The sequence below is a fragment of the Elaeis guineensis genome, chromosome 1, assembly GCF_000442705.2.
Source record: "Elaeis guineensis isolate ETL-2024a chromosome 1, EG11, whole genome shotgun sequence".
NCBI lineage: Eukaryota > Viridiplantae > Streptophyta > Magnoliopsida > Arecales > Arecaceae > Elaeis > Elaeis guineensis.
Window position 1 is genome coordinate 31,049,008 of NC_025993.2, and position 72,089 is coordinate 31,121,096.

Here is a 72,089-nt window from a genome sequence, read left to right on the forward strand (position 1 = left end):
CATTAGCATTACTAACTGGACTAGGTCCTCACTCCACTCCTATATATATATATATATATATATATATATTATGGGCTAAATTATCATCTGAATGAATAGTTAAGAAGCCCATGATTACCTATGATCATATTATTATTTTGAATCTTATTGTCTTAGTCATATAACGTAGCAGATATCGGTGTAGGACTGACTCGGTTATGGGCATTATGATGGGTGGACCCATTAGCATTACTAACTGGACTAGGTCCTCACTCCACTCCTATATATATATATATATATATATATATATATGCTTGTAGAGAAACAGGATGTCAAGATCTCCACATTCATAGGACGGAACTATCCGATTAAGGATACAGGCATAAGGTGGAGACGGAGAGGAGGATCTATCCAGCTATTATTGATTTTTTCTTTCATAGGAAGTTGGTATAGCTATCGTTAATAGCCGTTCAGAGATTTCAAGATATGATTGATTATTATTATAATTATTGTTATTGTTGTTATTATTATTATTATTATTATACTTTTAGGATTTATTATTGAATAATTTTTGTATTCTAACCTTCTACATGAGATCCATAAAATAAGAGACTAAAATAGGATAAATGGGTTTGAATTTCTGTCTTCTGTTTCTTCTTTTTTTAGTTTTTTAAAAATGAGAGGGCTTAAAATTCATCCATGATTCAGTTCAGGTCATTAGCACAGCCCAAGAGCATCATGTCCTTCATTGTTTTGCGTGATATATCTCCCATATCTCCACCTGGGTAGTTAAGCTAATGGTTGATGGCTAACATGTGATCCTCTTCTAAGAAATCCTTCCTTTCTCTTAGGGAGCAGCTACTCCACCTCACGTTGGTCAGATCTCCCCAAGTTCTTACTTCGTGACAGCCTTACCAGACTCAGTGCTTCCTTTACAGATAGCCTCACCTTCCCTGCGGCGTCCAGTTCCAATGCGATGAACTAAAGCTAGCTGCTCTCTCACTCAAGGTTTGCCACCTTGTCATCACCCCCCACATCAATAATAAATAGTACAAAATAAAGTAGTTCATATGATATATAATAAAATAAGTCATAAATCAATCATGCATGCATAAATTCATGAACATTTTGTAAATATAATTCATAAATCATTTATATCATATATTCGTGTTATGTATCAAAATATTACTCATAGATATTTATGTTATAGTCATTTTATATCCGTGACAAAGTTCTCATCATAATTGACAAGTTTTATAATTCATATTTGTTATTAACTTTATATCCGTTAGCAGATGGCCGTTTATCAATTGACCTCACTTTCGTAAGGCTGTTATAGCCATCTAAGAGTCTTTCAAACTTTATATTATTTTCTTAAAATATATATATATATAGGTAGAAAAATAATAAAATTCATACTTTATAAATATATTATTTTCATAAAATATTTTCATGAAATTAATGTTCATAAAAGATTCTTATTTTATGAAAAATATGATTTTATCAACAAGAGATTATATACATAGAAAATTTAAAAATTTAAAAACTAAATAAAAAATATAAGATCCACTTATCTCATTCACTCTTCGCTAGATGAATCAAGCGGTTGGGCTGGGGTGAACCTTCTTTATAAACCCAAAAGAATTTGAAGTCAAATCAGTTGTTACTCTCCTGCAACCGGCCGTGTGCATATAACTGGCGCCACAATTTCGTTCTTCACACATTCGTTCGTGATGGAAAGGTTTTTGCTCCGTCCTTCGAACTGGAGTGGTGGTTATGGAACGTAGTAGAGATCTATTGCATCGCAGCATCTGCGATGATGTCTAGTGATGAACAATTTCTGCTCACCCAGCTTGGTGACTCTTTCTGTTGTTAAAAATTTGTTGTGAGAAGTTTGGGAGGGCATGTATTGTTCATGGACCGCGAAAAAATGGTGCATAGCAGTTGAAGAACCAACAGCATGGCGACAAGCAAGACTGCACATACGTGGTAGATCATTGGAGATGCGAACCCGTGAGCTTATTCAATTTTCATATTTCAGTGTTTCCCTTGGGACTTCCTTGTGGTGACTCTTCCTAGAGTAGGTTGAACAAACCTTAGGTACCTTCAAAGGTTTTATTCTGCCTACTTTTTGTTATCAATTTATCCCATTTTTTACATACAGTTCTTTTGTGTCTTGCTGTAGGACGAATTAGAGAAAAGTTGTGCATTGTGCCCATTGATTTTCACTTTGAGAGAAATAAAATGACAATTATTCACAACTCCAATTTGACTAACAGTGTAATTGGTAGAGAACTTCCTTTTTTGGAGCGTTGATCTGCATGGGTTCATGGCCTACGAATGATCATGAACAAAGATTGCATCTCAGTTACTACCTACGAACAACTCAAGTGAAGGAAGATTGAGAAAGAAGCAGGAGGTAGACAAATATAGATTTATAGGAACCAGAAAACTTGGAAGCAATATAATGGAGGTTTAACAAGATCCATGATGGAATGGTTTTTAGCTTCAGCGGGCAGTGAATCAACCTATCATGGATCCACCACTGTTTCTCAGAACAGCAGGGGAAAAATAGAAAAAAAGAACGAAAAAAAAAGAAGTGAGCAGCAAGCAGAGCAAAATCAGCCTACAGAAACCAACAGCGATTTGGCCCTCAGATCTCCCAGAGTTCAAGGCCAAAGAGGACTCGGCATCCAACGTCCCGCTTATTGCCGAGTCTTTGGCACGGCATGCCTTTATGCACCAGTGACCTTCTCCTAGAGAGACCTGAAGTCGGCGCTCGCCTGATTAGAAATCGGCAGCCAAAAGCACACCAAAAAAACATTGAGAAACTCCACATGAACTGCTTCCAAACCAATCAGATATTGGTGCCTTTGCCGAAGCTTGAGGCAGGTAGCAGCCAATGAATAGATCTTGACATAGTTTTGCCTTCTTGCAGGGGTTGTCTCTGTCCATGTACTCGCAAAAAAAAAAAAAAAAAAAGGCAAACTTGAGGACAAACTCTTCTCCATCTCCATGTTGCACACAGATTTTGGCGACCCTCTCACCTTGAAATTAATTATGTTTCTGAAACCTGTTTTATCCTCCATTTTGCATGTTTGTAGACTTCACTGCTAGTTAAAGTTTATCATTTATGATTCTCATCATATCTATATTAAAGGATTTTATACTTAAATTTCCAGTTCAATTAATAATGCACTTGAGGAGGCCTGATCTTTGGCAAGGAAAACTCAGAAAGCTCCGATAATTTTTAAGATTAAGAAGGTTCATCCCATGTATTTGATTTAGCTGCTTCCAAAATTGCCAAATAACATGGATGTCCACGTATAGAAAACCTAAAGACATGCATGGTATCTTGTAATCACATCATTTTTTTTTTTTTTTTTGATCTCTGGAAAATCAAAAATTTATTTTGTCAAACTCGTAAGCAGAAGTACTGTTTAAAGGAGACATGAGGCGATTATCAGGTGTGTTTATTTTTTGGGTTATTGGCTGTCCTACGTGTCGCTTAATTAATACACAGGTTTGAAGTAATTTGATTCCTTCAATCACTCAAAATGTCCTTGATTTTAGTAATATCATTTTTATTACATGATGTCCATCGCTTGCAACATCTTTTAGCTATTACAACACTATAATATCTGATCCTTCCATTGACTACCATTTGATGTTTAGACTATACACAGCATTTTACGTTTTGTCCTACAGAGGTAAGCCATTTTGCAACACTTATGAAAAAATTTTTAGTCAATAAGAAACAAATATAAAATGCACTTATAAAAGGATCAGGTTTCAAATATAAGTTTAAGGTACTCTATATTATTATACAATTATGGACATTCAATTGTGAGCTCATGATGATGATATAGCAAGAAAATAGAACAATATATGATGGTTCATAATGATTAAAAGAAGTGATGTACTGAATGTTTTTGTTTGAAACAGTATCATTTTATAGTCAAAATAGCGTTGTTCTAAATGTTTTGCCAAAACTACTTTTTAAGGTATAATGTAATTACCAAGAATATTAGATATGATCTTATATAAAACTGCCACGGACATTATTAAATAAATAATATAGCAATGGAGCAAGCATGATTTTGATAACAGACTTTATTTAGTTACAATCTTAATTGTCATGATGATCATTATATTATGATGACATTAAGGACAAGAAGTTACCTAATTCCAGTATCAATAATCATGATATTCTCTAAATTTAGAATATGTTATATCAACTATTTATTTTTAAAACAAAAACTAAATCTCAACCCGTGATGCCTGTGAGGGAAGCAGAAACACTGTGATGGCCAACCAAGTTTATGTGGTTTATTTAAGAGTGAAATATTGATGAGCAGTTATAGTCACATTGATCTTGATAGTTTTCATTAGATTGGATAACGTAATGCATATGACAGGAAAAAGGACCAATGTAAACTTATACTTATCTACTTAGAAACATTTTATAGTTTGTAACCAAAAAATTATTTTGCATTATATGTGAATTGATGAATTCACTTTTACTTTCTTTTGTGTATCCTTTCATTCTCTTGGCAAATAAATTAAGCAAAATGTACTTGGGTCTATCAAGGAAACAGGGATGGATGAAAGCCAAATTTAAATATCTTGTTGGAGAAAATGGTCAACCAAAACATTATTTAGCTTATAATTCTTGGAAGCAACCGGTTCTTGGACTAAAACAATAGAGGGAAAAAAGAATGACATATTAATTCATGCACATTCCATAGTATGGTTGTGCCTTAAATAATATTGGAAGGCATATCAAACATATGGGTTCTGACTAGAAATGTTTGTAGTTATTAGGCCATAAATCTTTGCTCTCTTAAATAGTAAAGAAGTGATAATTAGGATTGCATCTAACTGCTTCTTTTTTTCTTTATTTTTCCCTCAACAGTGTTTTAGCTAATTTTGCTTTATTTCACAGTAGAGACAAACCATCAATATCTTCTCAGCATGTCCAAAATCATATTTCACTTTTGGGAGGCTGTTGCATTGCACTCTATAGAAGCCAAATGGTTTCCTAGTGCGTGAGGCAAACTAGACATGTGGATCCAATCAAGAAATGCATGCCAAATTCTATCCTCTGTGACTTAATCCAAGAAGCTTTTGCTATGGAATATTACTCAACAAGCATGCATGACAAAATTGAATGGGAGTCAAAATTATAACATTCAAGAAATATATAATGAGTTCTCCACTAGATCCAAGAAATTTTATTACAGAAGTAATGTATTTTTCATTTAATATGCACTACAGTATTAAAACTCGTGAGAAATATGCATTACAAAATTCAATTGGATCGGACACGAGTGTAACTTTGTTGCAGAAGTAATGAACTTCATTTTTAATGTATCACAGTATTGAACACTCGAGAAAGGTGCATTAAAAAATTCAATGTAATAAGATATAGGGGAGGAATATTTCAGAAATATTTGTATAATTAGAATTGGATTGCTTGTAAAAGTCATACAAATGGGAGGGCTTGGTGTTTGAACTAGTTTGCCTTCTCTTACCCTCCTGTTTGCTTTTTATTTACCTAATATCCCTACTCAACTCAACTAAGTCTTATTCCAAAGCTAGCCGGGGTTAGCTGCATGAATCTTTTTCCTCTGTTGTGCTCATTTTATAGCCGTACTTTTACAAAATGTTGAGATATCAAGTCTTTTCTTACTAGTTTATCCTATGTGTTTTTCTATCTACCTTTTTCCCTCTTTCCTTCTATATGTATCAATCTCTTTTATTCAGATGTACCTCTTGGCCTATATAGATCATCTAACTCATCCTTCTCCCTATTTGTCCTCAATTGGTGCTGCCTCCATCATTTTATAATGACTTCATTTCTCATTTTATTTTTTCTTATTACCGCATATCCATCCCAATATTCCTATTTGTCACACTCATTTTGTGTATACATTGTTTTTGAACCATCCAATATTCTTTACTATAAAGTATGGCCTATTATATGATTGTCCTATAAAATTTTTCTTCAACTTCATAGATATTCTACAATTATATATCTCTATTTTGTCCAACCTACTTTAATCATGTAGATAAAACTCTCCTCAATCTGTCCATTCTTACGAATAATCAACTATAAATATCGAAATGATTACTTTTAGAAACTTCAAGATCTTCAATTTTTACACCACTTTCATCTTCATTTCTAATTTTACTAACATTGCATTCCACATATTCTATTTTTGTCCTACTTAACTTAAAATTTTTGGATTCTATTACATTCCAATCTCCATCTTTATATGAAATTGTTGGGTTTTTGAACTGGTTGGGCCATCCATGATGGGCTAGCCTGACCAAGATTTAAATTCAAATATTAGAGGGATTAGTTACGGGAGAGAAAAAACATCGAATAGTTTCTCCATCTCCCTCCCTCATATTATCTGAATCCTCTTCTGAGAAAGTCAGACGATAAAAAAAAAAAAAGAGTCTGAGAAAAATAACTCTCTATTTGTTCTCATTTTATTCTTGCTGCAAGCATTTGAATAGTAGATTTGTTTGTGTGATTTCCATTATGATTGCATATATGACTTGAAAAGTCTTTCAAAAGTGGAAAACAGATGATTCAACCCATGGATCCTAAGTCTTTTAATTTTTATAGACTTTTAAAGGTAATTTCTGAAATATGGATTTACATTGACTTTGATTTAACATTGAATTCAGAGCCTGTTGAATTCGTAAGTTTATAGATTTATAGACTGTGTTTTTTAAGATATATCCTCTCATACGATCGTTATTGTATTTGAATATTAATATTTGTTGAGAGCTCTCGAGATAAGCTTTCCAATGATTTATTATATGCTTATTTATTGAGAGCTTTTTCTCTCAAAAAAAAAAAAACTCTGCTGTTCAAAAGCCATTCGAGAAAGAAGAATTGCGCCGTGGCGTGGCTTTGTCCCGTATGTAAGTGCTTCTTTCCAAAAGGTGATTGCATTTGTTCCTTAGAAATTGATATTGTTTTTATTTGAATGGGATGCTGGGGCCTTGTTTGGATTGGACAGTGGTTGTAACATTGTTAAGGTCTCTTTTTTGGCTCTGTGGCGCGCTGCGTTTTTGCAAGCTTACGTGGGAGCACAGAGTCCATCGATTCTTGTCTCCCAAAGGAAAACATAAAAAAGAGAAGGCGTGCAATATCACACCCGTGCGTGAGATCGTGCGCACCGAGTCCAGTGCAGACGGCACTCATGCGACAGTGGGCGGATGCCCCGATCGTGTGCGACAGTGCGCACCCGCGCTTGGGTGCTGCACATCCGCATGGCGCACGCAGCCCGGCTTTTTTGTTTTAGTGATAAAAAATAAATAATATATTAATGCATGTGATTTATTTTGATGCTAATATAATCTTCGTCATGTATTATCTTTTTATATTTCTCTTTTATGCATGTAGTGTAGAAATGGATGCTGGATCGCAAATTCTTTATGAAGAATTCAAAAATTATAAGATAGATTCTAAATACATATATATATATAAACATAAGAATTTTGGATCATTTAATTAGATCTCTTCGATGTGAAGGGATCAGTGTCCCTGTTCGAGGATAAATTGTTACTCTGTTTAACTCTCTATCAGAAAAATGAAAAACTGTAGCTCTCGCTTCACGAGAAAAATGCAAAAATGGTGAAAGTAAATCTTCTACAAAATGACTTGTAAGCTTGAGCTAGCTGAGAACCACCATATATTATCTAGAATTAGGCGAACCACAGTATTATCTCAGTTTCTAAATCTTCATAGTGCAAGGTACTTGGGTTACTGTGGATACAATAAGGATTTTGGGGATCCATGGCTAGGCAGAGTAGGATAAAGGATTATCCTAGATCAGATTATTTTCGATATAGGGAATGCTTTGTCATACCAAGAGCATAGAAGACTTAAAAGGAATTATATTTTGAAAAGAAGGCTTAACTAGTATCATGCCTTGTTTGATTGTAAAACATGTATATTAAATTTGTTTATTCAGATTCCTGCTTAAGTATATAATCTCTTATGTATTTGACATTGTATGATGTTAATTTGTTGTTCATTAATAACATGCTATGTATTTTTTTATTTGTTTATTTATTGCTGTTATAACATGTTTAAATATATTATTGAGTGGGAATTCTAAGGTTGGTAGAACTTGAAGAAAGTTCTCGCCTAGAACTTAAATTTTTTTTGAGTAAATAGTTCTAAGTCAATGATAACTAGACATCTGAACATAGAAGATAATTGGCAGCATAGCAAACTTTCAATTCTATATCTTATGTTAGGTTATCATTGATTTAATTTGTTTTTTGCTTAATAATAATATCTATGTGTGTGCATATATCATGTTGGATATTTTGTGCTAATATTTATTGTGTACTTACCTCTTTGTAGTAGTATTCAATATGGCATTTGCATCAAAGAATATTGTGGCTGAGTTAAATAGGGGCGATAAACTGAACGGTGACAATTATAACATTTGGCACCAAAAAGTTCAGTACATCCTTGAGGAACAAGAAATTCTGGAGATACTCAACCATACCATGGCTAAGCCTGAGCAGGGTATTTCTGCTCAACAATAGAGAGATTATGAGGTTTGCTTAGCCTGAAAAAGGAAGAACAACACTGCTTATATCATGTTACTAAGTAGTATACAAGATGATCTCATACGTGAGTTCAAAGAATATGACACATCTTAAAAAATGTGGCTTACTTTGAAAGAGAGGTTTGGGGGAACTTCAGCTACTAACCTAAGAAGACTCACTATCAAGTTTGACTCCCATAAGAAGTGCCCAAATAATACTATGAGGCAGTATCTTAAGGAGATGTCAAATATGATAAGGGAATTGAAGGCAGCTGGCTATACCCTCGCAAATGAACAACAAGTTCAGGCTATAATCAGATTCTTACCCAAGAGTTGGGAGTATATAGCGCATCATTTGGAGCTAGAAGATGAGTACCTTGAGGTAGCTAAATCTTCTGGATTCGCTTATATGGCTGAATTTAGCTTGCACAAGGCTCCTGGCTTCAAGCATAAAAATAATTAGAAAATCTCTAAAATGAATAAGAAAAAAGGACAAGTATTCAAACTTGGTAAGTCTTACCAGCATAAGAGAGGCAAGCATGGTGAAGGACAAGATCAAAATGTGCTACTACAACTATGGCAAGCTGGGTCATTTCACTCGTGAGTGTACTGAGCTGAAGAAGGTATATCCTTGCTCAATTATGTTAAATTATGCTTTAATTTCTAGCTGTTATTTGCTTATTAAATCTCGTTCCATGTGGACTGTAGACTCAGGAGCCACAAATTATATAGCTAGAGATAGAGGAGCTTTTGTGGAGTACTATCGAATCAGTCCAGGCAACAAATGGACATATGTAGGGGATAATTTCAAAGTTGGAGAGAGAGGTATTGGCACCTACAAGTTGATGCTAAATGATGATTGTACCTTACTCCTACATGATATTTTATATGCACCAGATATTTGATAGAACTTGATTTCTATTATTGTCCTTCTTGACTTAGAATATAGCCTAAATTTTTATGGTATTTATAAACAACTTATTATGGCTCTGGATATTTATTAGATGATTTTATGGTATTGGATGTTGATTGCAGTGCTTGTATTAATCATGATGATAGTTGTTTTTTATTGATTGCTTTTTCAAGCAATGTAAATGATAATGTGAATATATGACATTCTAGATTAAGACATATCAGATAAGAGAGAATGAACAGATTAGTTTGAGAAGGCCTATTTGGCTCACTCGCTAAAATAGAATTGCCCACTTGTGAGCATTGCCTAGTAAGAAAAATAACTAGAAAACCATTTGGTAAAGGAATCAGAGAAGAAACTCCATTGTAATTAATCCACTATAATATTTATGGTCTAATAAATGTGAGGGCAAGATATGGGGCCTCACATTTCATCACATTTATAGATGACTTCACATGCTTTGTTATGTTTGCTTGATCTCCCATAAGTCCGAAGCATTAGACTACTTTAGACGATATTTAAGTTTGGTTAAGAATCAATTAGACAAAACAGTCAAAATACTAATAACTAACTATGGGCATGAATATCTATCTGAGCAGTTTAAGATGCTCTGTGATAAGAAAAGATACATTGACAATTGACTATTTCTGGAACTCCACAATAAAATGGTGTCACAGAAAGAAGAAATAGAATACTTCTAGAGATGGTTAGGTCAATGATGGCATAAGCAAATCTTCCTATTTCATATTAGGGAGATGCTTTTCTGATTGCTGCCCATATATACTTAACCATATATCCTCCAAACTAATCTCTTCCACACCTAATGAATTATGGATGGATAGAAAATTTGAGCTAAGTAATTTATGAGCCTGGAGGTCTGTTGTTTATGTTTACGATCTCTCTCATAAAAACAATAAATTGAGTCTGAGAGGAAAGAGATGTATCTTTATAAGATACTTAGAACACTTCAAAAGATATATGTTCATTAGTGAGTTGGTTGATGGAAATTGGATCAAAATTAAATTACGAGACGTCATATTTTTGGAGAATCATTTTCCTAATAGGGGCGAGATAGATAAGGATTTTCAATTTTTCGAGCTAGAACATTCGATATTGGTGGTGCACCTATACAACAAGTTGAGGCGAATAAGAAATTGCCTCAACCTCGTGGACCTAGTGGAAGTGATATATTACATTTACGTAAAAGCACTTGCAAAAGTATCCCTCGTCATCATTTAAACATCAAAGGGGAAGCTTTTATAATAGCTCCACATAATGATGCTGAGCCTAAAATAGTTAAAGAAGCTCTCTCATTCCCTACAAAGAAAGAGTGAAAGAAGATGATGGAGAAAGAGATGGAGTCTATGAAAGCAAACCATGTTTAGAACTTGGTTGATCTTTCATCGAACTGCAAGGCAATTGGGAATAAATAGATTCTCAAGATTAAGCAGAAGGCTAATGGATCTATTGAAAGATACAAGACTCATACCGTGGTGAAAGGTAATATCCAATAAGAGGGTATAGACTATGAGAAAATTTTTTTTTTCAATAATTAGATTTGCCTCTATTCGTCTTATTCTTGCCATTGTCACATATCTAGATTTAGAATTACATCAGATGGACATTAAGATAGTATTTCTCAATAAAGAACTGGATAAGAAAATCTACATTGAGTAACCTATATGTTTTATTATAAAAGGCCAAGATGTAAGCTTCAATGACCAATTTATGGCCTAAAATAGTCATCCAGATAATCATATTTAAGATTTCATGGAGCTATAACTTCTTATGAGTTTATATTGATCGATGAAGACCATTATGTATATGTCAAATATTCTGAAGATAAATTTGTGATTCTATCATTATATATAGACGATATTTTGTTGGTTGAGAATAATGAGTTTGTTATCGCTATAAAAGAATGGCTATCTTCAAATTTTAAAATGAAAGATGTGGGGGAAGCAACTTATGTGCTTGGTGTTAAAATCTATAGGAATCGATTGAGAAAGCTTCTTGCATTGACGTAGAAATCTTATATTAAAAAGATTCTAGAGCGATTTAACATGCAAGACTATAACTCCATAGGCACTCCTATAGCAAGAGGTGTAGATCTAAAACTTAAAATATATCCTAAGACTCTAGAAGAAAAGAAAAAAATGGCTAATGTTCCTTACTCTAATGCTATTGGCTGTTTGATATATGCTATGATACATATACCACCTGATATTTGCTGCGCTGTTAGATTGGTGAGCCGCTATCAAGTTAATCCTGAAAAATTGCATTGGAAGATGGTCAAAAGGATCTTAAGATATGTCAAAGGCACTTCAGATTACTCCTTATACTATCAGAGAAATGATTTGCGCTCGAGTGATTATTCAGATGCTGATTGGACAGGAGATCTGGATGAGCGCAAATCAACTTCAGGATATATGTTCTTGCTTAACAATGGTGCTATCTCTTGAAGTAGTAAGAAACAAGCATATACAGCCTTATCAATGGAGGCTGAGTTTATTGCTTATTCAATCGCAGTGTAGGAGACAATTTGGCTTAGAAGTTTTTACAAAGCCTAGGTGTTGTAGCCAGTACTGCAGAATCAGTAACAGTTCTTTATGATAGCTAAGCTGCCATTGCATATGTGAAGGATCTCATATGTGAAGGATCTTAAGTATCATAGCAGAATAAAGTATGTTAATACTAAAAATAATTTTATTAGAGACATAGTAGCACAGAAGAAAGTGGTCCTAAAATATGCTTTTACATATTTGATGGTTGCAGACCCTTTTACTAAACCTAATCCTAAAGATGTATTCTTATCTCATGCTAAGTCTTTGGGATTGTATAGAGTTTAGTAAGAAATTTATTATTAAGAATCACTATGACTTTAATGTACAACATTATTATCAATAAATTGATGTTTGTTTGTTCTATATTAGTTTTATTTTACTATTGAATGGAATAAATTTCTTATAAAATTAGCACAGACACGCACACATTATAGGTACGTCACCAGTTATAGGTCGGCTTTTTCATACAAGCAACCACCTCAGAGAGAGTGATCTAAGATGAGACACTATGATATTGGATGCTGTAAATATGACGTTACTAATATACTTATTCAACATTGAAAGAATAAGTCAAAATATGTAAAATTACTTTATGGATCAAAAGTGTCGCCTTGACTTGAGTCAAGATGAGGTACACATTTAACATATGCATATGTAGTTCATGGACCGAACATGATAGTCCTACAATTATATCAGCTTGGGTGAAAGCCAGACACGAGTACTTGATTAGGTGCTATTGGTAGTGAGCTAATAAAAAACTCGGACTAGTTGTATGTGAATGTATAATATGAAATTATAACTGGGTCAAAATCTGTATAGTGCTAATAATTAGTAGATAGATATTTAATCTTTCAAAGAAACCATCATAGCATGTTATTCATATTACATGTGTTTGATTCGATCCATATGGGAAGTAAGTGATCAAATATAGTAATCCCTACATCCTCACTATGTAAATTTTTTTTTTTTTTAGGCATAACATTCAGAACTAGCCTCAATTAGTACTCTATAAGACTTTCAACTATGTTTTCAAAGTGACGGGTCAATGTTTGCTATTTTAGCATATTTTTAATGGTGATAAAATAATTTAGCCTAATAGGATATGTTTAGAAAAGTAGTTGATTTGAAACTAAGTGCATAAGTACGAAAGGAAGACCATTGTTGATTATATTTTATCATATATATTCGCCAGTTGACCCATTATATCGTCTTGATATGGCTTAAACATAATTTTGGATACATGGTGAGGAAAAGAAAGTTAAGCATAGTCTTAGAAAGATTGGATATGCTTTGACTGATGTAACAAAATGTATCCGGGGCATGGTGAGATATAATTATTCTAACAGTCATTTTTCTTCTGGATAGTAGCCACTATGTTTTCTCTAACACATACAGAGTATTGAGATCCCAAGTGCAGGTATACTTGTGGGTCACACGGTTCACTTGTTGAGTATGAATGCTATTGAATTTGAACAAAAATTGAGAGTTATTATTGTACAAATATTTTCATATCTTATTAAGTCCATCGTGTGTGAGTGGAAGATGTTGGATTTTTTATCTGGTTGGGTTATCTATGATGGACCAGCCCAATCAATATCTAAATTTAAATATTAGAAAGATTAGTTAAAGGAGAAAAAAAACTACTGAATAGTTTTTTCTTCTCTCTTCCTCATATTATCTAAATCCTCTGAAAAAGTCAGATGTTAGAAAGAAAAAAACTTCAAAAAAGACAACTCTCTATTTGTTCTCGTCGTATTCTTATACCAAAGCATTTGAACGGTGGATTTGTTTATGTGCTTTCTGTCATGATTGCATATACAATACAACCTAAAGAGTCCTTCAGAAGTGGAGAACACATAACCCAACCTACGGATCCTAAGTCTTTCAAGTTTTATAGACTTTCAAAGGTAATTTTCAAAATCTGGATTTACATTGAGTTTGATTTAACAGAAACACTCATTTATTTCAATGTTTTAAGTCTAGTTACCATCAGCAATGTTTAACTTCTCACTGCTTCCTCTCTCACCTTCTCCTCTACAATCATCCATCGTCAATCATGATTTTGAGTCCCATTCTACGACCATTAAAATAATAAACTTTAGAATGCATCGATCTCATCCAATCCCTAACCATCAAAAAGGTGCTACCTTTCCATACCCAATCACCACTATTGTTGAATTCACCATAGTGCTGAGCAAAGATTTTCTTTGATTAATTTAAAAGTTCATCCAATATCATCCCCAACTAAGTACATGTGGAACATTCTTGCTTCTCGATGCCCATGGTCTCTACATTTTTTTGGATCTAGACTGCATGTTGGCATTCTTGTTACTTTAAAAAAAAAAATTAAAACAGAAATTTTATTTCATTTGTTTCTAAATACTTTGACAACAAAAACATCTTTGATAGTCACCTTTTTTATATTTTTTACAACAAAAATAGGAAAAAATATTTTGCAAGCTAAAATAGAAATTTCTTTTGCAATGCATTTGCTACGGCAGATGTTGGGTGTATAGCTGTTGACTATCATCAAGGGATGCGATCGAGGGTAAGGAGGTAGCAGAATTAGAGGAGGGGGGTACGAGGACTTTATCAGTGAAGCACGTGGGGGGCACAAGTGACGGGTGGTAGTCTCCGAGGGTCTAAACGAGGCCTAAAAGAGAAATAAATCAGGGAAGCTAAGAATCAATTTGATTTCATGGCTCAAAAAATTATTTTTTAAAAATAATAGAAATAAAAAAAATTTACTTTCATTTTTTTGATAAATTATGGAAATTACTTTTAAAAATAAAAATTAAAAATAAGAGGACCAAACATTTTTCTTGCATTGGATTTCACATTCTCACTTATAAAAATAAAAAATAGGGAAAATAATGATACCAAACAGGACCCTAGCAAGTGGCTACCGATGGTTAACGAATACAAGGACCCCTACCTCCTCGAACCGTCACAGGGCCCTCGACCTTCCCAACGATCATCCAGCGTTCTTAAGCAAGATAAGACAAGCTGGAGCGCTCTTTTTTTTGGCCGGCAACAAGTTGGAGCTCTCTTTAGCAGCGGATAGTATAACCGATGCAAGGGAACTGGCAGCCTTGAGCACGTTCCAAGTAGACAACCGAAGGGTAGTCCTTGGGTGGTGGGCTTAGAGTCTTGCCTGGATGGAAGGGAAAGTACCGTTTGACCAAGGACTCAAATTGACCATTCATAAGCTAACTGAATTTTAACGCACTCTAGATCTTAAGAGGTGTTTGATTGAGGATCTGCGGGCACCCTAGATCTTAAGAGATGTTTGATTGAAAAAAATTGAAATTTAAAATCAGAATGAAAATGGATGAATCTTTTACCAATCATTTGATTGGAAGAAATTTTATTTCAATTTCAGAATGAAATGAAAAGAGTCTAACCTACCTAAAATTTAATATTTACTCTCTCCTAAGAATTCAAATATTCATTCTGATTCTGATTCCAATCACGAACCTAATACTTCGAATGCTTCAAAAAATTTGATCATTTCAATTTTAATTCCAATATATTCTAATTTCTATTCTAATTCTGATTCTGATTGCAGTCAGGATTATCTATGAACCATTTTACCCACGACAAAGTGAAACCAAGGAAATAATGGAGTAGGGATATTTCAGGTCCGTCAAAGGAAGATTTAACAGAACAAGGAAGGATGATATTTTGCGGAGGTCAAGATGACTGGTAGTTAAAATATTCCTTGATGCAGAGAAACAGAAATAACCAAAAAATCAAAAAAAAAAAAAAAAAAAACAACAACAAGAAAATAAACTAAGTATTGCCGCAACCCCGACCAAGAATACTAATGGTACACAGCATGACTCATAAGAATCAAATATATAGATCACAACTACCAATCCCACATTATCCTAAAAATATTTCACCATTATATTCAAATACAAAAATATGAAAGTCCTTCATATCAACTAAACAAAAACTTCCAGAGCTACATTCTCAAGGATGGATAACCAGTGAATTTCACTCAAAATCTCAATCTCAAATGACAATTATAACCAGAATACAAACTCAACAACATTTAAGAGAAATGGATAACTTGTCTCCCAAGTTACAAGAAAATAAGCATGAATCGATAATCTCATGCAAAAAATGGTCGGATAAAATAAATGGTTGAAAAAACTAAAATGATGAACTAAGTTTCCCTCCAAGCAGCTTCAACAAACTAAACATCTGTTCATCTCACGCAGTTGCTAGCAGCCATACATGTATCTGCAATAGTGAACAACAGGTGAGCTCAACTGCCCAGCAAGCAACATCCATAACAGAAGATCATTGCAGCTAACTTATGAACAAACACCCGGTGTTTATCTAAATCCTTTTAAAAAGAAAACCTGGTCCTAGAGTTCCCACAAAATTTAAAAACTGTGTCTGCATACACGTGCACACGTGCATGAATGCATACAGATTTCAATGGGTACATAGCTGTCCCTAAGTTGGGGGACATATGTTAAAAGACTCCCCAACAAGGCACACAAATTCTATAATTTCCGATACAGAGAGCATTGGTACTGAAGGCCAACAGCCTCATCCTGCTCCCCAAGATAGTAGTCATATATAACTCTGATCTCCAAATACTTTGAAACGTATGGTTATGTCATGTCAGATAATACAAGAATCATAATAATTTTAAGACACAAAAGATTTCAAACATTATGAGCATAAAATCTGATTGCCACGTTCCAAGTTCACAACCAAGATGCACCATGACCCCAAGGATGCTTAAATTAAACAAAATAACCTGGCAATAGACAATTTTCAATATGCAAAATTTGATTTAATCATATAAGTACATAATATAAAATAACAATAACTTAACAAGGTAAAGCATATTCAGAGGAGAAAAAAAAAAAAAAAAAGAGCAAGGGCATATTATGACTGCGCACTTACAATTCTTGTAATCTCAGCCACTTGGACTCCAAAGATGCTTAAATGGTTCTTAGTGTGTTCATGAATAGCATCCGAATTTATTTATTACATCTAGCTTCCACTACATGTACCAACTTCTTCAGATAACCCCTCATCATAGCAACCCTGACTTCCTAAGGTCCAAAATTAAATTAATCATAACCCCAGAAAGTCTCTAAGTCTCTTGGAATTCAACACATTCACTAACAATGACTAAAAATTGAATTAGGTTTGGAATTTGTAGCTATAATTAATCTGGAAGTTCTTTGCAAATATATCTCCAAACCACAAAAATTTGGGCCCAAAAGTCTGACCCTAAATCTCTAACAACCTTACATGTAGATACCCACCCTGCCAGACCATGATTTCAAGATAAATCCAACATAACCCCCAAAGAAGAGAGTGAAACCTTGGTACATTCTGGATCAAAAGATTCATATGCCAATCAAATATCCACAAAAACAATGACAAAATTCATTGACTAAGGTCAACCAACACAAGGATCCAAGAAATGCATTCAGCACTGCCTACAACTGAGCACTGGCTCTGCTAGAATTTGCCTATAATAACAGTTACCAAGACTAATATTCATATGGCACCTTAGGAGGCAATGTGTGGAAGGAAATGTAGATCACATATATGCTAAGATGATGTTGATGAGAAAACATTGCTGGGACTTGATCCTGTGCAGCAAAAAATGGAGGAGATTTGATTAATTCGAGAATGGCTCCGCACAACCCCAAGTAGACAAAAAAGTTATATAGATGTCAGAAGGCAGGAATTAGAGTTCTAGATAGGTGATCATGTGTTTGTGATTTCTCCTGCCAAAGGAATTGTAAGATTTGGGATCCAAGATAAGCTGAGCCATATATATGTTGGTCCATTTGAAATACTGGAAAAGGTTGATGAAGTGGCTTACAGAATTAATTGCTTTGCCACTTGCCCTTGCTGCTGTACATAATATTTTTCATAGGATTTGCAAACTCGGTACTGGGTACTTTACTGATAGGTTTCTGTTTTGGTACGGTATGGTATGCATTCTTACTTTTGATCACAATACTACTTGAAACTGGGTTGTATGGATCGTCATGGTACAATACATACCCTGGTTTGGAATGGTTCTAGGCAAGATGGGATGATATTGGATGGCCTGGGGTGAGTTTGCTTGGTTCAGATTGGTATGAACCGATTTGATTATATACTGAACCGAACCTCGGTAGCATACCAGCAACTTTTTGGTATGGTACGATCAGTATGGGCGGTACTGCATATCTTGGTTTTTCATATATCTCCATTGAGGAAATATGTACCGGATCCTAGTTATATTTCAAAATTTGAAACCCTGCTACTTAGAGAAAATATGACACATGAGGAGTATCCTGCGCAAATAGTTGATCAAAAAGACTAGACATTACAACAATTTTTATTCCATCAGTTAAAGTGCAATGGAGTAATCATCCTATACAAGAGACTACTTGGGAGCTGAAGGAAGAGAAGAAGCAACAATATCCTCAACTATTTGGAAGTTCAGGTATGCTAATTTCGAGAATGAAATTTAATTAAGAGGCAAAAATGTAATACCTTGGCCCTAGCACAAATAACTATTGGGCCCACTTGTGAGGTAGTGCCCTTCCCCCATCCTTAACAAAACATGAGGAATGAATCCCTAATTCTCATGACTATGTTGAACCTCACCTCCACCACCTTGCACCTCCTCCCTTCCATCTTTCTTCGACACCGTGCTTGTACCTCATAGAACCACCTTCAATGACCTCTATTTGCCGCACTTTGCCATTTTACTAGCACTCAAACTCCCCCAATTCACTTCCTTCCCATCTCCCTCCTGCCCCATCCCCATTTCTTCTCCACCTTGATTCTGGCCTAATTCTAGCTGATCATCATTTCCTCCTTGCGATCCTTCACCGCCAACCAGACCATGTGCATACTAAGCACATTGCGCATGCCCTGGCTCCACCACCTCTCACATTCCAATGCTCAACGCCTCTCACCTCCACCATCTCTCATGCCTCCTTTCTCTCTCTCTCTCTCTCTCTCTCTCTCTCTCTTCCCCTTATATCTCACTCTTTCTCTAGACAAAGGAGAGGCAACCAATTCCTCTCTCACTGCCTCTCATCCTCTTTCTCTCTCTCCCCATCACCACACCCACTTCCTGTCCCCAGCTCTATCATCTGTCACTCTTCCCCCTTTCACTCTCTTTCCTTCTCACCCCCCACCTCTTTCTCTATGCTAAGCGATAGAGGGCCCATAGCATGCCTCCCATCTCTTGCTCCATTGAGGAAAACAAGACAAGGTTAGTGGCCTGGCTATTTGAATAGCGGTCATTTCCCCGTTTGTTGTAACAGTGATTATTTTGAAATTAGAGTATTCAAGAATTTTTTAAGATTATTTTAAAATATTAGTCAGGTAGTAATTTGAAACATCTATGATTTTTGGGTTCTTAGGTGCCGATGGATCCATGTAAAGTAATTAATCTACTTAATTGTTGGTGTTTGCCAAGTAAGAAACATTCTATACTTTAAAGTATTTTATTAAAATTATTTGAAAATATCTCATGTCAAATAATGTGCAAATTAATATAATTTCAAATTTAGTTGCATAAGAAAATATTTTCAATTATATGAATCCAATTCTTGAATGTATTATTGTCAAGTTTATTTTGCAAATCATTTTTCAATTTATAAATAGCACATATTACACTGTATCTTTTAAATTATCTCTAGGGTTTTGTACATTATTATGTAAATCCTTCTTTTATTTATGTAAATTGGATCGAGCAAAACAAACATTTGTTAAAAATTCTTTTGTAAATAGGTGACATATTAGTGAATTATTGTAAATTATGCATATTTTGGGAATGCCGAACCTTTGAAAGAACTCATTTTATTTATGTAAATGTTTTGAATTATCTTAAAAACTGTAAATGTTCGACAATAAATATTTTGAATTGAATACATATGTATAGTGATCTAACTCTCAGTTTGGCTATGTTATGTGACCAACTTCATAAGGGTTCATTTGGTATTTTGGCCTTGTCAAGGGGTATAAATGCGATTGGTAGTCTTATACCTCACAAAGTCAAAATGGGTTTAAAATCTGATAATCATGATTGAATATTTGAATATAAGCATAGTTCTGAATATGAAATTTGGATGATATAATCTGGTAAAAATGTCTAATTTGATTTTAGTTTCATAAAAATACATGTTTTTCATTATATAGATTTCTTGAGTTAAATTTATCTGATATTTGTTTGATCTAGTTAAATAAAGTAGATTGTTACTTGCTGAGTTGCCAGGCTTATTATTTTCACTTTCTTTTTTCAGATCTAAGAACTTGAAGACCAGCCAGATAACATCCTCTGGGGAGAGCAAACAGAGGCAAGACTGACATTGTAGTTAGGCTAGGCCTAGATTTGTTAGTTTGTATCAAGTGTTACTTGAGGATTGTGCAAAAATATATTAGGTATTAGAAGTTGTACTCCATTTTTGACCTTCCATAACCTATATGAATGCATGTAACATTTATTTTGGAAGTTTAGCAATGCTGACATCACTATTGCTTGCGTAGGAATTATATTGTTATCAAATTATGATAAATTCATTAATAGGTGGAAAGCCTTGCAAACTTATAGTGTCAATCCCTAAGTATGCGGCAGTTGCCTTGCCCTCGAATTATGATTTTTGGGTCAAGGGTTGTAACAATTGAAAAATTTACACACATATATGCACATACACATGTACATACATACATACATACATATATATATATATATATATATAAAAGATGCATGCATACATACATACATACATCGATATATGCATATGAAGAAAAATGAGTTATACCTATGCCTTTTGTGATGCAGTGCATCAAGCCGTTATTTTATTTTATTCATCAAGTCATCATTTTTCTTTATTTTGTTTGTTTTGTCTGGTTCAATCCAGCTTAATTATTTTAAAAAAGATTGAATAGATTGATCCAAACTTGAACCAAATCTTTTTGTTTATTTTTAGCCAAAATATGATATCCATCTAGATTTGCGGGGACTACATAATTCTCCAAGAGATTTATCTGTTATTAAAGAAAGGGAAAGAAAAGAAAAAGGGGAAGAAAAAAAAAAGGAGGAAAGAGAAAAATGGCATTTTTGGACCAATCAAAAAGGAAAAAAAAGGAAGAAAGAAGAAAGAATATTATAAATAATGGCTCTTGGGTCTTGGGGAAAGGAGAAAAAAAACAATTTTCACAAAAACCCTAAATCCTCCTCTCTGGCTTCACCTCTATCTTCTAATTCATGGTCACTTCTTTTTTTGTGTTCCAATCGATCTCTCCTTCCTCTCCACTTTTTTCAAATCCTCCTTGCCTTTCATCCTTTCTGTGTTGGAGTTTGTCCACCGTGCTACCGCTAACTTTGGTGGTCATGGATATCCCGCATCTGGTGAACCAGTTACAATCTTGAACCTCACCGATCTTTACCTTCTCATCCAAGATAATCAACATTTTACGTAACCACCGTAACCTATTACCTTCTTAACCTTCCATCAAAATCTATCCACTTTCTTTTAATAATTAAGCTTGAAAAAATTCGATTCCTAGATGTTTCTTTTGAGACTATTATGGATACTTGATGTAGGTGTATTGAACTCGATTATTGACCTTTCATTTTTAGCTCTTATGGTTGATGTTAATCAAAATCTAGATTATATTGCTGCTGAAATTTGCTTTATTTCCTACACTGGACTCTCAAGTTCAACTTCAAAAATCTTATCAAACTCAAATTCAAAATCTAGAATTGCATTTTGTCCTTTAAAGCCCTCTTCCCACTGTACTGCTACAATAAAGTGGCTGCAGTACTGCAACAGCACTTATGGCTACATTAAGTGATATCAGAGCAAGTTTTGATCTAAGGGCTTTCATTCAGATACATTATTAGAACCATACAGTATTGCACGCATATTGCATGAACTTGTCTCACCTGCACTTCATTATTGTTTAGAAAGATTGAAAAAAAAAATGTTGAAAATCCATCTCTTGCATCTTCCTCAAATCATTAACACCTCATTGTAGGGTCATTAGCATCTCAAAATGGCAAATAATCACTTAAAAAATCCTAAAGATTGGAGAGAGGCATATAAAAGATAACACGAGACTATGAGAAATATGCAAAACCAACTGAATCAAATACAACAAATGTTAGAAGCCATGAACATGACTCGTCAACACAACAGGGATGGAGCTACCAATTCTAAGAGCGACCCTGATGTAGAAGGATTCGACTTACCTCTTAGGAGAAACCAATCAATCTAACATCAAGCAAACACCACACATCGGGATCAGGGTATTAAGGTAGGTGCCAGTGAGTTCAAGTGTAGGCTAGAACCCAAAGAGTTCCTTAATTGGATCGACAAGTTAGAATAATTCTTCAAGTGAAAAGAGTTCTCCAAGGACAAAAAAGTCAAATTTGTCTCCCTTAAGTTGAAAGGTCATGCCTTAGTTTGGTGGAAGCAAGTTAAAAATAATAGGGTTAAAAAAAGCAAGGAGAAGATTGCCTCTTGGTAAAGAAATGAGATTTCACAAAAATCCTAAATCCTCCTCTCTCTACGCATGGCTTCCCTTCTATTTTCTGATTCATGGTCGCTTCTTCCTCGCGCTCAGATCGATCTCTTCTTCCTCTCCACTTCTTCTAAATCCTCCTTGCCTTTCATCCTTCCCATGCTGGAGTTTGTTTTTTGTGGTGCCACTAACCTTGGTGGTCATGGATATCCCACATCTAGTGAATCGGTTGCAACCTTGAACGTCACCGATCGCTGCCTTCTTATCCAAGGCAATCAATATTTCATGTAACCCACCATAACCTATTATCTTCGTAACCTTCCATCAAAATCTATCCACTTTCTTTTAATAATTAAGCTTGAAAAGATTCAATTTTTGGATCTTTCTTTTGGGACTATTATATGTGCTTGGTATTGATATATTGAACTCGGTTGTTGACCTTTCATTTTTAGTTCTTATGGTGATTGTTAATCAAAATCTAGATTATATTGCTGCTGAAATTTACTTTATTTCCTAAGTTAGACTCTTAAATTCAACTTAAAAGATCTTATCAAATTTAGATTCAGAATCTAGGATTATATTTTGTCCTTCAAAGTGCTCTTCCCACTGCATTGCTATAGTAAAATGGCTATAGCATTGCAACAGCACTTGCGACTACATTATCCTACATTCATAAAATTTCATAATATAATTGCTGATTAATGTTAGACTTATTCATGTAGAATGTCCCAAGCAAGGAATGCTGTACCGGGCCGAATTGCCCGATACGAGGCATACCGAACTCGACTGACCGACGGTCAGCCAATCCGATTCGGCCATTTTCCCCGAAAAATAGCTCCGAACCGCACCGAACCGGGTGGTTCGGCACGATTCGGCACCATACCGCCCAAAATCGGACAGTATGGCTCAGTACGGTTTGGTTCGGCATTGAACCAAACCGTACCGACATTCTTCACGTGGGGGTTGGGGGGTTGGGGGTGTGGGGTAGGATCAGGGCTATCTTTTAGTGACAGCCCAGGTGGGTTGTCTGAGAGACCCGAGAGCCTGAGAAGAACTCCCTAGCTCGCCTGAGACTCATGAGATGTCGAAAAAATTAAAAAAAGAAGAAAAAATTCCGTCAAATTGCAGCACTGGTTCGAAGAGATGCTGATTTTTGGCCGAAAGTAAGGTAATGTATTATTCTTTTAGTAAACACTTTATTTTTTATATTTTTATTGTTAAAAAAAAGATAAAAATAAAGAAGTATGAAAATAAGAGAAAATCATGCCAAAATTTTATGATTTTGGTATGATTTGATCATATGTGATAGATCTTTGAAAGATCTACATGATGACACTAAAATCATTAATTTTTATTAATTATATATTTTTTAAATATTTATATATATTTATTTATAAAAAATTATTTAAAAAATAAATTTAAAAAATAAAAAATCAGAATTTCAGAATCATGTTTAGTATAATTCAAGCTACTTAAATCTAACCTCAATTTTTTTTAAAATTTTGAAATTAAAAAATATTTTTATAATTATTTAAATAATAAAAAATATTATCAAATAAAAAATATGTAAAAATAGTGTTATATTTTAGTTAATTCAAAAATATTATTTGAAACATATAACATATTTTTTTGAATTTATAAGTTTTAAAATTATTATTGAATTTTTTTTGAATTTATATATAATATTTTTTTAATAATTATTAAACTATAATGTTTTGTTATACTTACAGATATTTGTAAGAAAAAAAATTCAAAATGTGACATTCGTTGACTTTCATTAATTATATATTTTTTTAATATATATATTTATTAGTAAAAAAATTATTAAAAAAATAAAAAATCAGAGTTTCAGAATCATGTTTAGAATGATTCAAGCTACTTGAATCTAACCTCAAATTTTTTTGAAATTTTTGAAATTAAAAAATATTTTTATAATTATTTAAATAATAAAAAAATATTATCAAATAAAAAATATGTAAAATTAGTATTATATTATAGTTAATTCAAAAATATTATTTGAAGCATATAACTATTTTTTTGAATTTATGAGTTTTAAAATTATTATTGATTTTTTTTGAATTTATATATAATATTTTTTAATAATTATTAAACTGTCATGTTTTGTTATACTTACAGAAATGAGTAAGAAGAAAGATTCAAAGCGTGACATTAGTTGGGATCATGACGAGATGCTCTCGGCTCGGTATCATTGGAGATGTAAATGGTGCAACACAGTTCAAGAGAGGAGGGGTGACTAGGTTGAAACAGCACCTAGCTGGTGGTTATCCTGATGTGTCCATATATCGGAAATGCACACAAGAGGTCCGACAGTTGATGAAGAAGCATTTCACTGATTCGAAAGCAGCAAAGAAAAGAGCAAAGCAGAAGAAGACAGAAGTAGACCGTCGAGCTGCAGAGCTACCTTCTTATCACTCTAGAAAGTCAGAGGAGACTTTCGCTCCAGATGATGAGGTACAAATTAAGGCTACCATTCAGACGAGCTTGGCTGATCAGCATTGGAAGGAGAAGATAGATATAGAGAGCGATTTGGACCATCATGCTACGAATCGGAGTCTGGATCAGTGACAGATGGGAGAGAATTCGAATTCAGGAGGACTATCTCAGTCAGAAAGCCCGGTGGTAGAGGGAGCAGATACAGTATGTCATCTTTATTGGGAGCTTTTGGCTGTAGGAGAAGATCGTCCAGAGATATTCCAGCAGGAGCCACCATCCATGATATAGATTCACATGCTTTTTCCAGCAAGGATTCAAAGCAGCAGAGGATTGACACTATGGTGAAAAAGGATAAAAAAAAAGATATATGGCGAGCTATTGGATCATGATTTCATTTCAGCCATATTCCAGCAAATGCAGCAGGCAATCCTTACTATCGATCTGCCATTTCAGTCATAGAGACTGCCGGACATGGTGTAGATCCCCCAGGACCTAAGGACATCTATGGTCAGCTTCTTGATAGTAAAAGGAGGATCTGCAGAGATGGATTGCTTCTTACAAAAATAAATGACCTACATACGGACTGACAGTGATGTGTGATGGTTAGACCGATCCTACTAGACAAAGCATCATTAATTTTGATATACTGTGATGGAAAAATATTTTTTCATAAATCAATTGATGCTTCAGATAAGATGCATGATACCACATATATCTTTGATCTGATGGAGGAGGTGATTGATTCAGTGGATGAGCAGTACGTCGTGTAGGTCATCATAGATAATGGACCACAATATAAAGCTGTCGGAGAGTTACTTATAGAGTAGCAACCGCAGATATACTGGACCCCATATGTTGCACATTGCATTGATCTTATATTGATGGATATTGGAAAGATTTGTAGGGTGCAGCAGGTAGTGAAGATTGCCTAGACTATTACTAGATTCATATACAATCATACATGGGTTCTTTCATTGATGCGGATGTATACTGGGGGAAGATCTTAAGACCGAGTATCACACGATTTGCTACCAACTATATAACACTTGATAGTCTTCTTCAAAAGAAAGCAGCCTTACATCAGATGTTTGTCAGTACCGAGTGGCAGGAGAGCAGATATGCGAGGGCCGGCATTGATGGAAGTCATGTAGAAAATTTAGTGACGAGTCAGTCATTCTGACAGTGGGCTAAAAAGGTAGTGAAGACTATTAAGCTATTATATAAGGTGCTTCGCACCGTGGATAGTAAAAGATACCCCCAGATGAGCTTCTTATATAACATGATGGAGTGGGCAAAGAAATATATCAGAGAATAATCTGAAGCATGCTCAAGAATTCATTAACATCATTGAGCACCGTTGGGACTATTAGATGAGTAGAGATTTGCATCTAGTCGGTAAGCACGGATTCAAAAATATTTTAAAATATTTTTTTTATACTTGTAAAAGTGTACTTAATCAATTATGAAATTTATCTGCAGCTTATTATTTGAATTCGAGATTTCAGTAAACCATTTCTAGGATAGATATGGATAACGAGCTTCTTGCTGCTCTTCGTAATATGATATATAAGATGATGCCCGATTCAAAAATCGCATCGTTGTATTTGCAAGAGGTATACTAGTTTAAAACAGATGTGATTATTCAACTGAATTCGATCTGTACTCAATGATATATTTATAAATTTAATAAATATATTCTTTTACAGATGAAACAGTTTAGAGAGGGATCAGATAGCTTTGGAGTCCCATCAGTGTCGTAAGCAAAAAGCTGAATTCAGATAAATTATATATCAATAATGAGCAGCATAGATTGACATCAAATGCTTAATAATATCATAAAATTTGATATGTAATTTTGCTTTTGCAGCTGAATGGTGGATTCATTTTGGAATATCCGCAGAATATTTGAGAGGTGTGGCTGTCCGCATTCTTTCTCAGACGGTCTCTGCTAGTGGCTGAGCATAATTGGTCGACTTTCATCCTTATCCACAGCAAATAGAGAAATCGTCTAACACAAAAATGCCTCAATGATCCTATATATGTTCACTATAATCTGAGGTTGAGGCTAAAATATATTTAGGAGGAAGTACAACTGAAATACATTGATCCGACACTAGATGATTATGCTGACGAGGACGACGATCCGATCATCAGATGGCTTGCAGGTCAGCAACAGAAGCCAGAGCTTGATGAGCCGAGATCTCCTCCACGACCAGCCAGTGTGGTAGCTAGGGAGATCAGGGTGGATCCAAGATAATGGACAGAAAGAAATATTCCAATATGATTTCAGTTGATCAACCACAGCCTGAGGGGACACAGGGGATGTTGGGAATAGTGTCCCAAAGCCAATCGTCAACCTGTTGACGGTTGTGCTCTTTCTTATATTAGTATATGAATTATAAATTAATAAAAGTTATTTTGGCATTTTTCATCACAAATTGTTTCATCTTCTAATCAACTCCTGTGTTGTGGTGAAGTCCTTAGGACTATTTAGACTCGACAAAGGAGGATTTGTCGTTGAGTCCTTAAACCTGTTTGCGACCAAATGATACGTTGTTACCAAGGACAACAACGTTTATCAAGCATAGGTCGTTGTGTGCCATATGAATTGGTTGTCCTCTTAACCAAGGAATGTGGAGATACTGGTATGGTATACAGATGAGATGTAAGGGTACATATGCACTGAACGTGACCGACTTCGGAGCTTTTTCTGCTATCAAGATTTGCTCCGATGGGATATGGGTATAACTGTCCCTCCAACCTAAGACTGCCACAGTGACTTGCAAGCAACTCACTGCATTTAGGCACTGGACTACCTGAATTTCTAATTCAGTGACGGAAGGCTGCTGGGTGTAGTCAAGTACTTGACTTGTCGGTGTGTGTGTCAAAATGGGATTGACCACTCCAGTTCAGGAGCTGTGTACAGTCGTGTTTCAATTTAGCAAAACCTTGGCCAGGGTAGTCCTAGTGAGGAGTCACAGGACTGATTGAGTTGAGCACGATTCGGATGATCTGATCAGGGTTGACAGTTTAACCCTGAGTCGTCCTATACACAGGGGTCAAAAGAGATGAATTATACAGTAACCATATTTGCATAGGTTCTGAATGTTGCGATTGCGACTATTCGACCTATCCGGACGTCGAGCACCATTACTAGATGGTCACTTCGATTAGTACAGGAATTGGTTCCTGTACTACCGGCTTAAGTTCGAACCTGCAGGGTCACACATATTAGAGGTTCCTATCTGATCTGATGGCTGGTGAAGAGTCCCACTGGACTGAAACTCTTCGATCAAGAGTCCTAATGCTCGGGAACTCTGAGTCCTACATGTCTGGGACTCTGTAATCGAGAATCAAGATTCTCTGATCACGAGTTCCACACATTTTGGATACCGGGATCAAGAGTTCCACTGGTTTGGGACTCTTCGATCAAGATTTCATATCGATGGACTTTGATGTCCGATTGCCAATCGGATTTGGACTCAATATTTATGAGAGGTTTAATTAGTGATTTGATCGCTAATTAACTCAATTTGATTGAGTAATTATTTTTGGATCAAGTCCAATTGAATTGGATTTAGTTGGGTTTGATCCGATTAGGTTAAGAGTTGACCTAATCGCTAAGGTGGTTTGGTCCCTGATCTGATCAAGGGTTGGGCTTAGTCAATTCCTGATTTGATTAGGATTTTATTGAGCCTAATTAAGCCTAATTGTGTTGGGTTTAACTTAGTCTAATTGTGCCTAACTTATTTTGATAAAGTTGGTTCAATTAGATTGGTTTAAAATTTCAAACCACCTTTGACTTATCTCCCTGCGCCACCTCACCCATCTGCGCCTATTTGAATTCATGAGAAACAAGTTCTCGTGAATTTTCTCCCACGCAGAAGCCTTCCCACGCCCCTCCCTTGTGCGCCATTGAGTGGATAAAGATTGATTAGTTGGCCATTCAAATTTAAATGATATTTGAATTTGAATGAGCAACTAATCCCATGCGCCACCTTATCCACTTGTGCGCCACTTACTCTACACGAGAAAAAGTTTCTCGTGTAAACTCTCCATGTACAAAGAACCCACGCCCCCTTCTCACGCCAAGAGTGGATAAAGATTGGTTGGTTGGCATTTGAATTCAAATTCGATTTGAATTCAAATGAGCAACCACCTAGCTTTATCCTCTCACGCGGTGAAAACGCTGTAAAGATGCGGTCTTGCACCATTTTAAAAGGAAAGAGAAGGTGGGGCATGCGCATATCTGATCCGAGAGAGAAAAGGTGGCACGAGAAAGGCCTTCTGCGTGAGAAAAGAAAAGAAAAGAAAAGAAAAGAAGAGAGAAAGGGCGCAGGGTCTTTTGTGAGTATCCTAGGATTTCTGCCTAGGGTTCGGAAAGTGAGAAGGTGAGCTACGAGTGTCATGAGCCCACCAAACTTCAGGGAGAGCTTCATCAATCTCTCAAGTTCCTTTGCTGACGATCCGGAGCGTCCGAGGAGTCGGCAGACACCGATCGAAGGAGTTCGATTAGCATCGGCCATCGAAAGGGTTCTGCAACGAACTAACATTCGTGAGGAGCCGATCAGACCGGGAGCTTCGTGTGGACGATCCGCGGAGGCCAGACATACTGTGTGGCTGCATTGCGACGATCAGACCTTTCCGACGGTGATCAAACTGCAGCGATCGACTACCTGCACGAAGGTAATGTGTTTTGAACACATAACAGTAAAATGTTTACTATAGAATTCGAAATTTCAAATTTAAATGCATACTATATATATCATATTTAGATCCTTGTGTAGGGTTAATACATGTTAATTAATTAGATTAATTAATAATTTATGCTGTAAAATTATAATTTTGAAAAAGTTTTAAAATTATCGTTTTACTCCTACACTGAAATTCACTTCAGGGGACTCATTCATCACATAACTCGATGTCCGATACGTCCTCATAGAGATTTGAGCGACAGATGTTTAGACGAGATCAGCAGTCAGCAAGAAGATATCCATCCTCCCAATCACAGAAAACTCAATCACAGAGGGGCACAAGGGGGGAAGAAAAGACAGTTGTACGTGCACCACTCTCAAGAATATAGGAGCTATCTGACTCAGATTCGAAAATCAGAAAGAGTGATGATAATACTGGTAGTAGTAGTCATAGATTTGATGATCAAAGAGGAACTGGAGGATAGGAGACCACTGCTTATGAGATATAGCTGTAGGATGATATTCAATTCACTGATGAGTCCCAGTTTACACATGCCACACAAGATAGAGACCATGGTGGACAAATCAGTAGAGACCGTGGGGAGTCGATTTCATATAGACAATGGACTCCTAGAGGTCGTCCAACACACGATGCAGCTGTAGATGATCTTGCACGTAGAGTAAGATCCATGGATGTATCTGGATCATCCTCGCATTATGGATCCTATTATCTGCAGCCATCTTATGATCCATATGGATATGGTGCATCTGAGACATCGTCTTCTAGTGGTTACTACTCTATGCAGTCTAAAGCATCTTACGGATCAGATTTTGCTACCGGCATATTCGGATATGCTCTTTCACAGCCATACCATCATTCTGAGAATACTTTTCAGAGTCAGAGTTTGAGAGAGAGATCTAAGATGTCTTACAATCCAGAGAGGATGCCTTATGGGATGAATATTCAAGAGTACAGTACATCTTGATTAGAGGGTTGGACTGATGTTCCTCCAGATTATGCTAATGATCCAGATATCTACGAGCGTCACAGATATTCAACGAGGAATTAAATGCAGAGCAGATCTTGAGATTAGTATATTATTTTTTATGCTTTGTACTTTAAAAGTTTAGATACATTTTAATGCACATTTATATATTTTCTTTTTAATCTTAGGATGATAGAGTTGTAATATAATGTAAATAAATATATATTTAAAATTTTGGATCAAAAATCCCTGTACTGCTACCGAACTCAAAAATTGAATCCAAATATGTCAATAATATGCAATATAATGTAATTTTGGAGTTGTATTTATGAATTAATAACTTGAAGAATCAAAAAAAAAGAAACAAAAAAAATATACCGGTACCGAACCGGTACGTCGGAGCATACCATGTGTCAGTATGATACGGTACCGATACCATACCGTACCGATTGGATGCCGGTATGGGCTCCGATACTGGTACAGTGGACCTTGGTCCCAAATGTCTCAACATCCAACATATCAAAAAATCAAAATTTTGGAGTGCTTGGATAACACTGGTTATTAAACAACTAAGAGCATAACATAATATCAAGATAAAAGCTGAGTTAAGGAGAGGCCCTTAACTTCGATGCAAGATCAACTTCTCAAGAATCAAAACCAAAGAGACATTACAAGTCAATCGCACTTCATCTTGTTTTAGTTGTTATTAATCTGATCCTTTTCTGAGTTGCAAAAAGAAGATATACAACAGAACGATGCAAATCACTACAACTACTCACCTGACTTTGTTCAATCATCAATAGCTAACCCAAAGTGTCCACCAATAATAGTTTTGTGCATTTGTCCAAATCCTTTAGCAATTTTCATCATATTCCCAAGTTTTTCTTCCTCATGCTTTATTTGATCCACTCTTTCTAGAACATTGGCAAGAAGATTGTCATAATCACCACCATTAGGTAAAGATATAGGATTTGCGAGTGCCGATCTTTCTGAGTCAAGCTGTCGATATAAACTTAGGATATAATCTTTTTGAGAATAAAGCTTTTGCTCCACTGCTCTATATAACAACTCCTGTGATTTTTTAAGTTCTTGAAGCATCTTATCTATATCATCTTCAAGCTTCATAGACAAATTACCATGATTTGATGTCATGTATACTGGCATTTGAGCTCTCCCATCAACAATATCATTTGTTTGTGATAGTTCAACCTCATTCCTGATATCCTTGGCGAGTCTGTTTCCTGTAATGTCCAATGCCTCTAACATTTTTATCTCATTGCCATTATGGGAGCCATCATCTGTATCAAAATTTAAAAAAAAAAAGGATTAAATGGGCAGAGTAAATGTCAAACAAACTATGATATGAAACAACCAAAGTATTTCAATTGTAAAATATTGGTGTTATTTAAAAAAACAATGTCAACTTTTTCTTCAAAACTCCTTGGCCATTTCTCAATGTCATGAATCAAACATTTTGAAAGAAATAAAGATGAAACTTGTTTTATTAAATATTCAAGGTCTTGCATTTCTCATTTTTAAATATTTAGATATCAGCAAGGTCATAAAATAATTAATAGCTCGGTGTAATGGTGATCCAACTGATGATCTTCAGTCATGTGAAGTTTAGCAGAAAAAAATCCAATTGCCCTCAATATTTAACTCATATTCTTTCTGATTTATTCACTTAGCTCCATTTCTATTTATATGACTAATTTAATGGAAGCATATATCATAACCAACAAAGAAGCATGAATTCCAAAGTTGACATCAAACTTCCAAGCAGTATCTATGTTGATCAAACATTGCTGATTCATCACATATTCACATGTTTTGTGGAACATAGAAAATATTTGGTTCAATGTCATTATCCAACTTACTAGACCACTTCTTGTGCGCACTTCATTTTATTGCATGCAATGCATGAAATCTTGAAAAAAGATGACATTCTTTTAAATAAAAATAACCTAGCTTACTGGATCAGACAAACAACACCTTCTTCATGATGCGTCAGTGATGAAATACATGACCACGAAATTCTAGTCAATTATTTTGAGGGAAAGAAAAGGAAGCATAGAAAAAAAGAAGGCGATAGAGTCAGCTCCTTGCTCTTCTCATTTGTTCTCTTTCCTCGGTGGGCATCTCCTCCTATGGGCCTCACAAATAAAGACAGGCTAAGGTGGCAGATTAACATCCCTCCTGTCATTTGATCAACTAATGTAGCTGTCCAAACATTACAGATAACACTAAACAACTCAGTTTCAGCAAATTACAATTTAAAAATCCAGATCTAACAATTAGTGCTCCCAAACTTTGACATGTGATGTTGAAATAGATATTACGCAGCTCTCACATACATCATAGGCTTTGGAGAAGAGCTAATAAGTGGAGATCAGGGTTGAGGCAAAGAAATAAAAAAACAAGAAAGAAGAGGAAATAGAAAGGAATCAACAGGAATGGACAGAAAAAAATGGAACGAAGGAACTAGAAGAAGAGGAAATTTCTGGACTGCTGGAGATTAAAATCAGGAGAAAACAGAGTTAAGCAGAGATCTGAAACAAGAAGAAAGAAAAAAGGAAAAATTAGAAGAATAGGAGGAATGGCTGGAACTATGAAAAACAGCGAGAAAGCAGGGAAAAGCAGAAGCACAAAAACAGGGGAAAACAGATATGAAACAAGAAGAAAGAATATGTTAAAAAAAAAAGGAATTAGAAGAAAAGGAGGAACAGCTGGAAGAAGGAAAAACAGGGGAAAGCAAATCCGAAACAAGAAGAAGAAAGCAGAAAGGAAAAAAAGGAAGAGGAGAAATCCTAACGAGTAGAGAGCAAGGCAAAGAATGAAAAAAATTGGTTGTGGACATTTCATATCATAACAAAGGTGATAAAGTGGCCATTTCCAACAACTGAGCAAAGGGAGAAAGGATGAGAGATGGGTGCTCCAACAAAGATTTTTTTTTTTTTTTAAAGAAAGAATAAAGCAAGCAACAGAGGCCACAGGTATCCTAAAAGGCATTACAGCAACAAATCAGAGCCAGCAAGCAGCACAAGCAAGTGGCAGAAATAAAGGGCAAAGAAAGAGATGGATTGACTGGTGGGGAGAAAATAAAGGATAGAAAATACTTTTCTCATAATATCTTAGTGAGAAGAATGTCACAATATGGTATTTTAATAAATGATAGATGTAAGACATTTATATGTAGTAACATAGACAAATATATGCACATATAGATACATGGATGTGTTCATGAAGTCATTCCAAAGAAACACTGAGAAGTTCTAAAAAGCCACTGGCCCACTCATATGATAGCAAGTTAAAGTGGAATTTAGATTATTAATTGTTTCAATCAGGAGTACAATCCTTTGCTAAATTAAAGTAAAAAAAATTTACATGTTCTGAACTTAGACTCATGATATTGTAATAAAGTATATGAAACCATACCATACATATAAGATACATAAACAAATTACCGCCCTGTACTGAGCGGTATGGGACGCAACAAACCATAACATACTAGTATGCCGTACCAGTCTGTATCGATACTATCATACCATACCGAACCACATACTAATACTATAATAAGATTTTACCGATAGGGGATTTGGTACTGAGACAGCGAACCTTGGATGAAATAGGTATTCTAAAAAGTAGATCTACTCTTTTTACCTAAATTAGAATAACTACACCACCTTACTCAATGAAATAATTTAGGATAAATTACAAAAACATCCCCTCAAATCTAGTCCAATTTTACTTATACCTCTCGACTTTAAAAAGTATCAAACTAGTCCTTCAAGTTTTCAAGATATTTTAATTTGGTCCTAACATTTATCTCCATTAACAGAATGCTATCACGTGACCATCATATGATACCATTATTTTATAAAATGACCAAACTACCCTTATCCCCATTTCCTCCCTCCTTCCTCTCCGATTACTCCCGTAGTCTACCTTCGATACTGATATCTCTCCTCCCTCCATCCTCCTCTTCCTCCTCATCCTTTTCTCATCGTCCACTTCCAAGACTGCCCATGAGCCTTCTTCCTCCAAGACGAGTCTTTCTACCTCCGTCCATTTTTCACAAGCAATCCTTAATTACCCTCCTCTTTCTCGTCACCTACTTCTCCTCTTCTAAACTCGCTTGTGAGCCCTCTCCTTCTGTGATGGCTCCCTCCACCTCCACCCACCTCGCCGGCAAACCGTCCTTCCCCCTCCTCCCCTTCCTCCTCTCCCACTCCTCCAAGCCCCCCCATGTCTCTCTCCATGGTGGCTCCCACCACCTCCACCCCTTCCTCACCGGCGACCTCTCCTTCCCCTCCCCTTCCTCTTCATCCATTTTTTTCACATCCTCCTCGCTCACCCATGACCCCTCCTTTCCCTCTTTCTCTTCATCCACTACTCTTCCTCCAAGTCCGCTCATGACCCTCCTCCGTGGTGGCTCCCTCCACCTCCATCCTTCCTTGCCCGCAATCCCTCTTTCTTCCTTCTCTCCTTCCTTATCACCCACTTCTCCTCATTTTCCTCCTCTAAGCCCACCCATGAGTGCTCTCCCTCCTTCCCCCTCCCCTTCCTCTTAAGCCCTTCTCCTCCAATCCTACCTATGAGGCCTTTGACGTTGACATCCGTGATCCCACCTTCCCCCTCCATGGCAACTCCATCCATCCTTTCCTTGTCGGTGATCCATCCAATATGAGCCAAGGACATTTTCATCTACTGAAATAGAAAGCTAATACTATCTGTTGGTAAGTGAATAGTAGAACCACATTGGAACATCTTGAAAACTTGAAGGACTAGTTTGATATTTTTTAAAATTGAGGGACTGTTCCTGTAATTTATCAAATAATTTATTCCAATATAAAGAAGGTTTGGAGTAAGTTAACCTACTCACTCTAATCAAGTTAAAAGTGGGGGAAGTTAACAACCAAGATTTGTCGAACCGATCTGCATCACATCGTATAGGGCATGCTGTACCATATCTATATCGAACCAAGAGTTGGTATTATACGCACATCGAGTCTCAATATTCCAAATCAACCTCTATATTGGACATACCAACACCATATCGGCATGGTACTAATATAGACTCCAGTATTGAGATGGAGAACCTTGTTAACAACTAAAGTAATACCTAATAATTCATTAACAAAGTTACCTGCCATATTTATTAAGATCCAAAATGGCCTACATATTTCCAGTAATATTTCAAGTAAGGTTTGTCGTCTTAATACTGGACCCCATATTGGTACCATTCTAGTATATTGTCGATATGCCTGATACAAGAGTCAATTTGGTCATACCCCATACTAGTTCGGTACCAGTATAGTATGGTACATTGGGTATGCACTGGTGTTGACCAATATGGCATACCATAATCCTAAGGAATGCCTTCTTCTCCAAATCTCATGTCATAAGCCCGGTCGATTGCTTTGTCTTGATTTATGATATAGACACAAATTACAAGCTGAGAACAAAGACATTAGACCTAATCCTAACTATTTTCACCACTACCACCAACCCTAACGCCTATGAACACACTACTAGCCCTAAACCCACCATCTACTTGATTGCCATCTTTGCCAAATCCATGTTCCTAATCCTTTGCCAGTTTGCCTCCACCAAGCTCACCATCACTACCTATCCAACCAATAAATTTTCCCACTAGCTGCAATTCCACCATCACTCCCAACACCACCTCTATTCCACCAACTCCAAGGTTGTTGTTAGAAGTCCAGCAACCTATCTCTATGCTAGCACTAACCACACAACCAATCTCTCCACCAGCTCAAGGACCTTTAAGCCCTCCCCTACCAATAATGACTAAAGAGAGAAAAGGATAAAACTGAAGGGAAGGATGAGACAATAAGGAAAGAAAAGCAAATTCAAAGAGCTAGCAACTAGGAGATACAACAAGATGGGCATCGGGAAAGGAAGGAGAGAAGGAAAGTGGGAGAGAGAAGAGAAGAGAGGGAAATGAAGAAATAAATGGAGAATCATCCTTGGTGAGACATCTACTAGTGGCTAATTAAGGAGAGACAGTGATGGCGAGCTAGATGCACATTGGGAAACAAAGAAGAAGAGGATAAGAGATTAAAAAAAGCCAGGTTAATCTCATTATAATGGGATTTTTTGTTATTTAAATGTTTAACATAACTAGTCCCATCTTTTCCTATATTAGGAAACAAACAAGAAGAGGATAAGAGATTTTAAAAAAAAGCAAGATTAATCGTATTACAACAGTCTTTTTAGTTGTTTAAATGTTTAAGAGTAACTTGTCCCATTTTTTCCTATATTGATCGTATGCTAGATTTTTGATGTCTTTTTGCAGGCTGGTGAACTTCGAACCCAGCAAGGGTGATAGTGAAGAGATTAAATGCAACAACCAACCTATAGTTAGAAAATATATACAAAGAAACATGAATATGCGCAACTTGAAAATGAATCATACTGTGGAAGTGGTATGTTGGTTAGTGTGATCTAATATGAATCATTCTATGGAAGCGCTATGCTGTTTCGTGTGATCTTAGATGAGATGCTTTGGAGACCAAAATATATAACTTTTCTTCCGGAACTTTTGGGTTTTTAAAAAAATTTAGTATAATAAAATTTATGAGATATTAAGAATTGACAAATAGCTTTTAAAAGATATTATTTGATCCAAAACCAAAATCTATAGTTTGAACTAAAGTTTGAAAATTACATTTTACTTTCAAGGAATTTGAATTTTTAAGTGCCTTTATTGAATTCAAATGGGAGGTACTTTCTGATTTGCATGCAATGTCCTGAGCAAATTGAAATATAAATGAAAAATAAACGGAAAAAGTGGATATTTACTTAAATGACAATACATGAAAATAAGTTTGTATATGATGTAGTGTGCATGTCCTTACAAGTAGCCTATTCACTTCAGTCCCAGACATAACCCACTTAACCAAGCTGCAAAACCAACATTTTTTTACTTTCACATGAAGAAAGGTTCAACATTTTTACTTGGAAGACAACAGATTTTCAGACATCCATGTCTCTAGAATTGCACCTATCATGCATTTTAATCAAGAAGATTTTAAATGCTATGGGTCCACTAAAGAAACTCCAAATCAGAATTTGAACAAAAAGATGCTAAAGAAACTAAAAGGTATCATTTGGTGACAATAAATCTTGGAGAGTAAAACAAGAACATATTTACAAGATAGGCTTTGAAAGAAAATGGGTGTACATTAGATCAAGGCTTTAAAAAGCAAGCATATTTTGCAGGTAGTCAAGGGGCGGCAATGTTTGAGCAAGGTCATGTTTGGGTCAGGTCAATGTCCCAAGTCAAGGTCATATGGGTCTAAACCAAACCCAACTCGACCTGAACAGTCGACAAGTTGGCTAGAGCTGATTAGAAGCAACCCAGGTCAAGCCAGCCCGTCTAGACCTGATATATTTATAGCCCTAATAGCAGCGATGGGTGGTAGAAAGACCAAAAAGTGATGAAACCAAGGATCTATGGCACATGACAGTAGCAAGTTCACTAAATAAGGCTTGAGATTGGGGATCAACGTGTTAAGATGGCTGAATTGAGTAGGAGGCTAGCTAAATTTGCATTTAGAATGATGATATAGTGATGGGACCACTGATCTATGTTATAGGTGAATGGATCTGGCAATGGGGCCGCCAAACTTCATACTGGTCAATGTTAGGTGGCGACATATACTGGAGCAGCCTGATCAGATGTTGGGTGGCTAGATCAAGTGGTGGAATGAGTCAGTTCTCGTATTCTTCTTAGTTCCCATGCCTGCATCAAACTTACTCTTTCATTATCTATGCTAATACCTACCAAATTCAACATCAAGATTGTCTCACTAGTCCCCATGCCAGCAAAATCCAAATCCAGTATCCATCACTCAATAGTCAACCCAGCATACCCATCCTCAAGTGAACGAAGATGAGAAGAGAAGGAAGGAGAGATGAAGAAGAAAAGAGAAGACTAAGGAGAAGAGAGGGGAGAGGAGAAGAAAAGGGTAAAGCTGGATCAGATCCAGAAAGAGAACAGATAAGAGAAAATACGATCAAGGTTTCAATTGTGAATGATAATTTTAGAGGCTCCAACGCATTTGATCAATGGTCTTCAACCCCCAAATTCAACAAAACACACTAAATAGTTGGGCTTGCTTGACTTGTACCAGACCTACAGACCTAATTGGCCAATCCAGATTATATCAAGCTCTCACTTGTTGAGATAACACAGCCAATATACAGTATGCAGGTGCATTTGCACATGGCATCTAAAAACTTTAAAACAAAACAAAATTCATAAATAAGATAAAAATTAATTTAAAAATTAATTAGCAAAATTTCAAAAATAAAAAGTGAATCATAACTTTAAAATTTATTTGAGAGCCTATTACAGTATTAGTATGACAAATAATATAATAATAAACAATATTTTCTATGAAGTATGCTGAAATTTTAGGTCTGCAAATGCAAAAACCAAGTCTACAAATTATCAAATGATCAATCATTGAAAAACAAGCAAGGATGCATGAGCTATAACTAACTTTAATTTACCCACCTAAAAAACAAGGTGTAGAATATAAACTACCAATTTTCAAAAAGGACACCCAAAAGTCAATCTGCTTTTTTTAGAGAGGTGACTTATCAGACAAAATGCAATTGTCATCACAATTCATATGCACTTGAGCCTCATAAGAAACTTTCTTTGGCCTGCGTAGCTCCCTTTTAACTCACTATGCAGCACAAAAAAAATGCTAATGCAGTGGCATCACCAATCTGAATTCGCATATACAAACACATGTGAATTCCTAGGCCACATTTTAAAACAGTATATTGGAGTTTTAAGTGATCAATGGGCTTGATGAGTGCTATTTACTTATAGGTGTTTGTAGTGAGATTGAGGTATCCAACAATTAAAAGTCTAGAACCTTTACCATTATGAGAAAATTTTCAGCATAAGAGTTTGGATATCCCAATCTTCTCTCCTTTTTAATTGTCTATCCTCGACAATGCACGCAACCAAGCTAGAGAATTGTTTCTGTAATACCCTAACCCTTAATCGCACAAATCTCCAAGCAGTAAAAAGATCAAAAAAAAAAAAAGGAGGGGGCCACCATGTGCCCTGCACGTGCTGGGAAAGATGAAATTAGTGTGGAGATGGAAAGCTTGCGGAAGAACTCTCAAAGTTCTTCTCCGATTAGATTTCCTAAAAATCTTAGGAAAAGAGATTTAATTGAAACACTAATTCCTTCCCTTAAGCGGTCTATTTAAAGGCCCTAATTCCTCTGATTTTTCCTCACTGAAAATCATCAAAGCTTGCTGCTATTCTTCCCTTCTTTTCCTCTTGATTGCCAGCAGCTTAGTTTTGTTTTGGCCACCAAAAATTGGATCAAATCCCTGCAAAAATCAGGTAAATCTCTTCTCTCTTACTCCTTTAATCTTTTAGGGGTTTTAATCTTGAATCTTTGTGGAATTTTCTGCTGAAAAATCATTTGAAAATCACTAGTTTCCGGATCCCCTGTTTCCCCATGTTGTTTTGGTTTTTTTTCCCATCGTTTGTTGTCATCGCCGGTCGTCGGAGGTGGCTCGTTGGTCGCCGGCGTGGCCTGATCTTCTGATCACGAGGTTTGCCAGGGGGAGGGGGAGGGGGAGCCATTCTAGCCAGGAATAAGAGGAGCAAGGGCTCGCCTGTTCCATGAAAAAAAAAAGAAGAGAGGGACGCGGGTTCCCTCTCCCGTGAAGGAAAAAAAAGAAAAAAAAACATAAGAAAAAGGGAAAGGAAAGAAAAAAAATGAAAAACGATAAAAAAATGAGAGAGAGTTTCTCTCTCTTCTCTCTTTCCTTTCAGTCTGAACCCTTGCTTTCTCTCTTTAGCATGTTGGACTTTCTCTCTACTTTCTCTCTCTAGAATTTTCTCTCTCTAGATTGTTTCTCTCTCTTAATGGATTTCTCTCTCTCAAAGTTATTTTTCTAAGATTAGTTTAGTGAAAGACTTTCTTTTGATGATTTTGATCAAGTTTAGTGAAGAGTCCGATCTGAAGTGGGATTTTGATTTAGGATTTATTTAGATCTAATTTTGAATTTGAATTAATGCAAGAATATAATTTTGAATAATAGGCACTAAAGAATCTCCTAAAGGTTAATCGATCTGTTCGTTCAGTGATCTATGAAAGGTAAGTATGAATCATCTTCTCAAGATATTTCATATCTATTTTGAAAGTAAATAATTACTCTTTGAAATTATTCATGATTTATGAAATTATGTTTGAACAAAAAAGTGATTCCGAAATACTATGGTTTATTGATTATGCATATGTTCAGTAAAAATTATGATATGTTATGATACAAAAGTGTTTTGATATAAATCGGATTTATGCTCTCAGCCTAACTATGTTTCAGTGGGTCCTGCCAATGAGGATTATACGTTGGTATTTAGTAGACCTTGCCAGTGGGGGTTGTGTGCTGGTATTCAGTGGACCCTGCCAGTAGGGATTGTGCGTTGGTATTCAGTGGACCCCGCCAATGGAGGTTAAACGTTGGTCATAGTCGAGACTGTTGAATTATGAGTGTTTTGATTCGAATCAAATTTATGATTATATTATATGTGAATATTTGAAAAGATTGGATTTGCATTGAATTAACATGAAATATATTTTTATATTTATTCACAGCATTATTCTTGAAAATTATATAATATCTAAAATATCTAGTTGAGATATTTGTTACCTACTGGACTGTCAAGCTCATTACCTCTCTTTTATTTTTTTCAGATTCAGATAATTAATTGCGAGCGTGGGTAATAATGTTGGAACAGAGCTTTTAGAGGCGAGATTTAACATTGTCAACTTCGTTGAACTTAGATCTATTTTATTTTTAGTGGAACTTTATTGGATGTAAGACATGTGATTTAGTTATTTGAATTAAAATTGAATAATAATTATTTGAATTCTTTTTCGCTGTGATGCATTGATATTTTGATGAAATACCTTGCATGCCTATGGAGAAAGTTCTTCATAAGTATGCGGCGGTTGCCATGATCCTCGGCTCATGATCACGGGTCAGAGGCGTGACAATTAATATGGTATCAGAGCATAAGTGGATAAATTATAACACATGGAATTAGACATAGTATGAGTGTAGATAGGTAAACATCATAAATATTAGAATGTTAAAGTATGAGTATCATAACAAACCCATCATAACAAGTAGATAAATGAATCTAATAAGGTTTTACTACTACAGATATTATGCCTCCTCGTCGAATGACAAGAACTACTCAAAGGACCGCAAGAGAGACATCACAGCCATGGGGTGGTAGCACTCCCCATTTGATTAGTGGCATCCCTCAGGAGGAAGGAGTCGTAGATCCTATTAGGACTACTTCGAGAGTACGTCAGGAACCGAACTTGGCTTAGTTAATGCAGATCCTAATTGGGATGGTGCAGATGCAACAACAAATATAGCAGCAAATGCTTAAACAACAGCAGATACAACGAGATGCACAACAACATCAGCATCTACCACAACAACATGGAGAGCAGCCAGTGCAACGGAACAATATTTTAGAATTTAAAAAGCTAGCTCCTCCAGCCTTCAAGGGGACTACTGAATCTTTGAAGACTGACAACTGGATAATGGAGATGGAGAAAGCCTTCACTATCTAAGAGTGCCATGATGAAGAAAAGATTCGATATGCAGCTTATTTACTACGAGGAGAAGCGTACAACTGGTGTCAGCGACTACAGCGTAAGTATGAACAAGATGGTGAAATGATCCAAAAAGAGTAAAAATTTATTTATCTAAAGTAAAGGGATATGAGTGTGACTGAATATGAAGTAAAATTTACAGAGTTAGCAAAATTTGCTTCGAGATTAGCGGATGGTGAGCAAGAACGAGTTCACAAATTTGAGATGGGACTGAGAACTGAAATTCAAAAACAAATGGCTCCGTATGAATTGATTACTTATGCGGATGTGGTAAACAAAGCACTGATAATTTAAAGAGAAATCAATTAAGAACGTGTGGAAAGGAAAAGGAAGCAAAGAAAGAGAGCGAGATCAAATGATACACAAGGGCAGAATAATAAAAACATCAAAAGTTCAGCTAAGGGAACAACAGATAATAAGACTCAACAGATTGATGGTGAGCGGTGCTCCAGATGTGGCAGAAATCACGCTAACAAGGATTGCCGTTGGAATACAGGTGCTTGTTTAAAATGTGGTCAGATGGACCATAAAATTGCTAGCTTCCCACTAAGCATTGAAAATCAATTTGGCCAAAGAACTTATGATGGGCAAAACAAGGGTGGTGGGTAGATTTCTAAAATCCAGAGAAGAGTTAATGCACTTACTCAACAGAATGCACAAGCTTCCAATGCAGTGGTGACAGGTAAGAAAAATTTCGACGACGAAATTTCTTTTTAGGAGAAGAGAATGTAATTCCCTAACCCTTAATCGCACAAATCTCCAAGCAGTAAAAAGATCAAAAAAAAAGGGGGCCACCATGTGCTCTGCACGTGCTGGGAAAGATGAAATTAGCGTGGAGATGGAAAGCTTGCGGAAGAACTCCTAAAGTTCTTCTCTGATTAGATTTCCTAAAAATCTTAGGAAAAGAGATTTGATTGAAACATTAATTCCCTCCCTTAAGCGGTCTATTTAGAGGCCCTAATTCCTCTGATTTTTCCTTACTGAAAATCATCAAAGCTTGTTGCTATTCTTCCCTTCTTTTCCTCTTGAGTGTCGGCATCTTAGTTTTGTTTTGGCCACCAAAAATCGGATCAAATCCCTTCAAAAATCAGGTAAATCTCTTCTCTCTTACTCCCTCAATCTTTTAGGGGTTTTAATCTTGAATCTTTGTGGAATTTTCTGCTAAAAAATTATTTGAAAATCACTGTTTTTCGGATCCCCTGTTTTCCCGATGTTGTTTTGGTTTTTTTTCTCGTCGCTGGTTGTCATCGCCGGTCACCGGAGGTGGCTCATTGGTCGTCGGTGTGGCCTGATCTTCCGATCACGAGGTTTTCCAAGGGGAGGGGGAGTTGTTCTAGCCGAGAACAAGGGGAGCAAGGGCTCCCCTGTTCCGTGAAAAAAAAAAAAGAAGAGAGGGATGCGGGTGAAGAAAAAAAAGAAAAAAAAAGGGAAAGAAAAGATAAATAACTAAAAAAATAAAAAAAAATGAAAAAAATGAGAGAGTTTCTCTCTCTCCTTTCAGTCTGAACCCTTGCTTTCTCTCTCTAGAATGTTGGACTTTCTCTTTACTTTCTCTCTCGAATTTTCTCTCTCTAGACTGTTTCTTTCTTGATGGATTTCTCTCTCAAAGTTATTTTTCTAAGATTAGCCTGGTAAAAGGCTTCCTTTTGATGATTTTGATCGAGTTTTGTGAAGAGTCCGATCATAAGTGGGGTTTTGATTTAGAATTTGTTTAGATCTAATTTTGAATTTGAATTAATGCAAAAATATAATTTTGAATAATAGGCACTGAAGAATCCCCTAAAGGTTAATCGATCTGTTCGTTCAGTGATCTATGAAAGATAAGTAATGAATCATCTTCTCGAGATATTTCATATCTATTTTGAAAGTAAATAATTGCTCTTTGAAATTATGCATGATTTATAAAATTATGTTTGAACAAAAAAGTGATTCTAAAATACTATGGTTTATTGATTATGCATATGTTTAGTAAAAATTATGATATGTTATGATACAAAAGTGTTTTGATACAGATCGAATTTATACTCTTAACCTAACTATGTTTCAGTGAGCTCTGCCAATGGAGATTATATGTTGGTATTTAGTGGACCCCGCCAGTGGAGGTTGTGCGTTGGTATTCAGTAGACCTTGCCAGTGGGAGTTATACGCTGGTATTCAGTGGACCCCACCAATGGGGATTAAACGTTGGTGATAGTCGAGGCTGTTGAGTTATGAGTGTTTTGATTCGAATCGGATTTATGATTATATTATAAGTGAATATTTGAAAAGATTGAATTTGCATTGAATTAGCATGAAATATATTTTTATGTTTATTCACTGCATTGTTCTTGAAAATTATATAATATTTGAAATATCTAGTTGAGATATTTGTTACTTATTGGACTGTCAAGCTCATTATCTCTCTCTTTTATTTTTTCAAATTCAGATAATTAATTACGAGCGTGGGTAATAATGTTGGGACAGAACTTTATTGGCAAGATTTAGCATTGTCAACTTCATTGAACTTAAATCTATTATTTTATTTTTAGTGAAACTTTATTGGATGTAAGATATTTAATTTAGTTATTTGAATTAAAGTTGAATAATAATTATTTAAATTTTTTTCATTATGATGCATTGATATGTGATGAGATGTCTTGCATGCTTATGAAGAGAGTTCTTCATAAGTATGCAACAGTTGTCGTGATCCTCAGCTCATGATCACGGGTTAGGGGCATAACGGTTTCATCTCAAAACTTTTTTCCATTGATTTTCCTTCAATTTTTAAGTTAGTGGAAGTAGTAACCATAAAAGTTGGTAGACTCGGTATCAGAATCTATACCGATTGACCAGTAGTATGGATCAATACAGATCCATACCAGACCAGATTGGATCGGTGTGAATCGACATAGAGGAGAAGAAGGGAACTGGGAGGAGGAAAAGAGAAAAAAGGGGAGGGGAAGGGATGGGGAGAGAGAAGGGGGGAGGGAGGACATGCCGACGGTGGCCACAGGTGGGCTGCTAGTGCGCTCGAAGGGCCATCAAGGCCTCTACTTCATCCGTCAATCCTCGACTGAGAGAGAGATAGAGAGAGGGGGGAGGAAAAGAAAAGAAGGGAGGAGAAGCTGTCGGAGAAGCCACTGGAGGGCTTCTGGCTGGCCACCATGGCTGCCGGATGGTGCAATCGTAGCCTCCGATGTTGTGAGTGTGAAATAGGTTTCATCGCCCTTATTTCATGGGTTTTGTTTTAAAGACCCCGATTATAGTGAAGCCGGCAATAGATTTGCCTGTTTCACTTAAGCGAAGCTGGCACATCCATTATCGGCTTCACTGTTTCTAAGATTTTTTTTAAAAAATTCTTAAACAGTGAAACCGGCAAACCTATTACCGACTTTATTATTCATTTTCATTTAAAAAAAAAAGCCGACAAGTGAACAAGGGTGGTCGTCTCTGTTCCACGGCCACGGCTCTACCTACGCATTTTCCACCACCCAATAGCCACGGCGGCCACTCGACACCCTCCAGCAACCTCTCCACCGACTGCACCTCTCTCCGATACCGTCGCTCTCCCCCTCTCTCTTTCTCACTCGATTAAATGCTCTATTGGGTGATACCGAGCCACGAAGGCCTCCGCAGCCCTCCATTGGCCTCCGACAGTGTCGTCCGCTCTCTCCCTCCCCTCCTCTCTCTCTCTTCCTCTCTTTCCCTATCTCTCCTCTGGTGTGCCATTTTGCTCGACCAAACTGTCCCAATTTGCCACCGGGATGGCTTGGAACGCCTTGAACTATCCGGTTTGGGATGGTTCAGCAATCCTTAAAAACCCATTTTTGGATTTGGAGTGTTCTTAGGTAAGTTTGTTTGTTAAAGGGTTCTTGTTGGAGGACCCTCTAAATATGAGTTGTTTGCAAAAAGTGTAATCTGCAAAAGAAACATCAATAAGCTATTTTGAATGTTTTGATATTTGGATGATGACATAAGACCTGCTCATCTTCTTTCCCTCTCTCTCTCTATCTCTCTCTCCCTCTCTCATCAAAAAAAAAAAAAAACTCATCTCCTTATCTACTGAGATAATTCAAAAGTTAAAAAAATGATGTTTGATCCTAATATAATGTTAACAGATTATCAAGTTTGCAATATGGTTTCTATAATGATTTGGTGGACTGTTAGAAAGGTACAATGGAACTAATTTTTTGGAAATACAAGATAAGTTTTACAAAAAGGGATCACTTGAAGCCTTGCATCAGGTATGGAAGAAAAGGAGCAAAAGGATCATTAAGAACACAATCTAGCTAGCTAAAAAATACTTCAGAGAATAAAAAAACATGATCTCAAAGTTTCCTTGATTCCCAAATAAGAAGATTTCCATTATTGAATAAATGCAGCAGCATCTGAAATTCATCCTAACTGCAGGTGTTAAATGTTAATAACTAAAAGAAACCTGCATTTTGATAGTGGTTTTTTATGGAAAACTCAGGCTTCAAGGACCTAGAGGTATGAGCAACGACAAGGGCACATTTTTCGTTATATTTTTCTTTGTATTCTGCATCCTTCATAAATCTAAGACTATTCAAAGTAGAAGATAGAGCACTCAGAAAAGCAAAAAAAAAAAAAAAAATCTTTACTCAAGCATCCAAGCCTTGATTGAGATTAATATAGATGGCCAGCTAAGGACCAAAACTTTTGAGCAACCGAGAATGAAGAACCTATTTGTGCTGAAGGGAGGGTGACATTCTGTTGCTCATGTAGTTAAAAGTATGTATAAGTTGGAATAAAGTTTTATGGTACTAAGGGTCAAAATTCAAACATCAGCCAACTTAATCACCTCTACTAGTAATTTTTCTATTACCACACTATTTATATTCAGATGTTACTGACCGTGATATCTGTATTAGTCTCCTGAGAATGCAATGGGGGAAAAGCTGACCTGCAGTACTAGTTGAGATGCTGTCTTCCACCTTCCAGATTTGACCAAGAGGAACACCCTGTTTAAGCTGGATTAAATATCAGAACATGCTGTTGGTTCAGAAACCATAAAATGAGATAACAGGGAAGAAATTCCTATTTCACTATACATGCAGAAACTGAAAAGGAAAATTAAATTACAAATAGTACCTTAGCCATGACTAATGCAATCTGATTATGCAAACTCTTTGCTCTCATTTGTCCTGATCCACGCAAGATGCAGAATCCCAAATTTAGAATTTTATCAATATCATCTCCAGAGTCAAGAGACTCACAAGTTCTTATAAGCTTGGTCACATGTGATATTAGGTCAGTTCTATTGTCACAACGTCTACAATAATATTCCACATCCAAACCAATGTCACCTTGAACAGTTCCACCCATGTAAGAGCGAAGAGCACATTGAACATGTGCAACATGCCCACAGATATAATTCTCATCCACAGTTGCCTCACATCTGATAAAACTATAACCTCCATATGTCCAATCAACAGTTTTGCAGCACAAAATACAACAACAGTCACGACAGAAACCATCTTCACTGCAGCAGATATCACATTCCTTGGCTGCCAATCCATAGCTTTTTGTTTTCGCTTGGAGGCTGCACATCTTATTTCCAGCTTTACAAGTCCCTTTCCTAATAGCTGATTTGTATCCAGAACATTCACTAGCATCTAAACTATTTGAAGATGCATACATATTTATGCTTTTCTTGATATCTGCAAAATGTGAACATAGATATAAAAACATATCAGCATAAGTGGAATGAATACAAGTATATAGAATTCTAATATCCACAGCAATTGCATCCAAAATGATGTGAGTCTGACATAAAAAGATTGAATAACAGCATGAGGTTACAAATCAAGAAAGATAAAATCACTTGACTTGTGATCAACAAGAGAGGTTGCAACTCTTGCTTCAACTCTTACAAGTTAGCAATATAATAAGTATTTTTTATTTTTGAGAAGGAAAAAAAAACTGAAGTAGTAGTTACCCTGATATATGCTTGGAATCTTACTGGCAACATGCAGCAGCTTCCCCAAAATGAATAGCAAGAAAGAGAATAACTTAACCAAACTAACAAATTCTTTCTTATGGTACATCTGGTGAATGTAAATTGCTTCAACAATTCTACAATCTATTAATGAACAGTTAATCAACTTGAGGTGGACAGTTGACACTTAAAACAAGATCCAACTGCAATATCAATCTTGATTAAATTTTTTCAGTCTGTAATTTATGTTGAGGATTTCTGACTTTACATGAATGGAGGCAAACATAATGTTAGGCCTAATGTACAATGCTGACCCTTTTCTTATCAGCTTACACTTTTGGGTCACTTGATTCGTTAACTTAGTATCAGAGCTTAGGTTTGCTAGTGATCAGGTTTGCTAGTTAAAACAAAGAGGTAGGGTTTCAAGTTTCAATGATTGTGAAGGCTAGTAAAGAAGGTAATTATGGTATTCAAATAGAGCAATGATAAGGAAACCAGTTAATTTCACAAACACAGTCAATGTGGCACTATCTTTTTACATCATTGTGACATCAGGAAGCCCACAGAAATATATTTATTTAAAACAATCAAAAAATGCAGGGGATGAAAATATTATCTAATACATGGTGCTTTAATCTGCATGTTGTAAACCAGTTGTCCAAAAATATCCTATAGGACCAGTAAATATGGCAGCATGACAAATGCAAACGTGGGCAAGGAAACAGGAGTAAAAAATTAAGGTAACCTAAGGAATGCGTAGAAAGACCAATTGGGTTCTGAAAGGGGGAAAAATCTCAATGAAAAGCATGAACTGACCTCTTTAAAAACCATATAGAGGACAGCAAAATAGTCTCAAATAACTTGGTATCTAATGAAGAGATACAGAAATAAGACTCAGCCCTGCCGACATACAAGCTCATATCTATATACTTGCCAAGAATACAAACCACTATCCTCTATCTATGTACTTACCAATAAAACAACCCATTAACCTCTATCTTTGTCTTGCTCAATAGAAAAGGACTGTCCCATTATCAGCTGTTTGCAGACCTGATTATTCAGATACAGATTACTTTGGGTGGGAGACTTTGATGAGTTAGTAAATGCTTTTTGAAGAGCATGTTGACTACAAAATTGTATGACCAATGCAAAATGGAAATTTAATTTAATTAATTAAGCATCCATGTGAGGAGTGAATCAAATTGAATGCAAATTTTGCAAAGAGAATAATCAACCTAAAACCAAGTCAAGTTCAGCAAAAATAATGCAAAAAGATCGATCTACTAGTGTAAAGAAAACCATAGAATAACAGTCGTATTAAACCAAGCTGAACCTTTTCCTGGTGAGCAATCAGCAGAAGGAACCCTCCAGATAAAAGAGGCAAAGAAAGCATCAATGCTCATATCAGGAAATTCCTTCCGAATATATTCTTCAACTGATAGTCTACTTGGAAGTCCCAACTTTTTGCCAGGAGCTCTGGGAAAATGAGCAGGAGGATAAAGGTATCTATCAACCCAGTAGCCAGAAGAAGTTTTCCTCACCCCTACCTTCCACCGCCATATATCTCCAGGAGAGGGCCAATCCTCTGGAGCATAAGGCAAGCCTTTACCAGATGAACCAGCTGCAACTGGCCTGGCAACTAGGCGCTTTTTCTTTAAAGATGGTGTTTGAAAATTACTTCCTTCTGTTGAATCAACCTCCATTGATTTGTTTCCTCCGGTCATCAAATGGCACTCGTGACTCCTAAAGCATTCAATTAATTTACCGCATTAGATAATTAAACATCACATTCTAATATCATGACATTTTCATAAGGTAGTCATTTACATACTTTTAATTTGTCAAAGATGTTCCAGGAAAAAACAAAAACAGCAAGTAAGTAATTCGTTTGAAAGAAAAGGGAATTAAGGAATACAGGTAAATGAGCATCTCTAAAATCTTTGCGACAAAGAAAGAGCTTTAATTATTAAAAACAGCAGAGTTGAAGGAGAACAGAACTTAATTTATAATTCATAAACAACAAAATTTGGACTTTGTGTAGCTTTTCGCATTGTACTAAATTGTAGCTTCTGTATCAACGATAAAGCACCGTAATCCTCTATTGGATTAGATTAGACGCTTAATTTGGAAAATAGATGAACCCACTTGGATAACAAAGAAGAAACCACGCATACTTAGGTGGTGTAAAATGAAAATTTACCTTGCCAAGGAAAGCATTCTTTTAAAGGGGCTGAAGGCATTAAAACAAGAGGCGCAGATCAATGGGAAAAATCAACAAATAGAGGCATTTTCTTACTCAAGCAAACAAACAACTGATTGCGAAAAAAATTGAAGAACGAGTTGCAGAACCTGGGGATGAGTTTAGGCGTAAGTTTTGCCGGAGTGGAGATCCGAGTGGAGGGCGAAGGCACAAGAGGAGATGAAGAATTTATCACAAAGAACAGAAAGATCGAAGAAAAGAGAGGACAAAGGATTACCGAGATCGGCGCTTTATGGATTCCGGAGGGAAGGATCGCACAAGAATCCGCACCGGCAAGGTTGAAGATGTCGAGCACCTCTATCTCGAGCCCCAGTGGTGAACCTCTATCTCGAGCCCCAGTGGTGAAGCCTGGGAGCGATCTCAAGTGCAGATTGCAACGTACCGACCATCGGACTTGGAATACAGCGCTTGGGTCTGGAGGGTGGGAGAGAACGGGAGGGGGGTACGAGGTGTTGGGGGTGTATCCTTGGCGCGAAAGAAGGATTCACTTCCTTGGCGCGAATCCACCATCGGATCACACGCTAGTCACTTTGACAGCTGTGCATGGGTGAACGAAGGGTTCAAAATGCTCGAAGATTTGTGCAAAATGCGACCTAATAGATCGAACCACAAAAAAAATCAATCATCCTTTTACGTGAAAGGCAGACCTCGATACAAGAGATTTGGACTCAAAAAGACCGGCCTACTAATCACGATCATGTATGCATAATGTTATGATCATGATTGAGTGATCCACAAATTTTAACTCGAGATGGTCGATCTATCGATCAAAATTATAAATTTATATATAGCCACCGTGGTTAAATGATCCTTGCACCATATGCATGCAGTGTGTTGCTATAATAGATACTCACCATTAAGATTACAAATGGATCAAATTGACTTAGAACCTAATTCAATCCAACTTACTTAGATCCAACCTGACTCAGTTAGATCTGATTTGATTCACTTAAAAAAATCTATGGAGTTGATTGGATTCTAAAATTAAATTCATTCAATTTTCTAGATCTTGTTTAGGTTTACTAAATTCTAATCTAATCTGATCTGCTCTAATCCATTTAACTTTTGAGTCAATTCTGGATCTTCTACTCTATGACTCGATCCGACCTGAATATGATATATGCCATTTGGACTCGAAACCATTTGAGCTATTAAATTATGATATAAGGCTTGTATAAGCAATATCTTTAACATAAAGATAGAATTCAAATTATTTTTATATCCTAATTTGTTTTGAGAGCAACATTGTTTATTGTCCTTTTTATGTGGTTAAAGTAGTCAACCATTTGGTAACTATAGTTGGTTATATTTGATCCAAAACTGAATTTTGGATTAGGGCTGGGTTATACATGGACCTGAGCCTATCCAAATGATCTGCTGGATTAAAAATTTTGCATGGACCTGATTCGAACCAACTCGATCTTCTATTAGATTGGGTCTGGTTTCAACATTATGACTGGATCAGGAAAGAACGAGAGCTTGTTCTCATTAACAATCTTATGTTTCATGTGGGATACAATATGATCTCATATTTTATTTTTGATGGAAATGATCTGGGATGGAAGGATTCAAATCTCTAAGTACCATATCAGATCGGGGTTGGTTCGGGTCATGATCGCTTATGGTCTAGTCCAACCCATCCCATTTGCACTTCTACTCATCACCTATTCAATCACAATTACCACATCATACATGAATAGCTATGATTAGTAAATAGGCCCTCTCGAGCACAGCCATCTTGAAAAACTTTTCAAGCAGAGTTGTAGGTCCCAAAAGCCAATCTGCCGATAATATATACCAGTTTTCATATAATATATTTAGTATTTCTCTTTCCATCTTCAAAATATCTCCAAAATCTTCCTCCCACACTCTTAATAACAAAGTAGTAACATCTAGATTGGTGAGTATTTGTGTGATGAACAAGAAATACATGGATAAGCTTTTCGGGTTAAGTTTTAGGTCTCAAAATCCAATCCAAAGTTATTTGATTGGATATGGATGTAATTAAACTGAATTTTATCTAGAATCCAATGTCCGACCTTATCATATTATATATGCAACTTTCATACAATGTTTCTTTTGTGTATTTTTCATGCTATTTGGAAAATAATTTTTATTTCTCTATCTTATAAGTATCTTTAAAATCTTGAAAAAATTATAGGAACATCCTTTCAATTTTAACCCAATTTCACTTACATCTTCTGTGCTTTAAAAAAATATCAAACTAGTCCTTTTAGTTATCGATATATTTCAATATGGTTCAGCCGTTTACTTATCAACAAATAGTGTTAGCTTTTCCTCTCAATTGAAAGAAATATCTCTCGTTTATATAGAAAGGATCACTTGTGAGGAAGAGATGAAGTTGGAGAGAGCCACCACGAAGTGAGAGGATGGGGTCATGGAGGTCAATGTGGAGGGAGAGGACAATATTGAAGATCTCATGGGTGAAATTGGAAGAGGAGGAGGAGGTTAGGAGGAAGGGGAGGAGGGAAAAGAGGCTGTTAGCTATGAATGGATGGAGTTGGAGAGAACATCGTAGAAGGGAAGGCTCGTGGGTGGCCTTAGAGGAAGTGGATGATAAGGAAGAGAAGAGATTGAGGAGGAAGGGGAGGAGGAAGGATGGATTGCCAATGAGAAGGGGCAGAGATGGAGAAGGCCACCATAGAGGGGTAGGGCTCATGGCGGGCTTGGAGAAAAAAAAGGATAAGAAGGAGAAGTAGATGAGGGGAAGAGGAGGGGAGAAAGGATAGCTCATAAGCGGCTTGGAGGAGGAGGATAAGGAGAAAAAATAGATAAGAGAAAAGAGGAGGGGGATGGATGAGTCATTGGTAAAGAATGGTTGGAGATGGAGAGAGCCACCATAGAGGGAAAGAGCTCATGGATGAGCTTTGAGAAGGAGGATGAGGTGAGGAGGAAGAGGAGAAAAAAGTGAGGTCACTGGTGAGGAATAGATGGAGATGGAGGGAGCTGCTATGGAGGAGGAAAAATGGGTAAGGAGAAAGAGGAGAAAAAAGGAGAGAGAGAAAGAGAAACGACAGCGATAAAAAAGAAAGAGACCAATCAAAGAGGAGGGAGGAGGTGGAGATAAGGATATTTTTATCATTTTATAAAATAATGATATCATATGATGATCATTTGACATCATTCTATTAATAGAGATAGATGGTTGAACCACATTGAAACACATTGATAACTAAAAGGATTAATTTGTTATTTTTTAAAATACATGGATGTAAATAAAATTGGACTATAATTGAGGGAGTATTTCTATAATTTTTTTCTAAATAATCTTTTTCCCTTTCCTTTTAGGAGAAATGAGTAGGGTGTAGATTGGTGAGTATTTGTGCAATAAACAAGAAGGCAATGAGTGAATATTTTATCTTTCTATCTCTCATGTCTCACTAACCATATCCTTTCACCTTATTCCTTGGCTAAAATAGTACAAAGAAATAAATACCTACTAACAAACCAAAACATGGTTAACACCTGTTGCTTTTTGGTTTACTATTGGCTATGTTTAGGATGTAAGATGGATTTGGTTTTGGATTTTTAAAAATTAAAGAAAAAACTAAAGCTTTAAAATATATAAAAAAATATTATAGTCTATGATACCTAGGAGTAATTGAAGACTGCATAAACTAGAATCTATGAAATGCTAGAAGTAGGGTACATCTGAAGAGTCATTTAGTATATTAAACATGGAATTTTGAGAATTTTATTTTTATTATGTGTTATTTTTATTCTTGATTGAAATAGATATACAAATAAGAGAGAACTAGAAAAAAATCTCTGTTTCACTTTAAAGCTAAAAGGAATTCTCCATTTGACTTTTAAGTAAAAGCTACTCCCTATTAGGAATATAAGTTAAAAAGAGCTACCTATAGAAAAAAAAATTACTCTTATACCCTTTCTATGGGTAATAGTATATTCTTTTTCTTTCTCCATTCAGTCATATTCTTCCCGCCAAAAGCCCTCTGTCATTCTCTACTCCACAGTTCTTACCCCCCTCCATCTTCTTCCCGCCAAAAAGAGGAGGTAGCTGTGCTCTTGGCCCCCTCCCTTCTCTACTCCCTCCATCTTCTTCTCGCCAAAAAGAGAAGGCAATTGTGCTCTTGGCCCCCTCCCTTCTTTACTCAGTTTGTGCTCTTCCTCCACTCTCTTCTCTACTCGCCTTTCTCTCTCGCCTCTCTCCACAGCCCTCAACATCTATATCGTGAGGATCCCAAGCCTTAAATCCCAAAGATCCTTGACCAACCCTCAACACCCATATCCTGAACTCCAATGGCTTCATCTTCTATCATTAATACAAGTACGGATGTTGAACTCTCTGTCATTTATGAGTACAATACTAGTGGTCATGTCTTTGGCATAAATAAATTAATGAAGCTCTCAGACATTTACAACATTCCCTTACATAGATGGAGCCATATAACATCCAAAAATATCATTGTGAAGTATCTTACACCTTTCACAAGGATGCAAGTGAGTCTACTTGAGGATAGCAATGTGGCTAGCATGTGTCATATCCACTACATAATGAAGAAGGAGGTCATCGATATAGTTTTAGAGAGCAAGGTCCAGCCGAGAGAGAATGCTAGAGAGGATCAAGGGATAGACACATCAAGGTACTCCCACTTGCCCTTCTATGCTGTGGTTTTATGTTACATCATATAGTACTATAGTATAAATTATCCATACAGCAGAAATATGAAATGATACATCACTGTGTTAAAAATATGAAATCATACATCCCTGCATTATCCTTGCTAATTATACATTAGTCACTTTTGATACTACGATGTATCTTTTTGGTACTACATTATTTAGTTCTGGTACTCCATTTTATTTTTTTTATACTATATTATTTACTTTTGATATTGTGGTTAGTTTTTTCTATACTGCAAATCTATCATGAACTTTTTGTAATCCTCTTGATTAAAAAGATATAAATTATTTTAGAATGCTAAAAATGAGCACAAGTGGTACTCACAATTGTTATTCCATTATTTTTTTGGTAGGTTGGCACCAATTAGATATGAGAATTATGACAATTTGGATGATCCCAATGATAATGCCATTGGTGTCGAGACAATAATTATATGGAGGGGATTGATCAAAGGAGAGCATCAGTAGTTTTACAATGCTCAACACTTTAGGGCAGCTATTAAAGATTATTGCATCGCACACAATCATGACTATATCTTCAAGAAGAATGATTCTATGAAGATTATGGTTAAGTGCCCAATGGAACGTTGCCCTTGGCGTGTCTATACTACTGAATCGAAAAGAGAGGGGACATTCTCTATTAGGAAGTATAACCTCATGCATACATATGACAATGGTCTCGGTACTAGGAGTCATCCTAAGATCACATCTTCTTGCGTTGTTAAGAAAGTCAAGACAAAGTTAAGATCCATGTCTCGCTACCGGCCTATCAAAATTGTGATCGATATCCATGAAAATTATGGCGTATTGCTCAAGTACTATCAAGCATGGCATGGGAAAGAAATGACTATGCATGAGATTCATAGTCTTGATCATCTGTCGTATGATAAGCTTGAGCCTTATTGTAGAGCCCTCAAAGTAGCGAACCTAGGCACCATCACAGACTATGATATTTTTGATGATACAAGAAGATTCTATCGTATTTTCATCAACCTTGGAGCGTGCATCATGGGATTTCATGCTGGATGTAGGCCTATGATTTTTATGGATGGAACCCACATCAAACATAAGTACCAAGAATGCCTCTTGAGTGCCACCGCAAAAGATGTGAACAATAATATTTTTACCATCGCCTTCACCATCATCCAACAAGAAATGATGAGAGCTGGTGGTGGTTTTGTCGAAAGCTACGATGTGTTTTCTTCTACTCGAATGGCTCATTGATTAAGCAATACACCTTTTACTCTGACCATCAACCTGGATGTATCAAAGCGGTCAAGGACTGGTTTCCGAATTGTCACCATACTTATTGCCTACGACATCTTGTGGATAACTTTAGAAAGCAGGTACTCACTATTCTATAGTGCACTACATATCTTTCATATCCTCTAGTAGTGTGGAGGAAGAATTAATATCAGAATTTAGTACTGTACAATAGAAAATGGCACACACCATTGGAACATAGGAGATGAACTTAGTACTATTTCATAAGTTATTGATACGTCCTTTGGTGTTCTAGATACTTTATTGTATTCACTTAGTACTGCAAAATCAGTTATTGATACGTCATCAGATGTTCTGGATACTTTATTATCTTCAGTTAATACTACAATGTAAGTTATTGATACGTCCTTAAGTGTTCTGGATACTTTATTGTATTCACTTAGTATTGCAATGTAAGTTATTGATACATCCCAAGGTATTCTGGATACTTTATTGTATTCACTTAGTACTACAATGTAAGTTATTGATACGTCCCAAGGTATTCTGGATACTTTATTGTATTCACTTAGTACTACAATATAAGTTATTGATACGTCCTTAGATGTTCTGGATACTTTATTGTATTCACTGAGTACTATAAAAGTAATTATGGATATATCATTAGGTGTTCTAAATACTTTATTATATGCACATACAAAATGTTACACACCATTGGCACATCAGAAGCATATTTAGTACCATAATATAAGTTTGTTATACGTCCTTAGGATGTTTTGAATACTTTATTGGTGCACTTAGTACTGTATGATAGACAATGGCATGCATCATTGGCACGTGGCAGATGTTTCTGATATACGCTTGCTGGTACTACTTTTAGGTGTTGAACAAATATCCAGCATTACACAAGAAATATTGATGTGCAGTTTTCAAGTCTCTCACGTATGCTACAATGCGAATGAAGTTTGAACAACACTTTCATGATATAGTCTCCAAGATGCCATAGGCCAGAGATTGGATCTTGAGTACTCAGCCTGCATAATGGACTAATGCATTTTTTCAAGATTGTAGATGGGGAGTGATGGACAATAACTTGACAGAGTCTTTTAACCGATGGATCTTAGCTGCTAGGTTCCTTCCTATCACATCTTTGGTGGATCATATAAGATCGCAGATTATAAAAATGCATCATCAGAAGCGTGAGCAAGGAGCAAAATGGCACGGTCATCTTTGTCCTAGGCAACAGAGGAGGCTTCAAAAGAACCATCGAGAGGGCCGCACCTTAAGCCTTCATGTAGCGAGTAGAACAAGATATGAGGTGTTGGATGGAGAAGAAAGACATGTAGTTGATTTGTCTGATAGAACATGCACTTGCAAGCAATAGCAATTGAAAATGATCCCTTGCAAGCATGCTTGCACATCCATTAAGAAAAAGGGTGACACTCTCCACTCTTATTGTGATAAATTTTTTACCGTGAAGATGCACCAACTAGCATATAGAGAAATTATCAATCCTATCCCCACGATTGAGATGCTATCTGCTGCTTTCTCACTGCAAGTGATCAATATCATGCCGTCCATGACTGCACCACGAACAGGCCGTCCTAGGACTAGAAGGTTTCCATCTCAAGTTGACACACGTCCAAATAAGTGCATGCATTGTCACTAAACTGGCCACAATCGACACGTATGCACGAAGAGAATCTCTTAGGAGCTTGAAGCTTTTGCTTTATTGATGGGTCATTTTTTGGGTAATTGATACTATCATTCGGGATACTGTGTTACTTTGCTCTTTGTTACTGTCCTTTATTACTTTGTTTTGTGTTCTAGGTTATTGATCTGTCCTTTGTTACTGTGTTACTTTTTGGGTTATTGATGGGTTATTTTTTGAGCTTGAAGCTTTTGTTCTGAAACTGTGTTCCAAAATGCATTTGCATAATATACCACAATGAAGATATTTGATATTATGTTATTGCCTTATTATATAATATTATATTATTATCTTATTTTATAATATTATACTGATCTGTCTTAGTGAATTATTTATCATTTTGTGTTAAGACCTTTAGTTACTACTTTATTTGCCTTATTTGTCTAATGTGGTCAATATTTTCTTTCAGTACTTCATTGTCCTACAACCACGATGAGCATAATATACTGAAGAGGGACAGGACACCAAGAGTGTACAAGGCAACAAAGAGGGCTAGGATCACATTATGAATGCGGTTGTTGCACTATGTATTAAGTCAATATTTTAATATGACAAAGCAACACATTGTTATACTAAACTAATACTATGCCATGATAAAATAATACTACGATGCACTATGATCAAGCAACTCTCCACTTTAGTTATGCCAAGTTTGAGGCTTCAGTTAGTATAGAAGATGAAGAGGTGGGTTGTGGAGCTCCGAATATATCATTGTTATGTGGAAGTATGGTATGCTCACCACAATACCGCACTGGTATTAAATAATACTTTCATATTATTAACCAATACTTTGTTATGCTAAATGGATACTTTATTGTGCCAAACCGATACTTTGATGTTATTAAACAATACTTTGTTGTGCTTTGAACAAGTATGCCGAATTAGAAAGATCATTAAGTGAGATAGAGCGTACTCGAGCAATATTTGAACTTGCGGTCGCTCAACCTACATTGGATATGCTAGAGCTATTGTGCAAGGCTTGCATTGACTACGAGTACGAGACATTAGGGAGAGAATATGAGAGAACAAGGTAAGTCTATGAAAGGGTACTTGATCGAACAAAGTACTTGAAGGTATGAACTAGTTATGCCAAGTTTGAGACTTCAGTTGGTATGAAAGATGATGAGGTGGATTGTGGAGCTCCGAATATATCATTGTTATGTGAAAGTGGTATGCTCACTACAATACCGCACTGGTATTAAACAATACTTTCATATTATTAACCGATACTTTGTTATGCCAAATATATACTTTATTATGCCAAACCGATACTTTGATGTTATTAAACAATACTTTGTTATATTTTGAATAAATATGCCGAATTGAAAAGATCATTAAGTGAGATAAAGCGTGCTCGAGCAATATTTGAACTGACGGTCGCTCAACCTACATTGGACATGCCAGAGCTGTTGTGCAAAACTTGCATTGACTATGAGTACGAGACATCAGGGGGTGAATATGAGAGAACAAGACAAGTCTATGAGAGGTTACTTGATCGAACAAAATACTTGAAGGTATGGATTAGTTATGTCAAGTTTGAGGCTTCAGTTGGTATAGAAGATGAAGAGGTGAATTGTGGAGCTTCGAATACATCATTGTTATGTGGAAGTATGGTATGCTCACCACAATACCGTACTGATATTAAACAATACTTTCATATTATTAATCGATATTTTGTTATGCCAAACGTATATTTTATTGTGCCAAACCGATACTTTGATGTTATTAAACAATACTTTGTTGTGCTTTGAACAAGTATGTTGAATTGAAAAGATTATTAAGCGAGATAGAGCGTGCTCGAGCAATATTTGAACTTGCAGTCGCTCAACCTATATTGGATATGCCAGAGCTGTTGTGCAAGGCTTGCATTGACTACGAGTATGAGACATCAGGAGGTGAATACGAGAGAACAAAGCAAGTCTATGAGAGGTTACTTGATCGAACAAAACACTTGAAGGTATGGATTAGTTATACCAAGTTTGAGGCTTCAATTGGTATGAAAGATGAAGAGGTGGGTTGTGGGGCTTCGAATACATCATTGTTATGTGGAAGTATGGTATGCTCACCGCAATACCACACTGATATTAAACAATACTTTCATATTATTAACCGATACTTTGTTATGCCAAACGAATACTTTATTATGCCAAACCGATACTTTAATATTATTAAATAATACTTTATTGTGCTTTGAAACAAGTATGCCGAATTGAAAAAAACATTAAGTAAAATAGAACGTGCTCGAGCAATATTTGAACTTGTGGTCGCTTAACCTATATTGGACATGCCAGAGCGGTTGTGCAAGACCCTACGAGTATGAGATATCAGGAGATGAATACGAGAGAACAAGGCTAGTCTATGAGAGGTTACTTGATTGAACAAAGTACTTGAAAGTATAGATTAGTTATGTCAAGTTTGAGGCTTTAGTTGGTATGGAAGATGAAGAAGTGGGTTGTGGGGCTCCGAATACATCATTATTATATGAAAGTATGGTATGCTCACCATAATACCGTACTGATATTAAACAATACTTTCATATTATTAACCGATACTTTATTATGCCAAATGGATACTTTATTGTCCCAAACCGATACTTTGATATTATTAAACAACCTTTTGTTGTACTTTGAACAAGTATATCGAATTGAAAAGATCATTAAGTGAGATAGAGCATGTTCGAGCAATATTTGAACTTGCGGTTGCTCAACCTACATTGGACATGCCAGTGTGGTTGTGTAAGGCTTCATTGACTACAAGTACAAGACATCAAAGGATGAATACGAGAGAACAAGATAAGTCTATGAGAGGTTACTTGATCGAACAAAGCACTTGAAGGTATGGATTAATTATGCCAAGTTTGAGGCTTCAGTTGGTATCAAAGATGAAGAGGTGGGTTGTGGGGCTCTGAATATATCATTGTTATGTGAAGTATGGTATGCTCACCGCAATACTGCACTGGTATTTAACAATACTTTAATCATATTAATCGATACTTTGTTACGACGGACCGATACTTTAATATTATTAAGCAACACTTTATTGTGCTTTGAACAAGTATGCCGAATTGGAAAGCACTTGAAAGTATTGTTATATGGAAGTATGGTATGCTTGCCACAATATCATCCCGATATGAAACAATACTTTAATATTATTAATCGATACTTTGTTACGCTAGATCGATACTTTAATGTTATTAAGCAACATTTTATTGTGCTTTGAACAAATATGCCAAATTGGAAAGCACTTGAAGGTATTGTTATGTGGAAGTATGATATGCTTGTCACAGTACCGCACTGATATTAAATAATACTTTAATATTATTAAGTAATATTTTATTATGCTAAAATAATATTTTAATATTATTAAGCAACACTTTATTGTGCTTTGAATAAGTATGCCAAATTGGACATGCCAGAGTTATTGTGAAGGCTTGCATTAACTATGAGTATGAGATATCAGGAGGTGAATATGAGAGAACAAAGCAACTTTATGAGAGCTTACTTGATCGAACAATATCGTAATTATATTAAATAATACTTTAATATTATTAACTGATACTTTGTTATGCCAAATCGATACTTTAATGTCATTAAGCAATACTTTTTTAGATTCATCAAAAATCAAATCCTGCTATAGTATCACATATCCAAAAGAACATGTCATAGAATTGTAAGGTTTTGGTAGCAGCACATATCCAAAAGAACATGTCATACATCAAATGTCCAAAATATTTGATAATAAAATAATGATTAATCCTTATGTCGCTCAGCTATATATTTCTCAACGCTCTCCTTTTGAGTATTTTTGTGATCCATCAGAATATGGTGTGCCATATGAGTCCTGTACCAGTCCATGCTACAGATCTTCGTCGCTGTCCAAAATTCCTCATTACTCCTGAAGAAGGACTAAACCCATAGGCAAACATGGACCCCATAATTAACATCTTCGTCTTGTCTCAACAATCTGATATATGTTCCACAGATAGTCTTCAAGTGCAATATCCCGACAATATTTCAACCATAGCTCGAAGAAGCTCGCCTATGTCAAATCATTTTATATTTGTTAGTATCGAACCAGTGAATTACCATGAATAGAGTTGATACAGCAAGAAAAAATTAAGAGCAAGAGCAAGAGCAACCCGACCAGCGAATTGCCATAAACATCAAAAGGTGCCAGTGCCACTTATCAAAATTGCCATAAACATCAAATAGTGATTAATGGAATTGAGATTTTATACTTACAATAGTTTCGACAGTTCTTTTTGCTACTGAACTTTTTATAGAGTCATAATGCAAAAAATTTTCATGCATGGTATCAAATACCAAAAGGTGCCAGTGCCGCTTATCAGTGGTGTTGAGTAGAAGCATTATGTAGCGACATGTGGCAAGAATGTAAGGAGAAATATGATTAAAAGATAAATGCATGGTGTTTGTCATGCCCCCTATGATTTTTTCCATAGCACCTTTATCTGGATGTTCACCTAGTCTTCAGAAATGGTTTAATATCTCATGCTGCCAATAATTAGGAAGAAAAATATGTTAGTAGCTCAATATTATTTTATAAAGCTTAGATGTGACATTGAGAATAAAAAATATAGACAATTCATACCGTGGACTCCATGCACAGGTAGAAGATGTTGCATTGCGTATTGGAGCTTTCTTTATTGGGCAAGATTTCCATTATACGCATCCAACAATTAATTATCTGTTCATTCATACAAATAGAATTTATAAATTTTAAAAGAAAAATTTTACAGTATTATTGTCCTATAATATAATTCAACTTATATCATTAGATATTGTCTCTGAAGATAATAATTTACGTAGGCTCAAATCTTCAACCCATATAGAACCATATGAGGTATCTTCTTTCCAAATAAGGTCCCTAAAAATAATGATAATTCACTTACAAGTACTAAAGAAAAGTTAAAATTTTGAATATACCTATCATTGGCATAAAATCTTGCAACTATATACTCATACCTATTAGCTTGAGCCATGCCAGCATCTACTATGGCAACATTCTGCATACAACGAAGTATTAGTTAGCACTCAAAAAATATTAGATAATTTAATTAAAATATTAAATAACTATAAAATAGTATCAATGTAGTACCAAAGAAGTATCAAAAAAACTCCCATAGCAATAATAGAAAAACTAAAGCTGTGGAAGTATCACATAGTACTAAAATGTATCAAATAGCTAAAAGAAAGTATGAAATGATAATAGAGCAGTATCAATATGGTATAGAGAATATCAGATGATGGCAAAGGTTTACCTTATCACTAGGAGCATTAATGGTTATCGTAGGATTCTTGCACCTCTTTTTGTACTTCGTGCCAACAAGATAATCTTTCACCATCTTGGTTAATGTTGACTTCCTATCCACCCTCTCCTTCAACCTCTTGATAATTGAAGAAGGCCCTCCATCCTTGTTTTTCTCCTCAGTGTTGCCATCCTCGTTACCCCCATGACTTCCACTAAGGTCATGATCATCATGGTCATGATCATCATGATGATCATGATCATCATTCTTACTCTCATCTTCCCCCTCCTCCTCCTCCTCCCCCTCTTCTTTCTCCTTTTTCTTTTCCTTCTTTGCCTCCTCTTTTTCTTCCTGTCCCTCATTCTTCTCGTCCTTCTTTGTTTCTTCTCTTTCTCCTCCTCCTCCTCCTACTTCCTCTTCTTCTTCTTCTTCTTCCTCTTCTTCCTCAACTTTTTTCTTGGATTTACCATCATTGTCATCCTCACTGTCAAATGAGGATGCATATGATTTAGACTCAGAGTCAGATGAGTCAAAATCATAAAATATTACTCCACGATTATTCTTTTCCAAAATCCGATAAATTTTTTTGCAATTTCTCTTTAATAACTTGATCTTTGCTTTCAAGGTCAAGATCTCATCATCTTTATTCTTATTGCTTTTTTCAAGTATCTCAACCCTCTGCACAAGACTCTGAAAATCTACAATATAAGATATGCCGGCAACATCCATTTGTTTCTTTTTTCTTCCCTCCATCTCAACAGTGGCAGCCCTATCAACATACATCTGAAAAATACTTGCACCAATAGATGTTCCACTGAGGTACTTGTGCTCAAATGGGGCAAGCTGATACTCCTTGATCTGATAAAAGTATAAAGTATCAATAAGGCAGTATTATTATATCATAAGGAAGTATGATATCATAGATGTTCAGTATCAAATAACAAATGACAATATTACCTAGTCAGTGGTAATTCCACTGATTTTTTCTTCAATTTTATTAATACATTTTAAGCATTTCACTTTCCACTTGAATAATCAGGGCCTTGCTGCCCTATCACCTAGGGGTGTCAAGATGGAGGAAACCCTCTCTAGAAACCAAGCCTGCATCAAATAATAATAAAAAATATTAGCAAGCTTATTGTTATTATAAAATTATAAAATATAAAATTAATATAGTATAATTACACTTGATACTTATCAACAAACCGATAGCACAACCATTTAAGTAACCGGATGATGGCTTCACATTATTTTCCCAATCATATATAGCTAGATGACTGGATATTATGTTCTCCATCAAAAATATATAAACAGTCGTCCCCCAGTTGAATTCACCTAACTTCTCAACTTGGTCAACATATTGGTGTATAAATCTTGGCATCCCTTTTGTAGACAAAGAGAAAAGTATCGTGTTCAACACAGTCAACATGAAAACATAAACAAAAGCTTTCACCTCCTTCTCTCTTTTAGAGCCAACATAAAAATTTAATAGTTTCTCAAGATTATTTCTATGCCCCCCATCTCGAGAGCCCCCAAGCAATTCATTATATGTTTTGCCTTTTGGGGGTGCTCCCTTCTCATCAAGTTCTACTGGTAGGTCAATGAGAGAGAGGCCAAACATTATGGCAAGCTCATCCTTTTGAAGCTTCAGCTCTAAGCCATTGCTGACGATGAATACACTTCTTTGCTCATCAAACCACTTGATGAGCACATGCAACTAATTTGAGCTGATAGACAACTCTGAGATATCAAGGAAGTGTGCAAATGGTGTCTTCTGTAAAAGCTTCATTTGTGCATCCGAGATTGACTCCTTTATACTCTTCTTTCCTTTCTCTTTAGCATTCAACATTCTGTATAATGAACTTGGAGAGCATCTACTCTCCAACCTTCCGCTAAATAAATCAGCCCTCTTACGTTTAGTTTGAACCTGTGGCACAATGCAATATAAAAGTATAAAAGTAAACATATAAGAAAATATTACACAAAATATATATAAAAACATAAATAAATCAGTCCAACCTCCCACTCATCTACTCTTGGCATTACACGCAATATATAAGAAAATATTTAGTAGAAAAGATAACAATCTTTTTTTATTTAAGGATCCTAAGCCCTGAAACAATACAAAAGTACTAAATATGCATATCAGTGTACAAATTATGCACAATGAAATATAAATTGCCTTTCACTTGTATCAATTAGGCATCATTGAATATGCAATTTGAATTATTTCTTATTCAATCATAAACAACAAAAAATTTAATTAAACTATTTCTAGGGTTTCAACAGGGGGCAATGTTTACCGGTTGGAATTTCTTGCATCGGCCGGGCGTGGATATTATTCTGGCATAATGGAGGGAGGCAGAAGCACTAACAGGAGAGCGAAGACTATACTTCTTCAGTGTGATGGAAGGAGGCAGCAACGATCGGAGGATCAGCAAGATAGAGGGAGGCGGCCATAGGTGGGGAGAACAACAATGTGAGGGGATCGAGAGAGTAGAGTAAGGACGAAAGAGAGTAGACCGACTTGAGGTGGTTAGTAGTCGGAGACGAGCGATGAAGCAGGGAGGGCGATCGTGTCGGAAGTCCCGGGAGCACACGGTGGATGTTGGATGATCAGGGCGAGGGAGAAAATTTCGTGCCCGTTTAAGTATCAAAGGGTTAATTTGGTAATTTTAGTATATTTGGATACCTCCTTTTAATTTAAGTTTCAAACAGGGAGTAGCTTTTATTTTAAACTAGAACGGGAGTTTCTTTTAACTTTAAAGTAAAAACAGAGATTTTACTCTAGTTGTCTATACAAATAACAAGAACTATATTAAACATACAATATCAAATACAGAACAGGATTAAAGAACATAAATTAATTAACATAAAACTAAAAGTTTATAACACCAAATAAAATGTAAAATTAAAAAAGAAGATATGGATCACTTTAAATATAATAAATATAATAAATATATAAAAATGTAACAAAATTAATAAAAGAAAAAAAAAACTAAACATAAAAATGAAATCTTAAAATGAGAATCAAGTAATTTTCATAGAAAATAAAATATAAAAAATAGAATTTTTCATAGAAATAAAATAAAAATATATATATAATTAGAAATAAGAAACTAATGATGGGGCATGATTGTAAGAATTCACTGATTGTAAGGTGTGACCACTATTCAGCCCCTTTCTGCTACAGTTTATTGTCGGTTTGTGACAGTGGTTGAGTCATCTACTAACCATGTTATCTTCTCAATGTTTGTGGGGTTCTTCAACATCAATAGCTGAAGTTCTAGGACCTCCTCTTCTTTGTTAAATTCTCTGCTTCAGTGACAATTAGGACCAAAGTAGGTAGGTTTTGGTCAATAGTTCTGATGCAAATAGAGGGCTTGTTAGGGTCCCTTTAGGGTTTCTCAGAGATTCTTGTATCCTACTTTATCCCTTACTTACAGACCTCTTGTAACACCTTTCTCACATATAGAGGTAGGGTTCTAGGACCCCGAAGTTTGGGAATATCAATAGAGTTGAACCTTAGATGACTTGCTGGAGCAACACTCACGGTCTATTTTTTCTTGATAATTGTGAGGTCTTATCATTTTCTTGGAAGATATTTAAGCTAATTAGGATGAGCTAATTTTTAAAATTCTTGATGGTTGACCACTTCAATGATCCTTGTAATGATAGATACACACAATAAATAGTCCTTTCTTTCATATTATGATGAATAATGGTGACAGGAAACAGGCAATTGAGTCATCATAGAATATTTGTAAGGAAATTGCCGTTGATCCCTATGTTCCCATCTTCCTACCTTTCCTCATTTCTTTGAAGCCTATGTTGTTTATGAGGAAATAAAAGGCATATTATTGGAAGACATAAATAGGTTACAGGGGATTAAAAGACAAGAAACCTGGGCCAAAGAACAAGCATACAGCTATGTAAGTTTTGCTTCTTGACAATGGGTATCTAACATGCAATTCCTCATCTTTCAGATCACTAGTTAAGCACCCAATCCCTCTAATCTTAAAGCCCATGTTCAAAAGTTGGTCCAATAAGCTGTCACCCCTAATCTATCAAAATATTTCCCACCTGATTTTAAGGCTCTGAAGTTCCTATTGTGCAATCAAAAGATAGATCCAAATCATCATGGCACTACCTTCTTCATGGATGCCCATTGCGATATGTCAATAATGAGCAATCTACCTCTATCATAAATCCATAGCTAAGGAGTGAGTGTTAGAAATATGTGATGAAATTCGTTTCTCATGAGAGTCAATTGCAATCTAATTAAATTAATAATCAAATATTAGTATAAAATTAATATTAAATTAATCTAAAACTTATAGATCAGAGGTGTGCAATGCACTATCCTAAAATGATTTCCAACCCTCATGCGGAATCAGACTCAAGAACTCCACTCCAAGATATAACCGATGACCTCCTCTGCGGGCACGACTGTGAAGAGGATGACAAAGCTTCAACCCACTGATGAAAGATCAAAGAAACAGATGAAAAAAATTTGGAAAAGGATTAGCAGAAGAAGGTTTAGAGAAGAGAAATTAGATTAGACAGGAGAGAGCCACTTTCTTGCTTGCTTCGATTCTTAGTAAAGGGCTCAATTTATTGGCCCACAAACTAGCCATTTGGGCTCTAATGTTAAAAAAAATATTAAGCACGTAATAAGTAGGCAATGAGCAAAAACCAATGGGAAAAAGATATTAATCGAGTGATCAACGATAAGCAACGTTAATCATATTTAATCCCAAAATTAAATAAGAAAATAATGATAATAAACCTTAAAAGGAAAAACAAACAAAGAAAAAAAATAAAATGTAGGCCATGCCACAGACACGGGCGCATGCTGGGCCATGCGCACGCATGTGAGATTCATCCTAAAAGCTCACAAGGCCCAAGAGAAGGGTCTTTAAAATAAACCCCTTCCCAACTTTTCTTCTTTCCAATGTGGAACTAAATAAAGTTGGGTTTTGGCTAGAAATGGTTGGAGGGAATTTTGAGTTTTCAATTCCCTCCAAAATACCAACAATCCCTCTCAAAACTCAAAATTTCTAAAATAATTAAAATTTAAAAATTTAATAATTTTAAATAATTTTTAATTGGATATGTATACTGTACAATAGATGAGGTGTCTTTCATGACTTAACTTTACTTAGTGTTAATAGTATCAACCTAAAGAAAATAGAATGAATAACATTTTGAACTACATTTCTTTGACTTAGATTTCTACTATTACACACACATAATACAGAAGCTCATGTCATAGATTTGCACATTAATAGCGTGTACACAGATATCTTGATTATTTAATAAGATTTTCTAGAGATTGCCTATGTCCTTAGCTGCAGCCAAATATGAAGACTCTCATATAGGTGAGCCTCTTTAGGGATATGTATAGTATCACACCTCAAGAAATACCTCTTGTATCTCATTTAGAAATAAACTCTAACTACCATATAGGAGCACTAATTATTATAGAAATAGACTGGAGTCTATGACTCCTATATTTGATAACTGTATGCGCTTTTTGACTGACCAATCAGCTTGTTATTATCATATTGAATCTCCTTCAAAGGATCTTCTATCATAGAGGTTGGATTTTCACTATTAGAAGGTCCTTTATATGCTAAGCCTCATCCCTCTTGATGACTTTAAAATCTTAGTCCTATTCAAGCCTTTTGCAAGGCAATTTGCAAGGTTAAGATTAGTTGCAATATGATTAAAAAAATATTTTGAATTTTTTTTCCTTTTACAAACTTTGGTCTTAGTTTAATATGTCTATTTATTTTAGTATTTATAAGCTTCTTTTTATAAAAATCTATTGTAGCTCTAGAATCATAATAAATAGATATGGAAGGAATAGAAGAATATATTAAAAGAATTTGGATAAATTTTTTTTAGCCATTTAGCTTCAGAATAATTAGAATTAAAGGCAACAAGTTCAGTTTCCATAGTACTTCTAGCTAAAAGATTTGTTTAGAAGATTGCCAAGAAATAACACTCTCTCTAAGAAAAAAAATATAGCCAGAAATAGATTTGATATCTAATATATCAGAAATCCAATTTGAATCACTACAACCCTCAAGTATATTTGGATAACCCACAAAATGAAGGAAATAATCTATTGTATATTTAAGATATCAGAATATTTTCTCTAAAGCAGTCTAATGAACTATACTAAGATTATTGGTATACCTACTGAGTTTAGAAATAGCATAAGCAATATCAAGTCTTGTCCGATTCGGTAGATACATTAAAGAACAAATGATTTGAGCATACTTTTCTTGGTTCACATATTTTTCTGTGTTCTTCAAGAGATGGATTAATGGGTCATAATAGATAGACATAAAAAAATAATCAAAATATCCAAATTTATTAGTAACCATTTGAGTATAGTGAGATTGAGATAAATAGATTGAATCAGAAGTACGAATGATCTTCGTACCAAAAATTATATTAACTTCATCTAAATCTTTCATATCAAAATGATGTGATAGAAAATTCTTGATATCATTAATTAAGTCAAGATTAAGAGGAAGAATCAAAATATCATCAATATAGAGGTAAAGAAGAATGAATCGATTATCAATTTATTTATGATAAAGATAATTATCTGATTTATTGATTTAAAATATATAGAAAAAGATTATTATATCAAATTTTTTATGCCATTACTTAGGAGTTTTCTTCAACTTATAAAAAGCACAAACAAGTCTGCAGACTTTGTACTCCTAGGCTGGCATAGAAAAATTCTTAGGCTGCTGTATGTAAATTTTTTCTTCAAGATCTCTATGCAGAAAGATAGTCTTAATATCTATTTGATGAACAATAAGTTTATTGATAGAAGCTAATGCAAGTAGGACTTGAATAGTAATAACATGGCCCACAAGTTAATAGATATCTAAGAAGTCAATACCTGCTTTTTTGCCCAAATCCTTGAGCAACAAGCCTTGTCTTGAACTTCTTATTGTACCATCAGTCCTCATCTTCTTTTTGAAGATCCACTTGCATCCTGAAGATTTATTTTCAGGAGGCAAATCAATAAGAATCCAAGTATTATTGTCAATAATGGATTCAATTTTACTATTTATTGTCTTCCAAAATAGAGCATCCGGAGAGTTCATGGCTTCTTGAAAAGTGATAGGAGTATCTTCTGTCAAGAAAGTAAACAAGCTTTCCCTAAAGTATTTTTCAACTCTAGTTCTTTTACTTCTCCTAAGATCATATTTAGGAGTTAATTCTATTATAGTTAGAATAGATGATGATGGTTGTAAATCTAAAGAGGGTGATTGATCAATAATTGATCTAAAAATTCAAGCTTTACAAGAAAAGAAATTTTCGAAAAAAATTGCATCTCTGGATTCAATGATAATATTATAAGAATTTTGGAATTGACAATAAAGAACCTATAGGTGTTACTATCTAAAGAGTAGCCAACAAAAACAGTATCAATAGTTTTAGGTCTTATCTTAACTTTTTTGGTTCAAAAATTTTAACTTTAGCTAAGCACCCCAAACTCGAAAGTAATTGAGCCTGGGTGGATATCCTTTCCAAGTTCATAGGGTGTTTTTTTCTCTATCTTTATATGGAACTCTATGTAGGATATGGTAGGCTAATAAAAGAGCCTTTCTCCATAAGTTTTGAGGTATACTAAAATTTATAATCATGGCATTGATCATGTCTAGTAGGATTTGATTCTTTCACTCAGCCACATCATTTGATTGAGGAGAATAGAGAGCAGTGACTTCATAAATTATCTCATATTCTTCGTAGAACAAGGTCAATTTATTTGAACTATATTCACCTCGTCGATCATACCTTAGAATTTTAATCCTTTTTTCAAATTGGTTTTCAGCAATTGCTTTGTAATCCTTAGCCTTCCAAATATAGCTATAGCAAAACTTAGAGAGGTTGTTAATAGAAGTTACAAAATAACAACTATCTCCATGGATTGTTCCTCTATTAAAATCATAGATATTACTATGAATAAATTCAAAAATTTGAGTTTCTCTAAAAGCTACAGGCTTGAAAGATTTTCTAAGTTATTTAGATTGAATATAAACTTTACACTTTAAATTATGTTTGATGTTTACTTTTGGAATCAAATTAAGATTAGATATTTTATTGATTGATCTTAGATTGATATGACCTAATCTTCTATACTAAGTTTCATAAGATTTAGAATTTAACATAAGAGATATAGAAGAACTAATGGAACTTTCATTAATTTTGGAAGGAGAAATTGTTAGAAGATTTTGTGCAGGGGCAAAATGGTAATTTTAAAACTTTTTCAAAATTACTATTTTACAGTGAAATTATTAATTAATCTCATTAATTAATACTAATTAACCCTACACTAGGATCTAAATATGATACAACAGCATGCATTTAAATTTGAAATTCAAATTTGAATCAGTAAACCTTTTACAGTACTGTGTTCAGAACACATCACCTTTTGCGAGTAGTCGATCACCGCAATTTGATCACCGTCGGGGGGCTCTGATCGTCACATCACAGCCACATAAATATCTGGCCCCTGTGGATCGTCCACACGAAGCTCCCGTCTGATCAGCTCCTCACGAATGCTAGTTCGTGATTTCACCCTTTTGATGGCAGATGTTGATCGAACTCCTTCGATCAAC

General features: G+C 35.5%; 2 protein-coding genes across 8 annotated transcripts; both read right to left on the reverse strand.

Annotated features, from left to right (window-relative positions):
- Nucleotides 1–15,899: 15,899 nt before the first annotated feature.
- On the reverse strand, nucleotides 15,900–51,007 carry LOC105033938 (uncharacterized). Of its 2 annotated transcripts, none has more exons than XM_010908923.4 (6): nucleotides 50,793–51,007; nucleotides 49,649–50,058; nucleotides 47,469–48,037; nucleotides 47,281–47,338; nucleotides 31,464–31,982; nucleotides 15,900–16,286 (listed from the first exon to the last, which is right to left on the reverse strand). In XM_010908923.4, exons 2-5 carry the CDS (start codon nucleotides 50,037–50,039, stop codon nucleotides 31,474–31,476), a joined length of 1,527 nt encoding a protein of 508 aa, XP_010907225.1. In that variant the 5' UTR covers nucleotides 50,040–50,058; nucleotides 50,793–51,007; the 3' UTR covers nucleotides 15,900–16,286; nucleotides 31,464–31,473. The 2 variants fall into 2 exon arrangements, with proteins under 2 accessions (XP_010907225.1, XP_010907224.1); XM_010908922.4 differs by having other exon boundaries at nucleotides 47,281–47,347; nucleotides 50,793–51,006.
- Nucleotides 51,008–61,821: 10,814 nt separating this feature from the next.
- Nucleotides 61,822–71,685, reverse strand: LOC140855719 (uncharacterized). Of its 6 annotated transcripts, none has more exons than XR_012138718.1 (7): nucleotides 65,742–66,320; nucleotides 64,657–65,365; nucleotides 64,396–64,539; nucleotides 63,451–64,296; nucleotides 63,155–63,195; nucleotides 62,781–62,876; nucleotides 61,822–62,210 (listed from the first exon to the last, which is right to left on the reverse strand). XR_012138718.1 is itself a non-coding variant. In XM_073252247.1 (5 exons), the coding sequence occupies exons 3-5, from the start codon at nucleotides 64,219–64,221 to the stop codon at nucleotides 62,873–62,875; spliced, it is 816 nt and encodes a 271-aa protein (XP_073108348.1). In that variant the 5' UTR covers nucleotides 64,222–64,296; nucleotides 64,396–65,365; nucleotides 65,742–66,320; the 3' UTR covers nucleotides 61,822–62,872. The 6 variants fall into 6 exon arrangements, 1 of the variants encoding a protein (XP_073108348.1); XR_012138722.1 differs by adding an exon at nucleotides 62,635–62,683 and having other exon boundaries at nucleotides 64,396–65,365; XR_012138714.1 differs by lacking the exon at nucleotides 65,742–66,320 and adding an exon at nucleotides 70,364–71,685 and having other exon boundaries at nucleotides 64,396–65,365.
- Between the last annotated feature and the right edge of the window lie 404 nt (nucleotides 71,686–72,089).

What these genes read in the sequence shown, in the direction of transcription:
- LOC105033938 (XM_010908922.4), bottom strand. Translation starts at nt 50,039, where the DNA reads ATGACCGGAGGAAACAAATCAATGGAGGTTGATTCAACAGAAGGAAGT. An exon ending in TGATTGCTCACCAGGAAAAG is followed by an intron (nt 48,038 to 49,648) that starts GTTCAGCTTGGT and finishes CACATTTTGCAG; the next exon opens with ATATCAAGAAAAGCATAAAT. An exon ending in CATCTCAACTAGTACTGCAG is followed by an intron (nt 31,983 to 47,280) that starts GTCAGCTTTTCC and finishes ATTTTGATACAG; the next exon opens with ATGATGGCTCCCATAATGGC.
- LOC140855719 (XM_073252247.1), bottom strand. Translation starts at nt 64,221, where the DNA reads ATGTATGTTGATAGGGCTGCCACTGTTGAGATGGAGGGAAGAAAAAAG. An exon ending in TTAATGCTCCTAGTGATAAG is followed by an intron (nt 63,196 to 63,450) that starts GTAAACCTTTGC and finishes CGTTGTATGCAG; the next exon opens with AATGTTGCCATAGTAGATGC.